Raw genomic sequence first — 60,948 nt, forward strand, 5'->3', positions numbered from 1 at the left:
GGCACATTTGTGAAGTTCCTGTCTCACCTGACCTCCCCTTAGGGGACCAGAGACTAGTGGATGTGGGCGGGATGCTGGGCCCAACAGTGGCATTTGCTTTGCAGCCACGGACAAGAGGCCTTTCTCTTGGCTAATTCCAGATATAAAGGAATTAATTCCAGATGTAAAGGAGGCTCGTTTGTCATCCAGGCGGGGGAGGGAGGCACTGAATGGGAGAGGAGTTTGCCTGGTCATGCCAGCTCTAGTCTCTTGCTCCCCGGGGCAGAGAGGCCGCTGACACCTCCATCCCACCGATAAGGGAAAATTCGTCAAGGTTTGTCCAAACAGCACATCCTAGCAGCTTTCTGGGGGGAGGGGCAAGTTCTGCCTGTTGCACCAATGAGGCTCCATCATCAGCACCACACGATGCTGACCACCAAAGACCCTAGTGTGTGGGACCCCAGTGACTCATCTGGGTACACCAGGCTCGAAGTGTTCCACATCCAAGGATGTCAGTCTGGAAAAATTAAGTTGCTCTATATCTCAGGAGGTTCTGCAAGCCCATGCCACAGATCTATGGGCCAAGGTCAAAGATGGTGTTAAATACACAGGGAACACATAAAAAGCGGGTGGAGTGAGTCAGAGAGACAGGGATTTTGAAAGTAGAGAAGTATCAAGGTACTCCTAATTCGGGGGAGGAGGTTTGTTTTCACGGGCAGAGGGCTTTTCCAATCTAGGCAATTATGCGGTCTAAGACCCTATAAAATATCTGTCTATGAGCCCGGGTTTTCCCAAATGCCTGCAGAGGGTTCAATGGGACCACCTCTCATGCCCCAAGGAGCTTCAACTCTTGCAGCCCCTGCCAGAGTGCAGGCAGGGTTTTCTAAAGATGAGCCTCCAAGCCTGGCTCCAGTCTACAGCAAGACCCAGAACCCAATGCAGAACCCACAGAGGTCATGGCACACCGCCAGCCTTGGCCCAGTTGCTGTTTCAGGGACTTGCCTGGATAATTTATATCTGAGAGCTTTGCTGCGCATCTTTAGAGCAGATTTAGTGAGAGACCTAAAGTTTTTTTTTTTTGTAAAAAGATACCGTTTTGCTTTGGGAAGAACTGCACAGGAGCTCAGCCCGTCCAGTGCCCGGGACCACCTGGGCGCATGCCCCCGTCGGCCCTGCGTGGCATCTCCCCCAATGCAGACCTGGATCCAGGCACTGCATGTCCTGGAATGCCACGCCAGTGGTGCCAGCCTCGGCGCACCTCCACCGGCACCTACTGAGGCAGCAACTGCCTTTGGGGCGGCCCTTTGGCCAGATGGGGAGGAGCCTGGTCCCGGAGACCAGAGTTCAGACGCCTTGGGCTCCTTGCGCATGTCCCCGTAGTAAAGAGCCACTGCCCCAAGTGTGCTTTCCGCTGCTTCTGTGCGAACCCCATCCCCATCTAGATGGGCTTCTTATGGAGCCCCCCACAATTGCCTGGCACCCCGTGCATCATAATTCAACACCCACTACTAACACGTCAGTGAATTCATCCCTTCTTAAATGCTGCAGCCTCTGCCCCTGCGGTCGCAAATCATTGTTTCAAGTTTCCCTCCAAAGCACATCTCAATAAACCCACAAGAAGAAAACCTCCACCCCCAATGAATAAGGCAGTGAAGGCTGCCTCTGTGTTCCCAGGGTTCAAGCCAGGCTGGAAAGATCACAACAGAGATGAGACCAGAATTCTCCAGCCCGATTCCACACGGCTTAAAGAGCCAGCTAACCAGACACAAACGCACGCACGCACGCACGCGCCGAGGCAAGGACAAAGCTTAAACTCATCAGTGAGTCTGTGGGGTCTCCCCGTGCCCAAGCATGTGAACCAACCCGAAGTCAGGTCCTGAACGCACTTTGGATTTCGCCCAGGGCTCGGCGCTCCCCAGTCTGAGTTACCCAACGGGCTGACCCGAGAGTGGGTATCCCTTTCTCTCTCCTCCTCCTCCTCCTCCCCCACCCCCCCCCCCTCCACCGCTCCTGAGGTTCTGCAGTCACTTGAAGGAGAAAGATTTCGCAGTACGGCATTCTTAAAGCTGCAGTGTCCAAATTCTCCTTCAAACCCCAAGTGTCACAGACATCAGCGCACTTACCGGGGTCCTTTGCAGAGGGTGAGTGGGCAAGGTGGTGGGGCATGGGGGGCTTGCTTGGAGAAGCCAGGCGGGTGGGAATCAGAGACTCAGACTCTAGCGAGGGTAAAGAGGAGAGGCAGACTGCACCGTGATAGCCTCTGCAGTTAAACCAGGTTGCTGGGACTGCAGCACGACTGCAATGGAGTAGTTTTTTTTTTTTAAATCACAAAGCCACCCACCAAAATTTCCTCCACAAACTTATATTCATCGTAGCTGAATTAAAACACAAGGTGCAAACATAAAACCAACATGAGAAAGAAACCGAATGAAAAAAAAAAATAATTCGAACGGCATTTAAAAATTATTTGGAAAATTTTACTCCTGTGAGCAACTGACTCAGCTTTCCTTGCACGGAAAGCCATGCGGGGAGGGACCTGGATGAACTTCATGGAGCCCAGAGTTGCTGTAAAGTGCAGGGAGAGGGCTTCAGCATCTTAGAAAAGAAAGCTTTTAAAAAACCCAAAGAAAAGGGAATCGTTCTGCTGGCTACCTAAGGAGCGGGTAAAATGAGCTGACTGATGGTCTAGCATCAAGAAACCCACACACCCCTCCCGAAAGTTACCTCTCTCCTCTGCTCAGCGGCTGCCGGCTGCCGTCCTGCCCCGATGCCGGCAAGTTGCAGACTTCTGCTGGGAAGGCAGGACCCAAAATAAGAAGTGTCAGCTGGGTCCTTGCACCGAAATGATGCCAGGAGTCAACGCTGCAGACGCGGGGATGGTCTCTCCCCTTCTCCCTCCCCCATCCTGGTTTAATTTAAACCCCTGACACTGCAAGATGCCCGCTCCTACAGAAGCGCATCTCCAAAAACCCTCCTTACCACCAGGTCCAAGGCTTTGCTCCACCTCCCACATTTGTTCACCTGAAGATGCTTTTCCGGCAAAAGAAAAAAAAACAACGAAAAGAAGACAGGGACTGCAGAGTCCTTAATTCCTTCCTTCCTGGGACCACATTTTAGAGAAGGTGTGACTTGTTCAGAAGTTTGAGAACTGCAGCCTGATGCCCAGGAAGCAGCAGAAGCCATGGGTGACAAGTCTGCTCTGCTTCAGGCAGAAGTCTACACCATCACTTTACCAAAAAAAGGACAGAGGTAGACCCAGGGTCAGAAGAATAGGAAAATTCCTCTCTGTCTGCTGGCAAATTTTCAACAGTTTGGGAAAATCTCTAGTTTTGCTTTCCTTCAAGAAAATCCCGTTTTAAAAATTGGCAGGCACATGAAATGTACAAGATGGCCACAACGTGTACATTTTTGTCCTGACATGTCTGTGATTCTTAAAGTTTTTGCTCCTACCTCTGTGAAAGTTAATATGTTTTAAGATTGAGATAGGGATTTAATTGGGAAAATTCCAGGAGAGAGCTGCACTTTAAATGCAGATATGGTTAAAATAGCACATCCTAATATAATCCACGAAAGATAAAGCAGAGTAGATAAATTGAGATGGAGAGCAGGGTGAGGGGAGAAGAAGGGATTCCCAGATTTTGAATTTAATGCAGACTGAGAGTCTGAGAAAAGTCAATTAAGGAGAAAGGCGGGGAGGGAAACTAAGACTCCTAAATCAGTTGTTCAGAAGGACCAACTGCATCAATTTCACATACATTTCATCACTGAAGGAAAACCTGGTGTGTGACTGGTTTCTAAACAGACCCAGAGGGAAGGCTGTGCTGCCGGCATCCTGCCTGGGACACACAGGGCCACCCAGCTGCAGTGTGCCAGCGCCGACATGGGCACCGCATCCGCCGGCCACCCTCACCCACTTTCCTGGCTCTCAGGCTTTGGCAGACAGGTAAGGCTGTGCGGCACGGGCTATGCTGACAGGCAGACCCAAGGACCAGCCACGGTCAGGCTGTTGGCACCCTCCATGCTGCACCCCTTGTCGTGGCAGGGGTGGCCGCAGACTCACGGAGGGTCCCAGTGGAAGGGACCCCAGAGAGCACACAGCCCCATCCCCCCATTTCACAGACAGGTAGTCCTGACACCCAAGAAACGGCAGGGCCTCACGCAAGGTCACCTGGCCAGTGAGAGGCAGAACCTGGATTAGAATTTGGACCTCCAGATCCTTGGTCCTGTGAACTTCGCACTGTATTTGCCATCCCCCTGCCCCTTAGGTGAGCCGACTTCCTCTGCCCCTTCTTCATATGACCTTGAGGGTCACCTCTCTGTCCTGTGAGTCACTTTACCCTCCCTAGATGGCATGCAGACTTAGGCCAAGGAGTTTCAACTCTTTGAAAGTGGGAAAAATACCAAGTCATTTTCTTGCCTTCAGAGGCAAGACCATACTTAAGGCTTAGGAACCAAAGCAAGTGTTTTTCAGTCTCCTCCGATTTTGAGACCTACAGGGTCATCTGCATTGGGGCTACTGAAACAAATTGCCACAAACTTGGTGGCTTAAAACAACAGAAGTTTATTGTCTCACAGTTCTGGAGACCAAAAGTCTGATATTAAGATGTCAGCAGGGTGGTTCCTTCTGGAGAATTCATTCCATGCCTTTCTCCCGGCTTCTGTCGATTGCTGGAAATTCTGGGCATTCCTTGCCTTGTAGATGCATCGCTCCAATCTCTGCCTCTGTCTTCATGTGCGTGGCCTTCTCCTCTGTGTGACGTCTTCCCTTCTCATTTGTCTTTTCTCTTATAAGGACACTTGTCATTGGATTTAGGGCCCATCCTAATCCAGCATGATCTTGTCTTGAGTTCCTTAATTATATCTTCAGAGACCCTTTTTCCATATAAGGTCATCACAGGTTCCACATCTTTTTTTTCGTGGAGGGGGCGTCCTTCAACCCACTGCATTGTCCATTGAAAGTTTTCACATGCGCAGCAACAGCAATGGAATATCACGGTGCTGATCCCATCCCAGTCTCTGGAGGTGCCACAACACAGAGCCCTTTAATGCCATTTGCAGCAACATAGTTGGACCTAGAGATTATCATACTAAGGGAAGTAAGTCAGACAGAGAAAGGCAAATATCATGTGATATCACTTATATGTGGAATCTTAAAAAAATGATACAAGTGAACTTATTTACAAAACAGAAGCAGACTCACAGACTTTGAAAACAAACTTATGGTTACCAAAGGGGAAAGGTGCAGGCGGGGGGGGGGGGGGGGATAAATGAGGAGTTTGGGATTAACATATACACACTACTATATATAAAATAGATAACCAACAAGGACCTACTGTATAGCACAGGGAACTCTACTCAATATTCTGTAATAACCTATATGGAAAAGAATCTGAAAAAGAATGGATATATGTATATGTATAACTGAATCACTTTGCTGTACACCCGAAACTAACAAAATATTGTAAATCAACTATACTCCAATATAAAATAAAAATTAAATTAAAAAAAAGAGAAGTTTGGAACTCCCTGGAAGTCCAGTGGTTAGGACTCTGCACTTTCACTGCCAAGGGCCCGGGTTCAATCCCTGGTTGGGGAACTAAGATCCCACAAGCCTTGCGGTGAGGCCAAAAAAAAAAAAAAAAGGAGTTAAGAGCTCTGTGTACGGAATGCTTGGCCTCTAAGTGCTTTACTTGTGTCGACTTAGTTAATTCTGTCAACAACCCTCTGTGGTAAGTACCGTCATCATCACCCCCATTTTACAGTCAAGGAAACTGAGGCACAAAGAGGTTTAGGTCACACAGCTACTGAGTAGCAGGATGGAGGCCATCTGGCTCCAGAACCCGTGCTCTTAACCACACTTCTGCTCAGTCGTGCTGGGGTTGCAGATACTTCTCTCTCTCTCAACTTGACACCATTGATTTTCTATCCAACCCACATCTCTGATTTGTTTCTTTTACAAATATTTATTGGGCATGTTTGAATGTGTGCTCTGTGCTGATCTAAATTCTGGGCACTGTCCTTTGCCATCCCTACCAGGGATGCCTCTGCAGCCTTTAGACACACGGGAGGGACTCAGGAAAGTAAACCGTGCAGATAAGCCCACGAGGTTACCCTAAGAACGGGGGGGGGACATGTCACTGCACATCTTTGTCCCTCGTGATCAACAAGACGCCCGTCAGGTCAGTAATTAACACGAAACAAAAACAAGCATCCATTTTCAAATCAACAAGAAAGAAGAAACTTGGGAACAACGGTGGTCTTTGGGAGATGCCAACATTGTGGTTCTTGCATTGGATCCTCTTTCCCAGGCTGTTTTAGCAAATCTGGTGAGTCTTTCACTTTCTTCAAGAACAAGTTCTAGGGGACTTCCCTGGTGACTAAGTGGTTAAGAATCCGCCTGCCAATGCAGGAGACACGTGTTCGAGCCCTGGTCCGGGAAAATCCCACATGCTGCAGAGCAACTAAGCCCGTGCGCCACAACTACTGAGCCCGCATGCCACAACTACTGAGCACATGTGCCACAACTACTGAGCCCGCATGCTGCAACTACTGAAGTCCATGCGCCTAGAGCCCGTGCTCCGCAACAAGAGAAGCCACGGCAATGAGAAGCCCGCACCACAACGAAGACTAGCCCCCGCTCTCTGAAACTAGAGAAAGCCGCTCGCAGCAACGAAGACCCAATGCAGCCAAATAAATCAAATAAATAAATTTTAAAAAAGAAAGAACAAGTTCTAATCCATTTTAGATTTCTTCTTAGGCCTTGAGAAATAACTTGAGCACTTTGCACACAAACTGCTGGGTGGAAGGCAGATACAGCCCCAGTTTTTTTCATTGGCTGCCTTATGCGGGGTTAATATGCAACAATCCCACTGTCTCTTATATGTTCAGTAGCAGTAGTAGAAAACTAGGTTCAACCTAGGGAAAGTGTCCTATCTGGAAGTTGTTCTAAAATATTACTCTAGATCAGGGTCTTTCCCTTTTAAGGACAAGGCAGAACCCTTGAAGGCCCAGGAGCAGTGCTGCCTGGAGATAAGCTCGAGATGGCCATCTGACTCAGCAGATTCCCTGCCTCTTACATCATAAAAAGTCCCTTGACCTTTACATAGCAAAGCATCTGGGTTGGGACTGGAGAACATTGCTGAATGCATCACTGTGGCTTTTCTTTCCGGACGAGTAAAGCTTTCTGTGATGACTTCCATGTGCTTGGCCTTTTCTCTATCAACACAAAATCACCATCACCAGGGAGGGGTCCAAGAGGGTGGCTTTCATCGTCTTCAAAAGAAGATAAAGGCTTTGCCCGCCTTGAATCTCCTACATTGTTTGACAGCTGCGCTGAGCAGAGTTCTTTCTGCTCCGAGCAATGTCGTGTGAGGGCACAAGGATTGCAGAGTCAAATGCATTTTACAATTAGTGAGAACTCTTCCACCCCAAACAGTCACACTGTTTCTTCCTCCTACTTCTTCATGGTCAGCTGGGGGACAGCAATCTCCTACCCTCCTGATCTGCCTCGTAGTCTGTTTAAACAAAAAACCCATAAATGCTCAAATATTAGATCTGCCAGCTTACATATGCACTTTGTGGGTTTTTTCAGTTGTTCATTTAAAAAGTGTTGATTGAGGGACTGCCCTGGAGGTCCAGTGGTTAAGACTCCGAGCTTCCACTGCAGGGGACACAGGTTCGATCCCTGGTCGGGGAACTAGGATCCCGCATGCCGCGTGGCACGGCCAAAAAAAAAAAAAAAAAAAGTGTTGATTGAGCACCTTCTTTGTGCAGAGCAGTGGAGAGTCACACATTCTGTCCACACTGGGCTAAAGGTGAGCTTGCGCTCCATAGATTGTTAATGTATCTTTGCTGAGACATTGGAGGTTCACAGCTTAAGCTGAGATTCTTCCCCAGGATGTCTGTGTTAACTGCCAAGGGATGATGGGGGCATCTTCAGGCCCTGGCTGCCTGATGAAAAATATTTTCAGTGCAAGGAAGCCTTCTTGGGGTCCTCGGCCATAAGCATCTTTCACTGTGCCCATGGAACTTGCATCTCTTGGCCTGTGCCCAAATGTCCCCTTATCAGAGTCACTCTCTTCTTCAAAACAGCACACCAGGACCACCTCCTTGCCTTCTGAGAAGGTATGTCAGCTCCTGACATTGTACACTTATTTGTTTATTCGTTAGCATTTGTGTCCCTACACCGGGGTGCCACCTCCCCCAAAGCAGAGAGGTTGGCTGTTTCACTCACTGCTGTGTTCGCGGCACTAGGATAGTGCCTAGCAGGCAGTAGAAGCTCCATACGTTTTTGTAAATGAATAACTGAATGAATGAATGAACAAACACATTCCCTTTCTTTTCAATCTGTGCCAGTGGAATTCTTCATTTCCAGGCAAACCTACGATCTCCACCGCTTGGGGACTTCTAATTTTCCCCCATACATGAAAGCTGGCTTCCCACAAGCCCACGTGACGACTCTGCAGATCACGTCCCAAGGAAGTCACTGCTGTCCTTCCCCGACACGCAGGCCGGGGGCAAGCGCTGTCTGAGCAGGCCGTCCCTCTGCCATAGTGCACCCCTTCGGAGTTGCCCTTCATCTCAGAATAAAATGCAAACACCCTACCAAGGCCCAGGAGGCTGTGAGGTCCAGCCTTGACCCCTGCCTCCAGCCTCCCACCTCCTCTTGGCCGACCTCTCCCTCCTGCTCAGCTTCAGCAGTTCCAGCAGCCCCTGGCCTCCTCCTGATCTCCCTGAACAGCCCCCGACGGCTCCTTCTCACCTTCAGGTGTCAGCCCGGCTCCCTTCCTGGAAGAGCCTCTTTTTTTTTTTTTTTTTTAATTATTTTTGGTTGCGTTGAGTCTTCATTTCTGTGCGAGGGCTTTCTCTAGTTGCGGCTAGTGGGGGCCACTCTTCATCGCGGTGCACGGGCCTCTCGCTATCGCGGCCTCTCTTGTTGCGGAGCACAGGCTCCAGAGGCGCAGGCTCAGTAATTGTGGTTCACGGGCCTAGTTGCTCCGTGGCATGTGGGATCTTCCCAGACCAGGGCTTGAACCCGTGTCCCCTGCATTGGCAGGCAGATTCTCAACCACTGCGCCACCAGGGAAGCCTCTTCAAGAGCCTCTTTTGATGGGCTCCCTGGAGTGGCTCTTGGCTCCCTGCTCCTTCCCAATCAGTCCCTGCAGCCCGGCATCTGTCACTGTCTGTGATTCTCTGGTTCATCTGTTCTCTCAGGAGAAGGACAGTGTTCATCCCTGGACACCCTGGGCAGGAAGAATGCCTGGTATCAATGCCAGCACCCCCCCGCAACATCAACGAGAATGTCTGTCGGATCAAGGGCTGCATGACTGCTCCCGGGCGCTCAGCCTACGGCCATGTTCCCACAGCCTTCTCTTTCGACACCTTTATTAATCTGCTCGGGCCACCGTAAAAAGCAGCACAGACTGGGCAGCTTACACGACAGAAATGTATTCTCTCAGTTCTGGAGGCTGGAAGTCCAAGATCCAAGGTTTCGGCAGGGTTGGCTTCTCCGGAGGCCTCTCTCCTTGGTTTGCAGACGGCTGTCTTCTCGCTGTGTCCTCACATGTTCTTCCCTCTGTGTGTGTCTGCCTCGTAATCTCTTCTTCTTATAAGGATGCCAGTCAGATTGGATCAGGGCCCCGTAAGGACCTCACGTTAACTTAATCACCTCTTTAAAGACCTCATCTCCAAATACAGTCACACTCTGAGGTACCGGGGGTGGGGTTTCAGCATACGAATCTTGTGGGGGGCACCTAATAACACACCTGCTATCCACTCACCCCCGCCATCACTGGCTGCCTTGCGTGAGCTCTCCCACTCTCCTTTGAATTTGGCCTTCGGCCCCCATTCTCCTTCCCACTCCTCCTCTCGGTGACCTCAGTGTCCCCATTGCTCATGTTTTGCTTATAGAAGCTTTCTGCTCAGATCCTTGTTTCTTGGGCTTGGCTATCCGGTTGCTCAGCCCACCACCCGGCAATTACCCCATTTGCTGAGTGCTTACTAAGGGCCGGTGCTGCCCCCGCACTTCCCATATTTAAGCCTCACGTAACCCAGGAGGTGGCTCTGACTGCCCCCATATTATTTAGGCAGGAACCAAGCTTGGACAGGTCGAATGAGCTGCCCCAGGTCATAGAGTTGAAAGTGGGGGGACCTGGAGTGGAACCCAGACTTTCAGCTTCAGGGCATGTGCTCCAAACACCATGTTTGCCCACAGATTCCCAGGGCACATCATCGGTGGGGTGAGGAACTAGGACAGGCAGGCTCACTTAGAGAGCAACAGACAGGGCCATCGATAGACTGGCAACCAAAGAAGAGATGGCAACATTAGAAAGAGCGGAATAGGAATAAAAAGCATGGCAATCTGGTCCATTTCCATAAGGGCTAAGAGCCCTCCAAGCCTCCAGAGGTCCCCAGTGCATTACCATACACCTCACCATAGAGAACAGCAGGAGAAGAGCCTGTTCAGTGAGGACTGGCAGAGTCAGCGAATAAAAATACAGGACTCTCAGTTAAATCTGAATTTCAGATGAACAACAAATTATTTTTTAGTCTAAGTATGGCCCATGTAATATTTGGGACATGCTTTTACTCAAAAACTATTTGTTGCTTACCTGAAATTCAAGATGACTGGACATCCTGTATTTTATCTAGCAACCCTATGTTCACTACATGTTTGATTTTAAAAAGGAAGAGAATGTGCAATGTATTCTAGAGAGATTTCCTTCCAAAATGGGTAAAATAAAATGATGGGTGCTTAAGTGATCCTTTGTAACAGATGTAACAGATAAGAACTGTGTAAATGGGGGCTTCCCTGGTGGTCCAGTGGTTAAGAATCTGCCTGCCAATGCAGGGGACACAGGTTCAATCCCTGGTCTGGGAAGATCCTACATGCCTTACGGAGCAAGTAAGCCCGTGTGCCACAACTGTTGAGCCTGCGCTCTAGAGCCCACGAGCCACAACTACTGAGCCCACGCACTGCAACTACTGAAGCCCGTGTGCTGCAACTACTGAAGCCCATGCGCCTAGAGCCTGTGCCCCGCAACAAGAGAAGCCACTGCAATGAGAAGCCCATGCCCCACAACGAAGAGTAGCTCCTGCTCGCCGCAACTAGAGAAAGCCCGCACGCAGCTATGAAGATCCAGCATGGCCAAAAAAAAAAAAAAAAAGAACTGTGTAAATGACAGAAGCCATAAGTAGAGACTTAAACAAAATAGAGGTTTATTTCTCTTTCATATAAAAAAATTCTGGAGGTCAAAGGTCCACAGTGTCATCAGGGACCTGGGCTCCTCCTACCTTTTTCTTCTCTCATTCTTAGCATGTGACTTCCAGACTCACTGTCACCTCATGAGCCAAGAGGGTTGCTGGAGCCCCAGCAATCACATCAGCATTCCAGGCAAGAAGCAAGGAGCAGGTGGAGGAAGAATATGAAAAAAGCACATGCCAGCTGTCTATTCCCCTTTTCATAAATTCTATAATACTTGATAACTTATGCTTACAACTCGTTGGCCAGAACTTAATCACGTGGCCCTATTTAGCAGCAAGAGAAGTTTGGAGATGTAGTGTTATAACTGTGTACATTGCCACACTGTAAAAAATCAAGGATTTGTTAGTAGAAGAAGGGGAGAATGGATATTAGGTAGGCACGTAGACAATAAAACACTATGTCTTCTTTCCTTGTGTATTAGGATACCTGGCCTTTCCGCAGGAGGACTTTAAGGGCCCACTTTTGAAAAATATAGGCAATTTTAACACACCTGCTATTTTGTTTTATAGACTTCACTTGTTACGATCCTAAGCCACCAAGGGTTACAGTTTAATATAACAGAAGAGTAATAAAATAAAGCAGCAGATTGATCTTTTTATATCTAAAATCTAATTAAAAAGAATTTTTTAAGGATAAGAGTAAACTCCTTGAAGAATAAATTTCAGGTCTCTGTGGCTCTCCCCACTCTACCCTTAGATTGTAATTCGATTCAGGCTTTGCCCAGATCCTACTATGCACCCGACATGGTGTAGAAGCAGGGGGTAAAAGGAGGGCTGTGTGGCGCCCACCCACGGGGTGCTTGCTCTCGTGGAGGGATACATGGGTGTGAAATGGCCTGAGATAGTGCCTGGGTTCCTTCCTGATTAGGTCAGGTGAGGAAAGAGACTGGTTAGGTTGGGTGGGGAAATCACTCATGTTCCTGACAAAACTCATCCAGTGGAGGAGAATTCCGGTCCTATGACGCTCCACGCGGGCTGTAAAGACCTTCATTAGCAGCTGCAGCTCTTCTCAGTGACTCGGGTTTGGGGGCAATTTTCTGGGTCTCCTGAAATCACTCAGTGATTTGCATGGGTCTCTTGAATTCTGCTGAGAATATTTCACCTTTTAGATTTCGTATGAAGCAAAACTCTTAAAAGATGAAAAAAAGAAAGAAAGAAAGAAAGAAATCCTTGCTTTGCCCTCAATCTTTGGATCATTAAAAGCGTGTGTAATGGGATGTTCTAAAGGGACTCACCGGCTCCGTTTCAGTCATGGGTCCAGTCTTGGGAGGCCACCATTCCCAGCTCCACGGGGACAAACACGCGAAGGAGGGGTCAAGTGACTGCTTTGCGTCCATCAGCTCAATAACTACTCTGAGAGAGAAAAAAGATGCATCACATTTGAGATGAGGGAAGAATGTTTTTCGGTGGTCATTGTCCCGCGAGTATCGCCCCCACGTGGAGGAGCGGGGACTTGCTTCCCCTTACCACTAGCTGGCTGAAGGGATCTTTACGTAAAGAACTCAGAGGGCAACACAGGTGCCCCAGGGCACCGTGCAACTCCCGCCTGAGAAATCGAAAGGTGGAGAAGGGACGCCTGGCTAAAGCACCCCCCTGGCAGTGACATTCTTTCCCTGAGAGCCGGTTCAAGGTGGGAGCTCCTGGGGACCAGGTGTGCGTCTGGGAGAGTCTTTGATCTTCCCAATAGATCGCCTGGAGGGGAAAAGAGACCTCAGAGGAAGAGGTCTGATCTCCAGGGACTGGGGATGGAATTACAAATAACAAAAAGCCAGCCAGAGAAGGCATTTTCACAGGAGTCAAAAGAACAGCAGGTGTCAGCTCTTCCCTGTTGAAATTTCCAAAGACCCTTCAAAGTGCCTGGTGTGATAAGCTTTGAATATCTGCCGAGCCCAGCGAGCAGCGATGCCAGCCCAGGACCTCCCAGTCCAGGTAAACCTCACCTGTCGCTTTCTCGTGTCTTCTTCCTGCAGTTCGGGAGCAGGCAGAGGCCACAGCTAGCAATCGGAGGGCCGCCCAGGTAGAAAAACAGTATCCTAGCCCCTCCCCTCCAGGAGCTGGGGGCAGGGAAAAGCTGTAACTCTGGGGTTCTGACTATTATATGGGACTAGACATTTAAAATCCTGGCTGGAGAGAGAGGCTGAGAAAGTCAGATCTCATCCAAGATTTCAGTTTCAGATTTCATCCAGAGGTGGAGTAAGCGTCCCAGCAGGTTTGAACCGCCAGTGGGGCAAGATGAAGTTTTGTCTTTTGCACCCAATGAGTCCCACTTGTTCAAGGTACCAGCTACATGTGAAAGCTTTAAAAATATCTCAGGGTTAATCTCCCAGTTGCAGGAAAGCACAATAAGCAAGGCATTAATTAGGGCTCCATTTACACTTCCTGCTTCACCTCTAAGTACCTGTTTACGTGGAGCTGGTTCTTCTAATGGCTGCACTCATTCCTGTTCTATTTGTAATTGGGATTTCTTTAAGTACCTGGGAGCCATGCTCTAATATTAGCCAACTTTCTGGAACTTAATACAGATAAACTCATTTGGGGGTCTCATCCATGTGGCACTTAATTCTAGAAGAATTAGGAGAATGTCATTATTAGCCTGTTACCCAATGGCGTGGGTTCTAAGAATGAAGTATTTCAGAGACCCAGGCATATGTTTGAGTTTCATATGCCTTTTACTTTGTAATGGGGACTCACGTACTCAACATTCTCCTACAATGGACTGGTGTTGATATCAAGGCAAAGTGTCTGATTTTAGCTAACACATAATTACCTTTTACAATAAAATTGCAGCTGGACAGTTGAGGAGGCATTGAGAGGGATGCAGAAGTAGAAATGAGAACTGGGCCCTTGAAGAGGTTTTCGCTGTGTGGACATTGGCTGCTGTCCCAGGTCTGAAAAGTGTCAGTCTTGGGGATAAACCTCTGTGTGTCTAGCACTCCCCATACAAAGGTCAAAGGATGACTGGCTTGTTCTAATCCCAGGGCACAGGGGAGACAGGCGGGCAGGGTATCCTGGGCTAAATGATACTGCACAAGCCAGACGCCTCTCAGATCCTCATACATGGGATGTTGCCCCAATGTGACTTTCTTTTTTCTTTTCAGTATTTTCTTTTATTGTGATAAAGCATACACAACATAAAGTTTACCACTTTAATCATTTTAAGTGCACCATTCAGTGGCATTACGTATTCACAGTGCCGGGTAACCATCACCACCATCCATTGCCACAACTTTTTTCATCTTCCCAAACAGAAACTCTGTACCCAATAAACACCAACTCCCATTTCTCCGCTCCTCCTGCCCCTGGCAACCACCATTCTACTTTCTGTCTCTATGAATGCGCCAGTTTTAGGCATCACAAATAAATGGAACCGTACAACATTTGTCCTTTTGTGTCTGGCTTCTTTCACTTAGCATAATGTTTTCAAGGTTCATCCATGTTGTAGCATGTACCAGAATTTCGTTCCTTTTCGTGGCTGAATAATATCTCATGGTGTGGATGTACCACATTTTGTTTATCTGTTCATCTGTTCACTGATACTTGGGTTGTTTCCACCTTCTGACTATTGTGACTAATGCTTCTACGAATGTTGGTGAACAAGTATCTGGGTCCCAGCTTTCAGTTCTTTTGGGTATGTAACTAGGAATGGAATTGCTGGATCATATAGTAATTCTGTGTCTAACTTTCTGAGGAACCTCTAACCTGTTTTCCCTATAGCAGCTGCACCATTTTACATTCCCACAAGCAGTGCATGAGCATTCCGATTTCTTCACGTTCTCCCCAACACTCGTTATTTTCCCTTTTTTGTTTGGTTGTTTAAGTACAGCCATCCTAGTGGGTGCGAAGTGCTGTCTCATTGTGGTTTGACTCGCGTTTCTCTAATGACTAATGACATTGAGTATCTTTTTATGTGCTTTTTGGTCATTTGCATATCTTCTTTAGAAAAATGTCTATTCAAATCCGTTGCCCATTTTTGAATTGGGTTGTTTGGTTTCTTTTGTTGCTGAATTGTGGCGGTTCTTTATATATTCTAAACACTACAAATTTACGAATATTTTCTCCTATTTTGTGGGTTACCTTTTCACTCTCTAGGGTCCTTTGATGCACAATCAAATGGGACTTTTTGCATACGTTGAAAAAAAAGTTGATCTGACAAAGATCTGCCAGCTGACAGCTATGTAATGTTAATTAACTCATCTATTTAACCCACAAGTATGTATTAAGGAGACCCTCCTTCTGGGGTTTATGTTCACAAGATATAGTAGCCACCAGACAGCTCCCCTTCAAAGCATTTATAGTCTAGTTAACAAGACACTTCCCCTAAAACAGAGAGGCTGAAAAACAACCACAGTGGACGTTGGCAACTGACATACGATCATTTCAAATGTGTGAATTCCAATCGGATGTGACAGGAAGTGCCCCCGCACCAAGAGAGGTTGGTCGGGGAAAGCCACACAACTCCGCATCACCTGCCCCAAACCGCACGATCACATTTATCACCAGCAATCAATATTGCCATCCTCACAGTACGGCATCTGTACCATATGCCATACGCTGTATGGCATCTAAACTAGCAAGAACTTGAGAACATTAACTTTAGGTGTTACAGCATTCCCAGCTCAGTTGGTCCCTAACCAGGTCAAGATTATTATATTCTGGGGAAAGAGCTCCTTTGTAGCTTTGAAACATATAAATACATCAGCAGTCCCACCTTTCATGGAGGCTACATCATCAAAATTACAGGAACATTTTTTACTGAGCGCCTATCTTATGTCATGGGTGCTCTGTTTTCTTAATCTTGATTTTAAAATAATAATAATAATAAAAGTTATTTACTGTTATATATCATTGAGTTTAACAGCAGTAGATCTTACAAAACCAAAAAGTTAAAAGGCAATCATTTATATAATCAAAGGAGTCTGTAGCTCTGAAAGCCCTCATCTTAAATGCTTATGAAGAGGTTTTCTGGCACAGATAAGATGGGTTTATAGAAGCATTAAATCTCTGGACAATATCAGCAGAGACCCTCATCACGAGTCCTGGGCCTTGGACAAGTGAAAGCCAATCAGAAATTATGGTTGCTGAAATGGTAATATAAGTACATGAGGGAAATATTGTATCTGAATGACATGTTGTTTTCCAGCAACATTTTTGTTACTTAAGGCAAGGTACACTCATATTTCAGGGCGCCTAATGGCACTGACTTGATTGCCAACTGTCCCTACTTGAAACCTGGCTCCCCTACGAGAGTGCAAGCTCCTTGAGGGTAGCTGTGTCTCCTGGGCCCTCAAAGACTTGAGTCCCTTGAGAGGGACTTCCCTGCCGGTCCAGTGGGTAAGACTCCACACTTCCACTGCAGGGGGCACAGGTTCGATTCCTGGTCAGGGAACTGAGATCCCTCATGCCGTGCAGTGTGGCCAAAATAAATAAATAAGTAATAAAGTATTAAAAAAAAAGACTTGCTTGAGAGTGGGGGGACCCAACTGCTTAAGCCAAAAGGCTAAGCAGCATCCTTGATTATTTCTCCTCCCTTATCGCCTACGTCTAAGGCATCAGCAAATCCCATCAATTTCCTCTCCGGAAGCCTCTCTCCACAGAATACAGATGTCCCTTGTATGTCAACCATGTGTTTCTGATGCTTTGACATCCGGGGCCTTGCTGACCCTGGAGGGACTGCCCCTCCCAGGGCTAGCCAGTTCCTAGAAATAGTCTGTGATTCACTCTGGCGCGTGCCTTTCATATGCAAACAAACCCATCCAGATCCCTAAGCTCCAACCTCCTTCTTTATCAGGCTCTCAGACTCAGGGCCACTATCTACCTGCCCTAATCACCCTGGACCAGATACAGACAACTAGGGGACAGCCCCTACGCCCCAGAGCCTGCTGAAAACTCTTCAAACTGGCCAGTCCTAAGCCTGCTGACCCTGCCTTGCCCATGCTTCCCTTGGAAACCACTATAAAGGCCCTTGTACACATTTTCCCTCACTCCCTCTGCCTCCTGGCTGACCCTGGTGCATCCCCACGCGGCCCTGCGTGGGCAGCAGAGCGTGCCCACTCTTCTTGGGAACTGAACTGTAACAAACTACCTTCTCAATGGCAGTCATCTCCTGATCTGTTGGCCTTGCGGTACCTGAATAGTAATAACATCTACATTTTAATACATCCTGGAGTTGTGCCCCTAGCCTGTCTGGACCCTACAATAACCCCCACCCACTCAATGTGCTTCTCCTCCGGGCCTGCAGCCCAGAAGCCCAGGGACTTTCCAAAATGAAAACTGATTGTGTCCTTCTCGTCTTTAAAATTCCCTAGGGGCTTCCACTACAAATTAGAATGAAATCCACATTCGTTTCCGTAGCCTGGGAGGCACCACGTGTCCCAGCTTCTACAACCTGTTCTTAGGTCTCCCCTTGCTCAGTGCTCCAGCCACACTGGCCTCCTTTCGGTTCTGCAAAGATGCCAAACTATTTCCTGGCTTGGGGCCTTTGTACGTGCTGTTCTCTCTGCCCGGAACACTCTTCCCCTAGCTTTTGTGTGACTGGCCCTTTTCCCTCTGGTCTCAGTCAAATATCACCCCTGGAGAGACCTTCCTTAACTGTACAGTCAGACATCCTGTTCCATTATTCTGTTTCCTTTTCTTCATCACACTTGTCACTCTGTAATTATTCTTTTACTGCTTTATGGTCCATCTCTCTACCACACACCCCGACATGGAGTAGAACATAAGCTCCTTGAGAACAGGAGCCTTGTTCATGGCTGTGTTCGCTGAGCCTAGACAGCCTGGCATGTCGTACTGGGTGAATGAATGAGGGGTACCTTACCCGTGTTTCCAGGACTGGAGAGGGGAGTGGAAGGGGCTGAGGAGTAAGGAGTTGTCCCCTGCTGTGACCCTGCAGCCACTTGGGAGCTGCGGGCTCCCCAGAGGCTCCCCAGCTCCTGGCCTCGTATCAGGCTACTGCAGTGTCAGGGCTGGGAGAGACAGACAGTGCCTGCTTCCTGGAGAAGCCAACGGGAAGCCAGCCTCTGTCTCGTGAGGTTCTGCTGACCATCACATTTCCCCTGCAAGGGTGCCTTCTCCTTCCGCAGACCCCAGGTTCATCTGTCCCCTGCTCCAGAAGCTTGGCTGTCCCCAGGCTGCGTCTCCACTTGGCCCAAAGGATATGATGCAGCTTTTGCCGGTGCAGAGATGTCTGGGGTGGCTGCCAGCACTTTTATCTTTTCATTTCATCTGCCAGCCAAGAGCTTTCCCCTGCTTTTGCCTCTTGAAGCTTAAGGCAAGAAATGTTGACCTTGAGTACAGGTGCTTCTTAATTTGTTACTCAAGGTCCCCTGTCCTGGTTCACATCCCAGCCAGCTGTTCCCCAATCTTCTCTCTTCCTTTCCCTTGACCCCCCTGTTCCCTGGCAGCCTCAAAACAAAATTTGGGATTTTTTTCCTGAGATCTGGTTCAGGCAGTAGGAGCACTGCTAGTTTGCCCCCTTTACTCAAGGGTACCAAGGCACCTTTTTAGACTGTGGCCAAGTGGCCGCTTGGAGGAAACATTTCCAGAGTCATGCACAGAGTGAAGGGGACTCCAACCCCTGAACTTGGGGGCCTCAGCTCCCCACCTTGTACCACATTCATCTGACAAACATTTTTTGAGGATGTGCTGCTTGCCAGGCATTGGTCTGCTGGGGTCTGTCTTACTGGACCGGGGAGGGACTTTGGTCATGTCAGTGTTGCATAGAAATCCAAGCATATGTGTTTGGGGCACATTATGTGACAGTTCAACAAAGCATTCTGGGACAACTGGATAGTCACATGCAAAAGAATAAAGTTGGACCTCCTACCTCTCACATCATACACAAAAATTAACCAAAAATGAATCAAAAGCCTAAACGTACGAGCTAAAACAAACTCTTAGAAGAAAATGCAAGCATAAATTTTCATGATATTGGATTAGGCAAAGCCTTCTTAGATATGATTCCAAAAGCACAAGCAACAAAAGAAAAAATAGATAAACTGGACATCAGAATAAAAAATTCTTATGCTACAAAAGACACCATCAAGAAAGTGAAAAGACAACCCACAGAATGGGAGAAAATTTTTGCAAATCTGGTAAGGGGCCTGTATCTAGAATATATAAAGAATTCTAACAACTCAATAATAAAAAGATAACTCACTTGAAAAATGGGCAAATAATCTGACTAGATATTTCTCCAGAGAAGATATACAGTCATCCAATAAGCACCTGAAAAGATGCTCAATGCCATGAACCATCAGGAAAATGCAAATCAAAAAAACACAATCAGATCCACTTCACACCCACAAGGATGGCTAGAATCAAAAAGTCAGATAATAACAAGTGTTGGCGAGGATGTGAGAAATAGGATCATCCATTGTTGGTAGGAATGCAGACTGGTGCAGCCACTGTGGAAAATAATCTGGCAGTTGCTCAAAAAGTTAAACACAGAGTTACCATATGACCTAGCAATTCCACTCCTAGGTATATATCCAAGAGAATGAAAACATTATGTCCACATAAAAACAGGTATATGTTCATGGCGGCATTATTCATCATAGCTCAAAAGTGAAAATAACCCAAATGTCCGAGAACTGATGAATGGATAAACAAAATTTGGTATATCTGTACAATCAAATGCTATTTAGCAATAAAAAGGAATGAAGCACTGATACATGCTACAACATGGATGAACCTTGAAAACATTATGTAGATACACATTATATAGATGTGTCTATCTAACATACTATATATACACAAAAGGCCACATATTATAGGATTCCATTTATATGAAATATACAGCATAGGCAAATCCACAGAGACAGAAGGTAGATTAGTGGTTCCCTAGGACTGGGAGTGTTCAGGGAAAATAGGGAGCAAGTGCTAATAGGTACATGGTTTCTTGTTGGGGTGATTAAAATGTTTTTAATTGATTGTGGTGATGGTTGCACAACTCTGTGGCTATATTAAAAAACAATGAATTGTACACTTTAAATAGATGAATTGTATATTATGTGAATTATATCTCAGTAAAGCTATTACCAAAAAAATCATGTGATAAAGATCCTGGACAATCAAGAGAGTTTGAGAGCCTGGAAATTTATAATTTGTGGTAGGCAGAATAATGACTCCCTAAAGACGTCCAGGCCCTAATGTCTGGAGTATGTCACCTTATATGGCAAAAGGGACTTTGTAGCTGTGATTAAACACACGGACTCTGAGATGGGGAGATGATCCTCGTTTGCACAAGTGTGCCCAGTCTAATCATGAGTCCTTAGAAGCAGAGGTCCTTTCCCAGATGCATCAGAGAGATGAACCTGAAAATAATGATGAGAGATACAAAGCACTTGACCTGCCATTGCTGGCTATGAAGATTGAGGAAGGAGGCCACAAGCCAGGGAATGTGCTAGCCTCTAGAAGCTGGGAATGGCCCTCAGCTGATAGCCAGCAAGGGAACAGGGATCTCAGTCCTAAAACCACAAGGATCTGAATTCTGCCAACACCCAGATGAGCAAGAAAAGGGCTCCCCTTGAGAGGAACACAGCAGCCCTGCCACCCCTTGGTTTTAGTCCGGTGAGACCCACATCAGACTTCTGACCTAAAGGGCTGTAAGATAATATATTTGCTTTGTTTGCGCCACTAAATAGTAGTCAACTGTTATGGCCACAATAGAAAACCAATATGTAGCTACTTTATGTAGACTTTATGAAGCTAATCTTAAAAAAAAAAAAAAAAGAAAGAGAGAGAGAGAGTGCTGGGCTTTCTCATGCCTGGGGATGAAAAGATGTACTGGTGGTTGAAAATCCACGACACCTGTTCTTTCCTCCCCACCCTGTACAAAGAGCAGAGTGAAGGAGTAGAACTAACTTAGTGACTGCTGCCCCAAAATAGAAACTGCTGCCCCAAAATAGAAACTGCAACATGATTTTATTTCTAACTCCACTGCCCTCTCTTGTGAGTCATTCATCTCTCCAGGTCTCACTTTCCACATCTGGGAAGCAGGCTGAAGTAACCCTGACTTCTGCCTACCCCACTGTTTAGGAAGACAAAAAAAGCTTCAAACAGAGCTCCAGGGCGCTCCTTGCAGACACAGTTCAGGTCACGGCACACCCTCCATCACCACCACAGGGCATCACTCCTTTCTTCCGGCTTCCTTCAGAGGGTTTTGGGCATACCTGGTCCCATGGGATGTGGAGTACCTTGTGATGTGGCATAACCTGTGATGTGGCATGCCTTGTGATGTGGCCTTGTAGCTGCTGTTAGCAAAGAAATGAGAAAAGCTTTAGGTATGCAAAGGTGCTAAAGCTCATCATAAAGCTCCATGGACAAGCTTTGAGATTTTTGGTTTTAGGCGGCAATGCTCTCACACCTGGATGAAACCAAATCGTTTTCATGATAGAAAGAAAGCAAAGTAATGGTCCAGATCAGACTAGAAGGTACAGAATCAGAGTCCCTGAGATAAGGACTAAGAGTGAGGGAGGAGGGTAGAGAAATGAAAACATATCAACTATGTGTGGGCATGGAAGTACTGGCAAGGAGAACAGCTGTGACACCCTAGGCTCATTTCATGTCACTCCCCAGTCCCCACCCCACTGACACCTAATTGGACACATGCATGTTCTAATAAGCTGGTTACTGCTGACTTGGCTTTGGGATGTTTTGAAAGGTGCCCTCGAGGTAACCGACGTTGGCTGTACAGGGATCTGGGAAACGTCCCCACCGCTCATATCAGTCTCTGAGCACTGCTTTCTCCCATCTGTGCCTCCTTTGGCCCCAGTTCACATGCTATGCGAGTGCACAGTGCACCCAGGGTTACGAACACGGGAAGGGCTCTTGGCCAAGTCCTGGCATCGTCCAGCATGGTTTGGCTGGCCGCTGCCCTAGACCCTCCCACCCACTTCCAGCTATGGAGGCAGCCGGGCAGGGACCTGGCTACTTGACTCTCCCCTTGGATACCACCCAGTATGGCCAAATCCTTGCTGAGGCCCAACAGCTCCGTGCAGGCCCCCAGATGGCCCCTGGCTTTGATGACAGTGGAGCCCAGCCCCCCTTGGCTCCCCAGCCTTCCTGGAACCCTCTTGCTTAATATCCTGTGTGGTAATCACGCCTGTTGGCCCTACTTAGTCCTGCTGGCCACTGCCAAGTTCCTTCTGCTAGTTCCTGACATTCCTACCTCTAATGGAACCTTCATGGAATCAAAAGCTGCTACAAGTTTTCTTTCTCTGGTCAGAATGCCCTCTGTTGGGTGGTCAAGCGCTCTGCAGCACAGGTGACCAGGCATTCTCCTGTCTCTGGGATGGGAGGAAGGTGGGTCTGAAGAAGGGAAAGAGCCAAGATGCTCAGGAGTAGGGATGAGACCATCCAGGAGGTGGTCCTGGGTGGTGTGGCTGGTCAATGTAGCAGCAGCCCTGCCTTATTTAACTCAAGGTCATGCAGGGTCTGTTGAGAAGCAGGAAGTAGCAGCAGCTTCTCTGATGGCTGCGGCCCCACAGGGGGCACTGACCACACTGTAGGGCTGGGAGGAAAGTGGGCATGAAGGTGAGAGTGAGGGTCAGGTACTGCGTGATAATGGTGAAGAGTGGGGCAGGGGGCCGTTATACCACCCACTGAGTGCTCAGAGAGGTAGCTCACCCTGTCATCTCTTTATAACCTCACCATCACCCCGCAGAGAAGGCCTTCTTCCCATCCACGATCTTGCTAATAAAGCCACACAGGTGCAAGCTACCACTTCCTGGGCACTTATCACAGGTTAGTGTCTTCAAAGTCACACGAGTGTAGGCAGAGAGTTGAAGCTGCCTGGTGGAGACACGGCCCATAGCCTGCTCTCCCACCCCTAAATCACTACTTCTGGATTTTAAAAATGGGATACACCAAGCCGCTCGTTCCATAGATGGAGAAAAGCGAGGTCAAGTGACCTGTTCCAGGTCCCACAGCTTGTGCCAGATCGTGGGCAACCCGGCTCCACGACACAACCACTTCCCTCGGCCCTCGTGTGTCCCAGAAGGCGGCCTCTACGATGCACAAGAGAACCCAGGGCGACAGAGAATGGTCCGCTCACTTCGTTCTTAAGTCCAGCCCATCCACGGGAACCAAGGAATCATGTGGGTGGGCCTCGCGGGAGGGCCCTGCCCCCGCCCCCCTACCCCGCCCCTACCCCCGCCCCCTGCCCCCGCCCCCCTACCCCCGCCCCCCTACCCCCAGCGACCGGAGCTAGGGGGCGTGGTCTTGCCTGCGCCTCGGCCGCCCGCCCCTGGTTCGGCCCCACTGCGCGCGCCCCTCGCCTGGTCCCACTGCGCGTGCGCGTCCCTGGCTCGGGGGGGGGGGCCCTTCTGCGCGCGCGCGCGCGCCGAGGTCGCAGGGGTCTGAGGTCCAGGTCTCGCGGGGGCACCGTCCTCGCGGACTGTGATGCGTCTCGGGTTGGGCCGGGAAGGGTCGGTCGGGCCGGACCTCGCCTCGCGCCCTCCCCGCTCACCGCCCCCGGCGTCGCTGGCGAAACCCGAGCGCGCGTTAGGCGCGGGGCCGCGTGACGCGCCCCTGTTAGGGTGGGCCCGACGGGCGGAAGAGGATGCGCGGGGCCCCGGCCTGGCCTGAGCTCGGCCCGCAGCACCGGGCGCCCTGCGCCGCCCTCGACGTTTCCCGGAGAAGCGGCCGGCTCTGACGGGCGAGATGAAGTAAGCTGCATCCCCCGCTTTCTCTCCGGCTCCTTTGGCCGCAGGAATTATTTACAGCCGGAGGGCGACTGCGTGCTCGCACCCAGCCGAACCCGCAGGCCCGAGAGGCCGGCCCCGCGTGGCTGTGAAATCCTTGGGCGTTTAGTTGGGAAGAGTCACCCCAGCCACCACCCACCCGCCCGAATTCCCTTCCCCGCCTTCCTCCTGCGAAATAAATTATTGTTCGCTTCCGCCTCCGTAGGTCCCCTGGCGCGGCAGTTGTGTTTGGTGGCGGGTGGGCAGGAGGCAGCCAGGCGCGGTCGAGGCTGGTCCGGAGGGGCCGGCGGCGTCCCCTTTCCCAGGCTTTTCTGCAGTTCAGTTCAGTGAGAGGAGGAACTTGCGGCTTCCCCACTCCCTCACCCCGGAATCTGCTTAATCTTTGGCATTAGCGCTCAGGTTTCGATCAGCGTTTCAAACACATCCATCCAATGAATGGTTTTGCAGAAGTAAACCTAGCTGGGTCTCTGAAAATCTGCTCACTCAAACTTGAATGTGTAGCTGGAAGTGAGAACTTCTGGAAAAATTACAAGCCGAAATTGCTTTCCCCCAACCCTCTGTCCCCGCCCCCCACCAGGCCCGTAGCTTGTGAAAGGTAGCCAGTGAGGGAAACCTGGGTAGACCGGGTGTAGTTTTTTTCCCATGTATATTTTATTTTTGTTTATTTATTTTTATAGATCTTTATTGGAGTATAATTGCTTCACAATATTGTGTTAGTTTCTGCTGTACAACAAAGTGAATCAGCCATATGTATACATATATCCCCATATCCCCTCCCTCTTGCGTCTCCCTCCCACCCTCCCTATCCCACCCCTCTAGGTCCTCGCAGAGCACAGAGCTGATCTCCCTGTGTATGCTGCTGCTTCCCACTAGCTATCTATTTTACATTTGGTAGTGTATATGTGTCAATGCCACTCTCACTTCACCCCAGCTTCCCCCCCCCCCAACCCCGTGTCCTCAAGTCCACTCTCTATGTCTATGTCTTTATTCCTGCCCTGCCACTGGGTTCATCAGTACCATTTTTTTTTTTTTTTTAGATACCATATATATGCGTTAGCATACGGTATTTGTTTTTCCCTTTCTGACTTACTTCACTCTGTATGACAGACTCTAGGTCCATCCACCTCACTACAGATAACTCAGTTTCGTTCGTTTTTATGGCTGAGTGATATTCCATTGTATATATGTGCCACATCTTCTTTATCCATTCAAATGTCGATGGACATTTAGGTTGCTTCCATGTCCTGGCTATTGTAAATAGAGCTGCCGTGAACTTTGGGGTGCATGTGTCTTTTTGAATTACGGTTTTCTCAGGGTATATGCCCAGTAGTGGGATTGCTGGGTCATATGGTAGTTCTATTTTTAGTTTTTTAAGGAACCTCCATACTGTTCTCCATAGCGGCTGTATCAATTTACATTCCCACCAACAGTGCAAGAGGGATCCCTTTTCTCCACACCCTCTCCAGCATTTATTGTTTCTAGATTTTTTGATAATGGCCATTCTGACCGGTGTGAGGAGATACCTCATTGTAGTTTTGGTTTGCATTTCTCTAATAATTAGTGATGTTGAGCAGCTTTTCATGTGCCTCTTGGCCATCTGTATGTCTTCTTTGGTGAAATGTCTATTTAGGTCTTCCACCCATTTTTTAATTGGACTGTTTGTTTTTTGATATTGAGCTCCGTGAGCTGTTTGTTTATTTTGGAGATTAATCCTTTGTCTGTTGTTTCATTTGCAAATATTTTCTCCCATTCTGAGGGTTGTCTTTTCGTCTTGTTTATGGTTTCCTTTGCTGTGCAAAAGCTTTTAGGTTTAATTAGGTCCCATTTGTTTATTTTTGTTTTTATTTTCATTACTCTAGGAGGTGGGCCAAAGAAGATCTTGCTGTGGTTTATGTCAAAGAGTGTTTTTCCTATGTTTTCCTGTAAGAGTTTTTTTTTTAAAATATATTTATTTATTTATTTATTTTTGGCTGCATTGGGTCTTCATTGCTGCGAGTGGGCTTTCTCTAGTTGTGGCGATCGGGGGCTACTCTTTGTTGCAGTGCACGGGGTTCTCATTACAGTAACTTCTCTTGTCATGGAGCACAGGCTCTAGGTGTGACGGCTTCAGTAGTTGTGGCACGCGGGCTCAGTAGTTGTGGCTCATGGGCTCTAGCACGCAGGCTCAGTAGTTGTGGCACAGGGGCTTAGTTGCTCCTCGGCATGTGGGTTCTTCCCGGACCAGGGCTCGAACCCGTGTCTCCTGCATTGACAGGCAAATTCTTAACCACTGTGCCACCAGGGAAGCCTTCCTCTAAGAGTTTTATAGTGTCTGGTCTTACATTTAGGTCTTTAATCCATTTGGAGTTTATTTTTGTGTATGGTGTTACGAAGTGTTCTAATTTCATTCTTTTACATGTAGCTGTCCGGTTTTCCCAGCACCACTTATTGAAGAGGCTGTCTTTCCTCCATTGTATGTTCTTGCCTCTTTTGTCGTAAATTAGGTGACCATATGTGCGTGGGTCTATCTCTGGGCTTTCTATCTTGTACCATTGATCTATATTTCTGTTTTTGTGTCAGTACCATACTGTCTTGATTACTGTAGCTTTGTAGTATAGTTTGAAGTCGGGGAGCCTGATTCCTCCTGCTCTGTTTTTCTTTCTCAATATTGCTTTGGCTATTTGGGGACTTTTGTGTTTCCATATGAATTGTAAAATTTTTTGTTCTAATTCTGTGAAGAATGCCATTGGTAGTTTGATAGGGATTACATTGAATCTGTAGATTGCTTTGGGTAGTATAGTCATTTTCACAATATTGATTCTTCCAATCCAAGAACATGGTATGTCATCTTTGATTTCTTTCATCAGAGCTTTATAGTTTTCTGAGTGCACATCTTTCACTTTCTTAGATAGGTTTATTCCTAAGTATTTTTTTCTTTCTGTTGTGATGGTAAATGGGATTGTTTCCTTAATTTCTCTTTCTGATTTTTCGTTGTTAGTGTATAGGAATGCCAGAGATTTCTGTGCATTAATTTTGTGTCCTGCAACCTTACCAAATTCATTGATTAGTTCTAGTAGTTTTCTGGTGGCATCTTTAGGATTTTCTATGTATAATATCATGTCATCTGCAAGCAGTGACAGTTTTACTTCTTTTCCAGTTTCTATTCCTTTTATTTCTTTTTCTTCTCTGATTGCCATGGCTAAGGCTTACAAAACTATGTTGAATAAGAGTGGCAAGAGTGGAATCCTTGTCTTGTTCCTGATCGTGTGGAAATGCTTTCAGTTTTTCACCATTGAGTATGATGTTTGCTGTGGATTTGTCATATATGGCCTTTATTATGTGGAGGTAGGTTCCCTCTATGCCCATTTTCTGGAGAGTTTTTATCATAAATGGGTGTTGAATTTCGTCAAAAGCTTTTTCTGCATACATTGAGATGATCATTGATTTGTTAATGTGTTGTATCACACTGATTGATTTGTGTATATTGAAGAATCCTTGCATCCCTGGGATAAATACCACTTGATCATGGTGTATGATCCTTTTAATATGTTGTTGGATTCTGTTTGCTAGTATTTTGTTCAGGATTTTTGCATCTATGTTCATCAGTAATATTGGTCTATAATTTTCATTGTTTGTGATATCTTCTTCTGGTTTTGGTATCAGGGAGATGGTGGCTTCATAGAATGAATTAGGGAGTGTTGCTCCCTCTGCAATTTTTTGGAAGAGTTTGAGAAGGATCAGTGTTAGCTCTTCTCTAAATGTTTGGTAGAATTCGCCTGTGAAGCCATCTGGTCCTGGACTTTTGTCTGTTGGAAGATTTTTAATTACAGTTTCAATTTCATTACTTGTGATAGGTCTGTTTATATTTTCTAATTCTTCCTGGTTCAGTCTTGGAAAATTGTCCCTTTCCAAGAATTTGTCCATTTCTTCGTGGTTGTCCATTTTATTGGCATATAGTTGTTTGTAGTAGTCTCTTATAATCCTTAGTATTTCTGCAGTGTCAGTTGTGATTTCTCCTTTTTCATTTCTACTTTTATTGATTTGCGTCCTCTCCCTTTTTTCTTTCTTTCTTTCTTTTTTTTTTTTATTCAAGACCCATTTATTCTCTAGTTCTGCCCACATGGAGACACCCTCCTTGAAAAGGGGTTGAATCCTTCCGTTCACTTTAACACCCTGTGCTGAAAACATGTCTTCTGAGGTTTCAACTATGAGATCCACATTCTTTTTTTTTTTTTTTTTTTAATTTATTTTTATGGCTGTGTTGGGTCTTCGTTTCTGTGCAAGGACTTTCTCTAGTTGTGGCAAGCGGGGGCCACTCTTCATCACAGTGCGCAGGCCTCTCACTATCGCGGCCTCTCTTGTTGTGGAGCACAGGCTCCAGACACGCAGGCTCAGTAATTGTGGCTCACGAGCCCAGCTGCTCCGTGGCATGTGGGATCTTCCCAGACCAGGGCTCGGACCCGTGTCCCCTGCATCGGCAGGTGGATTCTCAACCACTGCGCCACCAGGAAAGCCCGAGGTCCACATTCTTAAAGCACTAATTCTTAAATCTCATCTAGATTTCTCCCCTTGGGTGGGGGGAGATGACCCAGACACAGCGAAGAACAGCTCAGGACTGTGGGCTCTGTTCGCCCATAACACCTTGCAGCTCCCCTGACCACCCGGCTGGAGCCAGGATTAGGGCCCTGAGATGAGGGGAACCTGCTGGATTGCCGCCAGCGCCACCGCCCCCAGCTCCTGTCCTCGTCACTAGGCTGGCTGTCACCTCTAGTTCCCCTGGAGTTTGGGGACTCCAGACGGTCTCTGCTCACACTTCTGTATCCCGCCTGCTGCCTCAGCACTGCTGATCCCCACCAGGGGGGAAAAGCACACAGAACTGCTTCTCAGCACGCCAACGTTCCACACACAAGTTATTTTATAAGCCCGCAGGTTCTTCTTCATCAGAGGACATTCCCAAGGCCGTGACTTCCCCCGGCTCCCCACTGCCCTTGCCAGCAGACTGGACGTGCGTGGCCACCGTGCTGAGTCGGGCACACCCCCCTGGCTCCACTCCGGCACACTCTCCTGGAGAACTGAGGGCGGTGCCCTGGGCTCATCAGCAGGATCTGTCCTGAAGCCAATCCTAGAGTGACAAGAGCCACACGTGCAGGTCTATTCCACTGACCAGACGCACAGGACCGAGCTGGGCCCACGGACCTTGGTCTGGACTGTGTCGGCTGGTCATTCTTGCCTAGGTTCACAGGCCAACAGCCGCTGTCCTTCCTTTCCTGCTTATCACTGCACCAGCGGGACACTCTTGCCTGTTGCCGTCACACTCCTGGCAACCTCGTGTTCCGTGGCCAGCCAGGAACTGAGACCCCAGCAGGCCCCTAGTTCCCAGCAGGCAAACTCCCCATTAAACTACTGCTGCCTAGCCGTGTTCTCGAGGCTTCAGAGCCGGGAAAGTGCGGAGAGCATCGCAATCCGCGGCGCCCCCAGCCCCAGCCCCACGATGCTCCGCGGAGGCGCCGGAACCTCGCCGCACCCACCCCTGCCAACACAAGGGACCTCTGCGCCCCCCTGTCCCGCGGACCCGGGAGCACATCCGACCACCGCGACCCACGATGGAGACGCGGGGGGCGGGGCTCGGCCAGGCGCTGGGGCGGGCGGGGACCCGGGCTTCAGCCCGAGGCCGTGCGGACCCAGCAGGCTGCCCTCTCTCCCCGCCGCCTGGAGAGCTCCCTTGTTTTTCTTGATGAGGCTGGCTAAGGGTTTATCAATTTTGTTTATCCTCTCAAAGAGCCAGCTTTTAGTTTTATTGATCTTTGCTATTGTTTTCTTCGTTTGTATTCATTTATTTCTGCTCTGATCTTTGTGACTTTTTTCCTTCTACTGACTTTGGGTTTTCTTTGTTCTTCTTTCTCTAGTTGCTTTAGATGTAGGGTTGGATTGTTTATTTGAGATTTTTCTTGTTTCTTGAGGTGAGATTGAATTGCTATAAATTTCTCTCTTAGAACTGTTTTTGCTGTGTCCCATAAGTTTTGGGTTGTCATGTTTTTGTTGTCATTTGTTTCTATGTATTTTTTAATTTTTTCTTTGATTTCTTCAGTGATCTCTTGGTTATTTAGTAGTGCACTGTTTAGCCTCTATGTATTTGTATTTTTTTTCAGTTTTTTTTCCTGTAATTGATTTCCAATCTCATAGTGTTGTGGTGAGAAAAGATGCTTGATACGATTTCAATTTTCTTAAATTTTCCAAAGCTTGATTTGTGACCCAAGATGTGATCTATCCTGAAGAATGTTCCATGTGCACTTGAGAAGAAAGTGTATTCTGCCACTTTTGGGTGGAATGTTCTATAAATATCAATTAAATCTATGTGATGTATTGTGTCACTTAAAGCTTGTGTTTCCTTATTTATTTTCTGTTTGGATGATCTGTCCATTTGTGTAAGTGGGGTGTTAAAGTCCCCTACTGTTACTGTGTTACTGTCGATTTCCCCTTTCATGGTTGTTAGCATTTGCCTTAGGTATTGAGGTGCTTCTATGTTGGGTGCATAAACATTTATAATTGTTAATATCTTCTTCTTGGATTGATCCCTTGATCATTATGTAGTGTCCTTCCTTATCTCTTGTAACAGTATTTTAAAGTCTATTTAATCAATACGAGTATTGCTACTCCAGTTTTCTTTTGATTTCCACTTGCATGGAATATCTTTTTCCACCCCCCCCTTCACTTTCAATCTGTATGTGTCCCTAGGTCTGAAGTTGGTCTCTTGTAGACAGCATATATATGGGTCTTGTTTTTGTATCTATTCAGCCAGTCTGTATCTTTTGGTTGGGGCATTTAACCCATTTACATTCAAGGTTATTATTGATATGTATGTTCCTATTACCATTTTCTTAATTGTTTTTGGATTGTTTTTGTGGGTCTTTTTCTTCTCTTGTGTTTCCCGCCTAGACAAGTTCCTCTAGCATTTGTTGTAAAGCTGGTTTGGTGGTGCTGAAGTCTCTTAGCTTTTGCTTATCTGAAAAGCTTTTGATTTCTCCATTGAATCTGAATGAGATCCTTGCTGGGTAGAGTAATCTTGATTGTAGGTTTTTCTCTTTCATCACTTTAGGTATATCCTGCCACTCCCTTCTGGCCTGCAGAGTTTCCGCTGAAAAATCAGCTGATAACCTTATGGGATTCCTTTGTATGTTATTTTGTGTTTTTCCCTTGCTGCTTTTAATATTTTTTCTTTGAATTTAATTTTTGTTAGTTTGATTAATATGTGTCTTGGTGTGTTTCTCCTAGGGATTATCCTGTATGGGACTCTCTGTGCTTCCTGGACTTGGGTGACTATTTCCTTTCACATGTTAGGGAACTTTTCCATTATAATCGCTTCAAATATTTTCTCAGACCCTTTCTTTTTCTCTTCTTCTTCTGGGACCCCTATAATTCAAATGTTGGTGTGTTTAGTGTTGTCCCAGAGGTCTCTGAGATTGTCTTCAATTCTTTTCATTTTTTTTTTTTTATTCTGCTCCTCAGCAGTTATTTCTACCATTTTGTCTTCCAGCTCACTTATTCGTTCTTCTGCCTCCGTTATTCTGTTGTGGATTCCTTCTAGGGTATTTTTCATTTCAGTTATTGTGTTGTTCATCTCTGTTTGTTTGTTCTTTAGTTCTTCTAGATCTTTGTTAAACATTTCTTGTATTTTCTCAATCCATGCCTCCATTCTATTTCTGAGATTCTGGATCATCTTTACTATCATTACTCTGAATTCTTTTTCAGGTAGATTGCCTATTTCCTTTTCATTTATTTGATCTTGTAGGATTTTACCTTGTTCCTTCATCTGTGACATATTTTTTTGCCATCTCTTTTTTTTTTTTTTTTTTTTTTTGATGAGTTGGATTGTGTTGTGTTCCTGTCTTACTGGTTGTTTGGCCTAAGGCTTCCAACACTGGAGCTTGTAGGCTGTTGGGTAGAGCTGGTCTTGGTGCTGAGATGAGGACCTCCGGTAGACCTCACTCTGATGAATATTCCCTAGGGTCTGAGGTTCTCTGTTAGTCCAGTGGTTCATATTTGGAGCTCCCATCTCAGGAGCTTCGGCCCAACACCCGGCTCGTGGACCAAGGTCTGGCACGCCATGTGGGGTGGCAAAAAAACACAAAAAAACAAAAAAAACAGTAACAAAGTAAAAAAATTAGACTAGGAAATGAACAGATACGTTAGAAAGAATATAAAAATAAAAATATAGATGAGGGCTTCCCTGGTGGCGCAGTGGTTGAGAATCTGCCTGCCAATCAATGCAGGGGACACGGGTTCGAGCCCTGGTCTGGGAAGATCCCACATGCCGCGGAGCAACTGGGCCCGTGAGGCACAACTACTGAGCCTGCGCGTCTGGAGCCCGTGCTCCGCAAGAATAGAGGCCGCGATAATGAGAGGCCCGCGCACCGCGATGAAGAGTGGCCCCCGCTTGCCGCAACTAGAGAAAGCCCTCGCACAGAAACGAAGACCCGACACAGCCATAAATAAATAAAAATAAATAAATAAAAATTAAAAAAAAAAAATATAGATGAAACAACAACCGGAAGGTAAAACAGAACCGCAATAGTGAAAAAGAGGAGGGGAAAAAAAAAAAAAAGGTGGAAAAGACCTTGGCTGTGGAGGGCAGGGCCTAAGCAGGGGCGGGGTTTGGGTGGTAAGCGGGGCCTATGCTTAGGACCACAGGGCTGGAAAAGGCCCCCGGAGGTGTGGGAGGTGGGGCTTAGGCTCAGTGGAACAGAAGGGACCCAGGTGTGCTTCCCGCCTCTGGTCTCAGGGGGCGGGGGACCCCATCTGGGAGCCCAGCATGCTTCCCAGGGTCGAGTGGGCGGGGCCAACACCCTCTGCTCCTCTCCCGCTCCTGCTGCCCCGGTCATGGAGGGCCCCTCCCGCCTGCCTTTCCTGTTCTCCCCCCGGCCTCCCTCCTACGCCCCCAGGACAAATGGGGCCGTGAGGGGGCCTCTGAGGGTGGGCGTAGGACCGGCCCGATAACTGGGCAGGCTTCCCCAGCAGATTGGGCAGAGGAAACGCTGGGCGTACTCCCCCCTGATCCGAGCCCCCAAGGGTCCCTCCGGGCGTGGGAACCCCTCCCCCCTCTCAGCCACCCCTCAGGGGCGCCCTCCGGCCTCCACTTCTCCTCCCCGCTCAGTCCCCCCACGTCCTACCGGTTCGTTTGGGGGTTCCTCCTGTCTCCCTGGGCGTCGAGGTCCCCCACCAGCATCCAGCAGGCTGGGTGTATTTTAAATTACGTTGTACATTTTCTACAGTGATCAGCTTATGAGGCTAATCTTTTGGCAAGTTTTAGGAGCACCTGAGATAAAAAGACTCAGTGTTTGGCATGCACAGAGCTCATTTTTAGGCGGTATTTTGTGTACATGTTTCTTTGAGGTACATAACTGCTCAGCAAATAACCACTCCAGGCAAACACTCAAAGTTATTTTTATCCAAAGACTAGAATTTACTAAGTGACTCTTATTGTCAGATGGTTTTAGGCTGTTTAAAAGGGAAACAGTCAAATCTGTGGGCAGACAAAGGGAAACCAGGAGGCACCTTTGGTCATCTGTGGCCTACCCACTTCTCACTTTATTGATGGAACGAGGCAAAATGTCATCGCTTGTTGCCAAATTTCACCATGGACTCTGCCAGGCCCTAACCCACGGACAGAGCAGGATGTCTGGTTTGGCTTTTTGTTGCCCTGAGCTGGGAACTGGGTGGCTCTCTGTCTAGGAGACCTCTTACCACCATTACCTCTCAAAGTATTTTCACCATCATGATACGGGGGGTTTTTCCCAAGACATTAAAATGAGGTGGATGATCCCCATTTTCCAGCTGGAGAAAAGACCCTGAGTAGTTAAGTGAAAGGCCCAGGGCTGCAGAGTTAGAAGTTTACTCTACTGTACTCTTTGGGTCAGATTATAAAGCCCTCATGGGCTGGGGTGGGGACTTTTTTTAACCATCTCAGCATTATATCCCTTTGATTTTTCATCAGTATGGCTGGAAGATCACAAAGTTGTCGATGTGCTGTTCCTTGGCATTTTTTTCTGTTGTGGGAAGTTAATTGGTTCTGCAGCAGTTCCAAGAGATGAGAAGTCACTTTACTCAAGATGCTCTTGGTTTAATAATGACAGAGGCTAACATTTCTTGGGCGCTTACTGTTTGCCAAGCATCGTGCCAAGTGCTTTATATGGATTGTCTCCTTTTGTGCTTCTCATTGACTTGTTTTCCCACTCTGTGGTCGAGGTTGGGAGAGGTTAAATAACTTGTGTAAGCTCACACAGCTACTAAGTGGCTAAGGAGTCCAGAAACGAGCCCTTCCCCGGCAAAGGGCCTTCCAGGTTTTAAGAAAGCAACTCAGGCTTAAATACAGTGTCTTCATGACGTCAGAACGAAGGTGAGCGAATCACTGTTGGAGTGGACATGGGAGGCCACGGCCATTCACAGCAGGGAAGCAGAGCTGCCAACCAGCTTGGGTCGCTTACGGGAGTGTTCAGACCGCTGTCATTCCAGTCTTGGAGGGGAGCAGGATCAGTGTCCACACTAAAACAGTGGGGTTTTTTTGGTAATTTATTTATTTTTGGTTGCGTTGGGTCTTCTTTGCTGCGTGTGGACTTTCTCTAGTTGTGGCGAGCAGGGGCTACTCTTCGTTGTGGTGCACGGGCTTCTCATTGTGGCGGCTTCTCTTGTTGCAGAGCACGGGCTCTAGGCACACGGGCTTCAGTAGTTGTGGGGTGCGGGATTCAGTAGTTGTGGCTTGCGGTCTCTAGAGCGTAGGCTCGGTAGTTGTGGCGCACGGGCTTAGTTGCTCCGTGGCATGTGGGACCAGGGCTCGAACCCATGTCGCCTGCATTGGCAGGCGGATTTTCAACCACTGCCCCACCAGGAAAGCCCCTAAAACAGTGTTTTAAATTTGCTATTTGGGGTTGTAGTCACACGTTTTACAGGTAGGTGGGAAGTAAGTGCTGGAACCAGGCTGCCTGTATTCAAATCCTCTCACCTCTGAGCTGCCTGACCTTGAGTAGGTTATTTTATCTCTCTGCACCTTAGTTTTCTCTCTACTTATTCTAAAAATGGGGACAATAATAGTACCTATCTCTTAAGCTGTGGCAAGAATTAAATGGCATGGTGCCTGTGAAGCTCTTAGTCCAGTATTTGGCATTTAGTTAAATACTCTATATTCTCTTTTCTTGTTCATAGTATCATTTCAGGTAGTGAGCTGCTGCTATTGTGTGCTGTGTCACAGTGCTTGGAGTCACCATTAGAGATGTATTCCTTCGTGCCATCGTTCACACGCAGGTGCTCATACACAGGTGATGGTGGTCTTGGGCAATGGGAATTCTTTTGTTCATTCAGCAAATATTTATAGTGTACCTTCTGTGTGCTAGGCCCTGTTTTGCCAGGCCCTGGAGGTGGGCAGTGAACAAAACACAAAAACCCCTGTCCTCATTGGCACTTACATTTTTGAGTGGAGGGGTGACAGACAATAAACAAAATAAATATACTTATCACATACAGATATGTACTATGGGGAGAAATAAAGCAGGGGATGAGATGAGGGTTGGAGGTTTACGATTTTACTCAGAGTCGGCTGAGAAAGCCTCACTGAGAAGGTGACATTTCAGCAAAGAATTGCAGTTAGTGAGGGAGTGGACTACGTGGACATCTGCAGGGAAAAGTAGGTCAGGCAGCGGGAACAGCAAGTATAAAGGCCCTGAGGCAGGAGGATGGGTGGCTGGAGCCCAGAGAGGGGCAGAGAATAGGAGAAAAGATCAAAGAGGTAATAGATGGGAGGCCAGAATGTGTAGACCCCGCAGGCCACCGAACAGAAGAATGACATGATCTGACTGATGCTATAAGCAGGTCACTCTGCTGGGTTCAGGCAAAGATAGAAACGGGAGGCCAGTGAGGTGGTTCCCTCAGTGGTCCAGACAGAGGTGATGGTGGCTGGGACCAGAGTGGAGAGGTGGAAGGTGAGAATGGTGAGAAGTAGTTGTATGCTAGACAAATGTTGGTCGCAGAAACTATAGGACTTGCTGACAGATCGGATGACCCCAAGGTTTCTGGCCTGACACCTGGAAGGTTTGAGGTGCCATTCGCCAGGGATGGGGAAGATCTGCACCTGGAGCATTTGGGAGATAAGTCAGTTCAGTTTTGAACGTGGTTAAGTCTTGCGGGCATCCAGCTGTTGGTGTCAGAGTAGTAGTTGATTGTATGAGAAGGGAGTTTAGGGGGAGAAAATCCAGACTGGAAATAACCACTTGGTGTATGGGCATTTGTGTGCTGGTGAATGTTTAACAACCTCTGAAAGGGTGGCAGTTGGTGGTGGGGAGGCAGATTGATGGCATTTGCCGACAGACACCTGCCGTGTAAATGTTCCCACGCTGGCCAGCCTCAAGCACACCGTTACAGAGTATCTATCTTCACCTTACGGACACAATAGGTTAAATAATGTCAAGAGCATAGATAATAGTAAAATGAAGTAAATCAATTAGGGAGTGTTGAGTTTTGAGTATTTAATACCTTTTTTTGTTTTGTTTTTGTTTTAAGAGTTTTATTTATTTATTTTTTTCTTTGGCTGAGCCACAGGGCTTGTGGGATCTTAGTTCCCTAACCAGGGATTGAACCCGGGCCCTTGGCACTGAAAACTTGGAGTCCTAACCATTGGACCACCGGAGAATTCCCCTAATCCCTTTGTTTTTAATATAACTTCTTTGGTTATAAATTTGTGTAATTCGATTTTTAATAATGGCTGTGTTTAACAACTGACTTGACGAATGCCTGAAGATTTAGCAATGGCATTTTGTGTGCAGGTATGCGGTGGCTCCAGCACACCATCTGGGTCACAGGGACCCAGGATTGATACGTAACGAGGTGATGGGAATAAGGATTCTCTGAGATTACGGAGGAAAAGGCCTCAGAGCTGATCTTACGAATTCTGTCCCCTGTCCAGCCTTGAGGGGGATGCCTGCAGGTCACAGTTCATCATGAAGGGTCCAGCTGGCATCTGCCTGGGGATGTACGGAGGACCCTGAACGCAAAGGGGAGAGTGCAGGAAACGTATTGGAGTTGGCGAGTGTAGAAGGGACTGGGCACTTCCCCTTGTACTTCAGCTAAAAGTCACCTTCACTTTGAACTCTTGTTTTACTCCCATGCGTTCTTTTAAACATTCCAAGCTCCTGAGCTGTGATTTGAAGGAAATCCCCCTTCCTCCTGCTGGGCAAACAGAAGGTAGAGGTCAAAGGTGTCCACGTGGCATTGGGAAAGGGATCAGAGCGGCAGCAGCCACTGGCATTCACCTCCCGGCTCCTTTCTCCTGCCGCTTGTCTGCTGGGACCAGAGGATCAGAGGTGCTTCGTCCTGTGGTTTCCCAGAAACGGCTCTGCCGCTGGAGCGCCCACTCAGGCCGGGGCTGTGCTGGGACTGGTCCTGGGTGCACCCCACATCTGCCTCTTTCACTTTGGGCAGAACAGACGGGAACCCCGCTTCTGGTCCGTACCCTCTGGCCGGCCACGTCAGCGCTCGCAGCTTTGGGGATGTTAGCAGAGCCGCACTTTACAAGGTGAGTCTCCCAGGGTGCCTGGTAGGAACCCCTCACCCTGGAGCTGGGGGCAGCGAGAGGTGCCCTGGACTCTGTACGTGGGCCCGGTCAGTCCCGACTCTGCGTCCCGAGCCTGTCACCCCCAGAGGATGCCGCCGCGGCACCGCACTTGGTAGCGTAGTGTGTTTCTGGCAAGTATCTTGAATAATAATTGTCGTAAATGAAATTGCATCCTCCACACACTGAAGTTATAGCTTCGAAGAGTTTGGCCTTAACTTCTGGGTGACACTCAGTTATCAGCTCCATGTTTCCTATTTCAGTCCTGTATTTCCCGGCCCTGCTGCGTTGGCCTAAGGCTGCAAGCACTAGACTGCCCTTACAGAAAGGCTGTGGCCCTCTCCCTGATAATAGAGATGTTATCTCCTTTCCTTGGAAAACAGAGTTTAGGGGCAGGAAGGTGCTGTAGAGGTCCTTTAGCTCCATCTCTTCACAGATGGGGAAACTGAGGCCCACCAGGGCACATGCATGTTCAAGGTTACGTGGTGTTTAGATTCTTCTGGGGAAGGATCATCATGTGTTCCAATCCACAGTCTAATACACTGTCCTCCTGTCCTGGAGCGGCTCAGACTTTGCACTAATGGTTTTCTTATTTATTAATTAAAAATAGAAGCGATGCATAGCAGGATCAGCCGTTGGAATGCCACTTCCGTGTTTTTTGGCTAAGTTCAAGTATGTAATCTTAGGAGTTGTATTTCACAGCCCGTTCCTCTCAGAGTAGGCAAGGAGGCAGGAGGAAGTGCTTCAGAAAATCCTTCAAAAGCAGAGCCTCGCAGCCCAAGAGCAGTTTAGGCCACAGGTGGGTGTAGAGCCGTCTGGTTCCCTGTTACCTCCCCTCTGCTCCAGGGCGGGGACCCTGACCTCGACTTTGACGTAATTGGGCTTCTCTGAGCCTGTTTATTCTCTGTCAGGGCAGCAGGGAGGACACCTGTGCACCCGTCTTCCTCCTCTCAGGGTGTGAGGACCAGCAGATGCTGGGGTGTATCCTGTGCTGTCTGCAGGGCTGGGCTCTGTAGACCCTGAGAGGAGGAAATGGCAAGGCTTTTACCCTCTCCGCTCATCTTCGCAAGCCTCCATTAGTTTGGGGGTATTAGCCCACTTGTAAGGTGAGGACTGACTAGGTGACTTAATTGGGTCACACAGCTCAGAGGTGGCCTTGAGCCCATCCTCTTACCCAAAGGCCACCTTCCTCCACTCGACTAAGGGAGCTGTTTAACACAGTGACTGGGGCCTCAGGCGCTGGGACTCAACAGCTGACTTGACCTACCATTTCCTCATCCGTAAAATGGGCATCCTTGCAGAACTCCTTCCCAACAGTGTTTTGAGGGAAGGTTGAGATAGTGCATTTACATCGTCTGGCACACGCTGACTGCTTGGTAAACGTCAGGTATTAGGCTCGAGGTCGTTAGCAACCAGGTTTTGCAGGGGGATGGGCAAGTCTCAGCCATTCGAGGCTGCTTTGAAATACCCATGTTTGCACCTGCCCTGGGCCTGCTGGATCAGAGGTTCATTGCCTTGGTGAAGGGAGTAGGAGGCAGGTTGAAAACCCTCCAGCTCATCTGATGCTCCTCTGACAACAGCCCTGGCTCTGGGCTTCACCGCTCAGTGTTCCAGAGTCCTTCTCCTCACAGTGGGCTCTTTGGACCAGCTTTCAGCACCTTAGGCCCCATGCCCGGATCCTCTGCATCAGAATCTGCATTTTAAAAAGCTCCGCAAGAGCTTCATAAGCACATATAAGTTTGAGAAACACTGTTAAGGTTAAAAAACATGGTGATAAGAAAACCACACAGAGCCACACCCCCTGACTTGTTTAGGAAAGGGTGGTTCCCTGGTTGTTTAGCAACCACAGGGTAAGCAACCGTGTTGCAGTAACCGATATTTCTGATCTGTGTTTGTTTAAAGGAGGCTGGGGACGTAAGCAAGAGATAAGGGCGGCTAACCTGAGAACTGGGAGCCCGGACAGGGCTGGGCAGGGAAGACCGCAGCAGACTTCAGAGCCAGAACACGGTTAAATAGAGGCCCAGGGGTTGGCTCAGGCCAAGTGGCCAAGCGTCACGGCTTTCTGCAGTTTTCTGGGGTCGGGTAGACGTGCTGGCCCTCGGGGCTCCCTCACCTGCCCATCCAGGCACGTCCAGACCTCTGGCTACCAGTATCCGGTCAGGAGCTCTGAGACGCAGCTGCCAGCTGGCGGCTCCTCCTTCTCCAGGCTGTTCTCTGGGCTTCAGATTTCTCGCTGCCTCTTTCCTGCACTGACCTTGCAGCTTTTCCTTCCCTCCGGACAGGGGCGGTTGCCAGGTGAGAAAGAAATGCTTGAAGGGCCAAGGACAGGAAAGCAGGAGAAAAAAGTGGAATGGTTCTCCGGGCCATCTGTGGATTTGGGCGTGAGTGCAGATAAAGGGACAGTGGAAGAGGAAGCTGGGGGGCTGCTCATGTGGTCCCTCGGTCCTTCAGTTAAAGCTCCAGTGATGGGAATGTCTGGTGTCCTATAGATTTCTGGTGCAGACACTGTTGCTGGAACCTCATCTTGGTTTGGCCCCTAACCAGGGCCATCTTGGAGCTGGATCTCAAGAGAGATGGGGAAGAGGCAAAGGGCAAAGTGAGAGGAGGGGTCGATGTCAGAGTAGGGCAGGTCTGGTCGCTTGATAGAGGGGATGGTAAAGGGGTGTGGGAAGGTCTGCAGGGCCTTTTCAGAAGTCCTGCTATTTCTTTAAACCTCAGTGTCCCTATCTGTATAACTAGACTGTAGCCTCATTGTTGAGGATTCTGTTAATCCTTTATCGGTAGAATACTTGCCATATAATAAGTGCCATATAATAATTATTATTTTTCCTTCTTCAGTCTTCCCACACGCCAGGCTGGGCCCCGGTCCCCCCACCTATGTCTGAGAACCCGTGTTGCTTTCCTCCCACTTCCTCTGCCTTTCCTTCAAAGCACTGGCCTTGGCAGGAAACTGGAGAATGGGAGAGCCATGGAGTAAGAATTGAGCGTATCAAGCCCTACAGCCTTGGTCAGAGCAGAAGCCCAGAGAAATTAAACCCTCTGGTGCATTTGTGACAGGTCCAAGGCCTCTCGCCTTTCCTGCATGTCAGCTGCTTCAAATTTGGGGCTGAAAACTAGCCAAGAAGTTAGGCTAACTTTGGCGAGGCTGCAGTGTGTAATTGCTGCCTATCAGCTCTGGAGCCAAGGAGCCTGGTGCCTGCCCAGCTCCCCGCTTTCTCACCACGGGACCTTCACCTGCCTGAGCCTCAGCTTGTCTATCTGCAAAATGGGGGGGCTATGATAGTACCCCCTCCACTGGTTCTTTTCAGGGCTCTTGTCTGCATTCCGTGAGAGCCAATGCACAGAAGTGCTTAGCTCCGTGTTGGGCACATGCTAGCATTCAGTGTTTGCTGCTATTAGCAATATTCCATAATGATAGCTACACTTATATAGTACATTATAGGAGATAGGCATTCTCCTAAACATGTTTTCAATGTTAACTCATTTTATCCTTGTAACAGCCCTATGGTGTAGGTACCACTAATACCCCCATTTCCGATGAGGAAACTGAGGTACAGAGAGGTTAAATAATTTTTTTGAAAATGTTTGTTTGTTTATTTATTTATTTATTTATTTTGGCTGCACTGGGTCTTAGTTGCGGCACACAGGATCTTTTAGTTGTGGCATGCATGCGGGATCTAGTTCCCTGACCGGGGATCAAACCCAGGCCCCCTGCATTGGGAGCACGGAATCTTACCCACTGGACCACCAGGGAAGTCCCAGAGAGGTTAAATAGTTGTTCAGAGTAAGGGCTGAGCTGGGATTCAAACTCAGCCAGGTGGTTCCGGAGTCCGTGTTTTTGATCACCGTGCTGTAGCAGTGACTAGTGATCATTTTGTGCTTGGAGCCCAGTAGACAGGGAAGAGCAGAGGAAGGAGTGAGGGGGCAGTGATGTCTCCTCCCAAAGTTCCAGCCGTCATCCGAGACCAAGGCCTGCTGCTCCGATGGCCCCGGCCACCCGTGCTTGTGGACGGGACTGGCCTCGGTCGTAGAGTGGACGGCTGCAAGCGCACGGCAGCACTGGGACCTCCCCGGGGGCTGGTGCCCCCTTGCCCTGCTCCTGCAGCAGGACGGCCCGCCTCTAGCAAGTGGCGGCGTCCTTGCTTACGGGGCAGGCTCCTGACCCACTGAGGCAGAGAAGCCAAGCTGCTGAGGAGGGAGAGGGAAGCTGCGGGACTGAAACATTTTCCTGAGAACCAGGTGGCTGTTTCTTGCCAGGCAGGAAGTGTTTGATAACCTAGAAGTGTGTTTCCCTCCTGCATCGCAGCCGCCTGAGCTGTGTCTGATCCTTCCTTGTTCCTTGTCTGTCTTCCCCATGTGCCCCAGGCACGCAGGCGCTTGGAATATGCTCACGGCGGCCGTGTGCGTGGCCCTGCTGGGCTGCCTGCAGGCCCAGGAGCTCCAGGGACATGTCTCTGTAATCCTGCTGGGAGCCACCGGGGACCTGGCCAGAAAATACCTATGGCAGGGGCTGTTCCAGCTGTACCTGGAGGAGGCGGGGAAGGGCCACAGTTTTCGCTTCCACGGGACTGCTTTGACGAACACCAAGCAGGGCCAGGAGGTCATAGCCAAGGTCCTGGAGTCCCTCTCCTGCCCCAGGGACACAGCTCCCGGTCGCTGTGCTGAGCTCAAGGCTCAGTTCCAGCAGCTGAGCGAGTACCGCCGCCTGAAGACACCTGAGGACTATCTGGCCCTGAGCAAGGACATTGAGGCCTGGGTCCAGCACGAAGGCCTCCAGGAGGCCGGCAGGATTTTCTACTTCTCGGTGCCACCCTTCGCCTATGCAGACATTGCCCGCAGCATCAACAGCAGCTGCCGTCCAGGCCCAGGTGCCTGGCTGCGCATTGTCCTTGAGAAACCCTTTGGCCATGACCACCGCTCAGCCCAGCAGCTGGCCACAGAACTTGGGAGCTTTTTCCAAGAGGAGGAGATGTACCGGGTGGACCATTACCTGGGCAAGCAGGTGAGCCTGCAGGGGTGGAGGGAGCTGGTGCAGGTAGACCCCGTCCACAGGGCCACACCGATGGCGGAATTGGGCCTGAAGGCGTCGTGAAATCTGGGCTTCCATGGTCATCTTGACTGTGGGCAGGAGGCAAGAGGCCAGAGGAAAGGCGGTGAGTGGCGAGGGCAGGACTGCTTGGCCCATGTCCACGTGTCCAGCCACCTGTTCTTTAGTGTATCCTGTGCTCTTTGTTTCCCAGCCAGGGTTCGGGCTCTGATGTCTCTGCGTTGCCCTGTATTCTCTGCAGAGGGGGCCCTGAGACTCTGAGGTCTGGACCTGGCTTCCAGCTGGGCATGCTGTGGGAATTAGAATTAACCACCTTCCTCCACACGCATCGGCTCTTTCTCAGTACCTTTTTCTTCCTGAGTTCTGTTTTGAACCAGAAGGCTGGTAACGAGATCTTAAAATGTAATAGGACCCTAAGTCCATGCTTCTCATCCAGGCCCTGTGGTGGAGCGAGGGGCTGGCCTCCTGGGGGATGCTAGTCAGCTGGCCAGTTCACTCTGAACATACCTTCAGGGCCTCTTCGGGACACCTCTTCCCGGAAACCGCAGCAGAGAATACACAAGCACCTGTGTTCTCTGGTGCTGACCAGGACGTGGGCCCAGGGCCACAGGGGGGGCACCACATAGTCATCTGGGGCAGAGGCATCGCCTTCCGTCCAGCCCTATTTGGAGTTGCAATATTCCAAAGACAGGTCCTCAGGCCAGTTGCCCATCCTGGTAGGTTTTTTTCACTTGTTTATGGGAGAAATTAGAAAAAAAAACAAAACTGGATGGTATTCAGTTTGAAGCTTTTCTTGCTCCATTTTTAGTGTTAAAATATCTCTTTTATTAAAAATTGATGATAATAGAAGATAGAGAATCCTTAAATATTTTCTTTCTTTGCAAAAGAAAAAGCTGGTGACCCTGTGTAGGTTACTGAGAGGTTTTTGGAGTCCTTACTGGGCTGTGAAGCCCTGGCGTCCAGGGACTGTTGCTGCCGAGAGCGTCTCTTCTGAGCAGGGGGTAGAGAGGCTGGGGGCCCTTCCTTGGGTCAGGATTCCCTCTTCGTCCTGCGAGGAACCACAGCACCACAGTCTCCTTCCCTGGCAGGTGGTGGCCCAGATCCTGCCTTTCCGAGATCAGAACCGCAAGGCCCTGGACGGCCTCTGGAACCGGCACCACGTGGAGCGGGTGGAGATCATCATGAAGGAGACTGTGGACGCAGAAGGTGTGTGCGTGCTCGCTGCCCCGCGTCTGTTGTGAGGCGTCGGCCCGCAGGACTGGAGGGTCTGCCTGGGCCCCACGCCTTGGCCGGTGCTTCTCAGAGGGAAGCTTCTGCGGGTGTGTGGTCTCCCTCCAGGGCCTGCCGTGTGCCCAGCTCTGGGTCATGCCACACCCCAGGGTGCCTGCAGGCAACCCCCACGTGGTCATTGCTGCCCTTAGGGAGCATGCAGTCCCGTTAAGTAGACTTGGCCCAGGTGCTGAAACACTGGCTGGCAATGAACCCTGGGAGGTCAGCTGGCTTTCCTGGGAGTGTGGTGGAGACCGGCAGCCGGCACGAGGGCTCCCGGGCTGGTATTCAGTACTTGCACCAGTGGCTCCCTCGGCCTTCTCCTCCCTCCCCTGCTCACCTCCCGTCCCTCCTGTGCGTTCGTTCTCAGCTTGCTGGTCACTTTGTTGGGGAGCCTCTGCCGACCGTCCTGACAGGGTCCGCTCCTGCCGCACACGCAGAGCGCACGTGCCTCCCGTCCCTGCCCCTCTGCGCTCTTGGCCTCGTCTCATCCCCGCCCCGTCTGTCTTTCCCAGCTCCTCGCTGGCACCTGGCACGCACCTGGGAAGTGCTGACCAAACACCGCAGGAATGAGCGGTGTTGACCTGGGAGTAGGGACACCTGAGTGTCAGGCCTGTCTCTGCGTCCGAGTGACCTCAGCACGTCCATTCCTGTCCCTCATCTGTGAGGCCAGCGGGTTGTGTCGACAACAGCAGCTGAGGCCCCTTTGAGCTCCAGCGTTCCGTGATTCCATCACGTCTGTGAGCATTGACTGTGTGTGTTTAAAGCATCGGTTCTTACCCCAAATCGTTAAGGCTCATTCTTACTGTTTGCTGATGCCCCCAGTAGCCATATGAGATGGGCACTGTTACCAGCTCCCACCTACAGACGAGCCCAAGGTCACGGCCGCAAGTGGCGGAGCCGGGTCCTGGTCCAGGCAGTCTGGCTCCGGCACCAGGCTCTGCACCACTGCAGCCAGCTCGTCCCCACCACTGTGTTCCGCAGCCTGAGTGGCGGTGCCGGAGGCCACCGTCCCCACCCCACAGTGTGTGCCTGGGCGGAGGGGAGGGCCCCTCGGGCCTGGATGGGGGACCAGGAGGTGTGTCTCTTTCTCTTTCCCTTGGTGACTCTCTTCAGCTTTCTCCCCTTTGTCTTTGAACGTGTGTTTAGTGCTATAGAAGCTCTCTGGGGGCTGCAGTGATAGAGAGGTGTGAAACCCAGCCGCAGTCCCCTGATACCTCAGGGGTTCACTGGGGGAGGTGATATATCAGGACAAGCTCCACAGTGAATGATGCAGATGGTGCTTTGGGGCCGGGCGGGTGGGGAGGGGAGGAACGGTGGGCTGGGGTGTCAGGCAGGAGGCAGGCCTCGAAGGGCTTTGCTGTCCTTTAGGGGAGCTGGGTTTCTCCATCTGGAACCCATATGAGAAAAGAGGTGCTCTCCCCACTAAAGCGAGCCTTCCTGGGTCTTGGGGATCCTTCCCAAGCCTCCCACGTTTCCCCTCCTGTCCTCAGCAAGGGCTCAGGCCGTGGGTTTCCTCCTTGTGCCCGTGTGTGTTGGGTGTCCTGGCGGCAGTGAGGGCCCCTGGCTTCACCTGCAGAGAGATGAGCTGTAGATCCGGCGCTGAGAGCGGGGGGCGGGATGGGAGGAGGCCTGGCAACCCAGCCGTGGGCCAGGGCCGGGGGCCAGCGCCTCTCTGCCTGGGCTTGACACGGGGTCTTCTCTCCTAGCCCATTTCTGGCAACTCCTTCCCGGGCCCACCCTCGGTTGGGGAAGAGTCGTGATGTCTGGAGTTACCAGTTGGCGTCGTTGCCTCTTATTTCTTCCAACCCTGCCACCCCATCCTTCTTGCTATCTGAGGTCATTTGCAGGATCCCTGCGGAGCCAGGGGCTAGGCAAACTGCAGGCCTGTTTATCCTTGCGAAGGTACCTTTGGATGTTGGAGAAAGGAAAACAGAAAGGCAGGGAGAGGCCTGGGCAGGTCTGTTTGCCACGGCGGGCCTATGGCAGGGAGAGTCTCGGGTTTGAGCGGCAATGTAACAGCCAAGGTCCAGGAAGGAGGGTGGCGCCGCACCTCTGCCTTCAGGGCTGCTGTGTGTGACCAAAGCTCAGGCCCTGTCACCTTCGGGGTGTGGGCTCTGAGCAGTGGATCTCACTGCTGCTAACCCCAGAGCACGTGCTGCTTCACCTGGCCCAGAGGCAGAGAGAGACAGAGCAGGGCAGGCGGCGGGGACCCACCAGCCCTGAGGGGCTTGCAGCCAGAGGGGGATAGTTCAGCCCACTGTCCTTGTCAGAGGTGGCCGCAGGGCTGCAGCTGTCCTGGGTGCTGGGTCTCCCTGGTCGGCCCATTTACCTGCTGGTTGGATACACAGGCATTGATAGTGTATGGTGGGATGACTTCCTGCCTCTGTGCTCATCCCCGCAGGGTGGGGCTGTGGACCTGGGTCCTCGGTAACAGTGAGAACAGAGGGTCTCTTCTTCTCTCTGTCTGTGTCTGTCTCTTTCCCTCCCTCCCCCCCCTCCACCTTCTGTCTGCCTGTCTCTCTTTCCCCTGGGGCTCGGGGACCCAGAATGACAGGGTTCTCTGCATCCCGAGGAAGCGGCCTGGTACAGCCCTGTGGCCCCAGCACGGATCCTTGCTCTCCCCTCTCGGTCCTGTTTTGGAGCCCATCCCCAGGGAGGTCCTGCAGGAGCTGGGGACCCTGCAGCCGCCCCACCATGGCCAGCAGGCCCTGTCCCAGCACATCAGGGCCTCGGCTGTGCCTCCTCGTGGGGTTGGGGGTGGGAGGCTGCAGGAGGAAAGACTGCCCTCCCCGCCAGAGGTCACAGTGTCTTGATGTCGTTTGATGAGCTCAGCAGGCGAGCTGCCGCAGCAGGACTGAGCATGGCCAGCAAGCGTCCAGGCAGGATTCCGAGCCGCGTGGTCTGACCGTTAAGCAGAAGGGCAGAGTGTGGCGGCACTCCCCTCCCCCATCCCCCTCCCTGACTCCTGTGCCAGGAGGCCCCGGAGGGCCCAGCTCCTGGTGGCACCTAGACTGCGGCCTGAGCGCTGGAAAGGGAGGGGCTGCGGGCGCTGGCACGGGGGCTTCTGAGCTGCAAGGTGGTTTGGATGTCTCCCCGACCCCCAGCCCCACCATCCAGGCCCCCAGCTGCCCACCTCCGCGGCCGTGGGAGAGGTTTTTCCTCCTTTTCTGCCATAGCCTCTGGCCCAGAGGAGTTTGCTGCAGTCAAGGCTGCTGCATAGGCAGGAGGGGCAGAGAGCAAAGGGGAGGCGGGAGGAGAAGTGGTCCGTCTGCAGCCCCAGCGCCCAGCTCGCTCTCAGCCTCATCTGGGGTACCCCTCTGGGGAGTCCCCGTCCAGTGAGCCCCTGAGAGTCACAGAAGCCCTGGGTACCTGCCGGGGTCTCCTGAAGCAGCACTCCGGGCCATCCGAAGAGTGACCTTGGCTGGGCCACTAGCCTGTGTGTGGAGGTGACCCCTGCCGGCCCTCATCGCGGCCACTGGGAAGGGCTCTGCTGAAAGGGGGGGCTGGTCGCTCATGGACTGAGGTGCAGCTGTGCAGGCCAGGCTGCCCTTTCTTCCGGGGGTGCTGGGATGTGGTCCCAGGTCGGTGGCCCCTCAGAACCCAAGCTCCTCACCACTGTGCCTGCAGCCTCAGTCTGTCCGTCGGCAGTCGGCCTTCCTGCCAGGATGTGCTCGGGCCGTCTCTCTGCTGCCCTACATTCCACTCTGGCTGGAAGGCTCTTTTTTTTTTTGGCAGGAGAAAGCAGGGAGACTTCCTGAGGACAGTGTAGCTGTCACTACTTTGGGAGGGTCCCTGTTCTGACATTGGCATGATGCACGTTGACCTCTGAGGGTTGGAATGATCATTCCGTACCCCTCACTGAGGGACCAAGGCAGCCGACATCCTCCCAGGTACGCACCAGCTGTCTTGCCTCCCAGCCTGGTGTGTGAGGAGGGGCTGAGAGGTCGCTCAGCTCCCCTTCCAGCCGTCTGTAGGGCTGTCTGCAAGGTGAGCCCAGGGCAGCTGCCGGGCCTCCAGCCCGTGGACCCTCACTCTCCTTGGCCCTCTGCCTTTTTATTTTTGGCGGTCCCAGAAGCTACTGGCAGAGATGGCAGCTGGCTTTTAGTTTTTTTTTGTTTTGCTGGGAAAATCCGGATCTCCCACAGTGTGGAGGCAATGAGGAGGGCGTTTCTGGTCCCAGATCTGAAGGCTTCATCTTCAGCACAATCTCTACATAATGATGGTAACCCCTGTTGCCTCTCTCTTGGGTTTGTTTTAAGGATTGAAGCGGATAATGTGCATGGAAATACTCTACAAATGGAGATGCTGTTCTCCTTCCAGGTCGGCAGGGAGGGGAAGCAGCAGTGTTCTCCGTCTCTCTGGGCTCCACGTGGCTTGTAGGTGACTTGTGTTGGGTTATATAAAGACCCGTAATTGATCTGCAATTCTCTTATGTCCATTTTTCACATAATATTATCTCTCTCTCTCACTTACGTATGTATTTAAATTTCCATGTATTGACAATTTGTGTAATATATACCTTTCAGTAGCTCTGTGTTTCTGTTCAATTCTGTTTATATCACAGAATATGAATTATTCTATTATTAGGCATCTCAGTTTCCACTTTTTGCTATTTTAAATAGTACTTTGCACACTTAAAAAAAATTAAGATATGATTGACATACCATAAAATTTACCCTTTTTTAAAGCGTACAATTCAGTAGTTTTTAATATATTCACACAGTCACGCAACCATTATCTAATTCTAGAACATTTATGAGTGTTCTAAAAAGTATTTCTTCTTTAAGTATACTTCTGAAGTGGAATGACTAGGCCAGAAGGGTGAAAATGACTTCATGGCGGTTATTACATCTTATCGGACTGTTTTCCAGAAAATTCGCAACAGCAGCGTCCATCGCTAGTGGTATTCCTACAGCTTTGCCCACATCGGGCGCCCCTGTCTCCCCTGTCCCTGCCGGTGTGGTAGGTTTGCAGCAGCTCTTCTCAGGCGTGTGGGACACAGCTGCTTCTGCCTCACGTGGGGCGCCGCCCCGTGAGATTTCGAAGGGCAGCACGACCAAGGGGCAAAGTGACGGGGCTCCCGTGCTTGTGACCCTGTGACTTGGATGAGCTCTGGGTTTCAGCAGTTTGGGAGCCAAGTTCATAGGGGTCTTTGTTCCTGTCGTCCCACCTGGTCATGCTTTATTCTGTCCTTGTTCATGTATTGATGGGTTTTTACCCCTCAGCTTTCAACCTAGGAAGGATGCTAGGAGTCATTATGGATCATTTTCAGGAAAAATCAGTCCACAATAACTGGTGGTAACCAGAAGAAATCACATTGTTGGGTGCCGTCAGGAGGACCAGCCCCTACCTTCCTCTCCCTGCCTGTCCTCTCCCCCATGAGGTGCCAGCCCTGGGCCTGATCACTCCACGTTAACTGGAAGTACAGCTAAGCAGGAAAGGATCAAAGTCCACAAACGTATGGGCTGTGCTAAACACAGGCGCACCTCCACCCCGTCCCGTCCCGAAGCTTGAAATTAAGGAATGAAGGAAGCTCTCTTTTACACAGCGGGTAGCAAACCTATGAATGCGTTCTCCCCAGGAGTGAGAGAGGATAAAAATAGGAAGGGGGCCACTTAGGGATTTGCTGAACTAATGACTAGTAAGCAGATAACAGGGCTTTTTAAGACTCTGCTGTGTTCTCTCCATAAAGAATTCATCTGTTCTCAAAGCTTTAATTATCCTCTTTACACCCTTTAATCTCCTGTATTTCACTGATTCTAAGACACACATTTTTACATATTTGAACCTCTCTAAAGTTGGGTTTACCATTGATGGGGTGGTATCGTTGAATTGGCAGCCTGTTTCTTAGTGGTGACAAAATAATGATGCTTTCACCATCATTGGCATCTTTGATGTGATGAGATTTAGTCTATCTCCAGCATTCATTGCCTTTCCAAGCCCTAGTATTATGCCTCCAGCTACCCTTGAGATATTTTCACTGGATGTGTATCACCACCATGTCAGACCCAGCAGATTTAGAACTTAAACCATCATTGCATTTTTCTCCTGAAACACCGTCTGCTCTTTCTAACTTCTTTATTTTCACATGGTGACCATTCTCTGAGTTGCCCAGCTGGTAGCCTTTCTCTCGCAGCCCCCGTAATAATAACGCTGGCCAACGTTTACTAGTGTTTCCTGCATGCCAGGTACTGTTCCAAGCCCCATTAACCCTCACAGCAGCCCTACAAGGCGGGTACTGTGACCAGTCCTCTTTTATATGGGATGTGGAGCCACTCGCCCGGGGTCACAGGGCTGAAAGATGGCAGAGCGGGTACTTGAACCCGAGCAGCGTGGTTCCAGAGCCCCCAGATCACAACTCTTGCACTGCCTTTCATGGGTCCAGCCAGTGACCATGCAGTCTTCACTCGTGCACTGAATAATGTCTCTGTGTTTCACTGTTTGCTCTGGCCCCTGTTGCTTCCTTTGATTGCAGCAAAAGCTGCCCCGTTGATTTCGTTTCCACCAGTCCTCTCTCTGTTCATCTTGCCAATCAGAGGTGGCTTAATCTTCCCACAGCGTCTCCTTCAGGGTTCCACTTCCCTACTCTTAACACCTTTTTAAAAAAAGTTTTATTGATATACAACTCACATATCATACAGTTCACTTATTTAAAGTTTACAATTCAGTGGGTTTCGGTGTATTCACAGAGCTGTGCATCCGTCACCACAATCAATTTTAGAACATTTTCATCACCCCACAGAAGAAGCTCTGTACCTCTGAGTCCCCCCTGCCCCCAGCCCCTGGCAACTGTTAACTTACTCTCTGTCTGTATGGATTTGCCTGTTCTGGACATTTCATGTAAATAGAATATGCAATATGTGACTTTCTGTGTCTGGCCTCTCTCACTGAGCGTAATGTTTTCAAGGTTCTCTGTGTCAGTGCTTCATTTCTTTTTCTTGCTGAGTAACATTCTGTTGTGTGGATGGATGGACCACATTTTATCCATTTACCAGTTGGTGGACATTTGGGTTGTTTCTACTTTTTGGCTATTGTGAAGGGAACTTTATTTTTATTTATTTATTTGTTTATGGCTGCGTTGGGTCTTTGTTGCTGCGCGCGGGCTTTCTCTAGTTGCGGCGAGCAGGGGCTACTCTTCATTGCGGTGCGCGGGCTTCTCATTGTGGTGGCTTCTCTTGTTGCAGAGCACCGGCTCTAGGCATGCGGGCTTCAGTAGTTGTGGCTCGTGGGCTCTAGAGCGCAGGCTCAGTAGTTGTGGCGCACGGGCTTAGTTGCTCTGTGGCATGTGGGATCTTCCCGGACCAGGGTTCGAACCCGTGTCCCCTGCAGGCGGATTCTTAACCACTGCGCCACCAGGAAAGCCCTCGGCTATTGTGAATAACGCTGCTCTGAACATTCATGTACAAGTTTTTACGTGGACATATGTTTTCATTTCTCTTGGGTATGCACCTAGGAGTGGAATTGCTGGATCATACAGTAACTCTATTTAACTGGTGAGGTCAAGAACTTTTAATAGCTCCTCAAACCCCTCCGTCTAGTTTCCAAAGCCCTTTCCATCTGTTCTCGATACCTGCTATTCCGAATCACAACCTGGCCGCTTCTGCCAGACCAGGCTCACCCTCACCGTCTGACCTGCGTGTCGGGGCCTCTGATCTCCGGCTCATGCTTCTCACCCCAACTAGGACACGGTCCAGGGGCAGCGTCAGCCCACACGTATATTTCTTTGAGACACACAGCGGTTTAAAAAATCTGAATTATTTGTGCAAGTGAGATTATACTTAATGATCCAGATTTTCATGTTCTCTAAAAATTGCAAGATTTGGTCACCGTGGGCCCACATACCTGTGAGGTACCCCCCGCCTGACTGCAGCTGAGGGACACGGCCCCACCTTGTCCTTCTCACAGCTTTCCTGGCCTGCTAGGTGCTGGGGTCCCTGACCTCTTACCTAGACCCATCCCTCCACGACCCAGCTCGGCTTGCTGCTTTGACCATCGTGCTCCACTTCTGAAAGCCGCTGGAGCTTGTGCTGCTCCGCTCCACACAGGCGGCTGTTTAGATGGGCGTGCCGGGCAGCTACAGGGGAGCCGTGACGGCACTGAGAATTGCAGGCTCTGGGGCCAGCTGCCTGGGTTCGGATCTCATTTTTACCCCCTTATACCAGCTGTGTGACCTTGGGCCAGTTACCTGACTTCTCTGAACCTCAGTTTCCTTACATTTTAAAATGGGGGTAGCAGTAGGACCCCTTTATCTGTTGTTACTGTCAGGGGTAAATGGACTGATATTCATGTTATTATCAATAGTATCGTTACTGTCTTTTTCCTGATGTCTTCTCAGTGATAGTGCGCAAACTTTGGAGACCAGACCGCGGCGGGGCCGGGAGCTCAGCCATGGCTTCTCAGCGGTGGGCACGCTGGGCTGGTTGTCCTGTGCGTCTGGGGTTCTGCCTCCTCGGCCAGAGCTGCAGCCCCACGCTCCACCCCTGAGGACGAGGGCACCTTCCCATGAGCCGGCTGTGGGCCTCACTTCCTGCCCCGCAGTGCTGGTGCCGCCACCAGGCCTGGCCTGTGGGGCTGAACTCAGGGCAGGTGGTCCCTGCTCAGCGTCCAGCTGGCTCGAGAGAGATGGCGAGCCCGGTCAGGGCAGGTGGGCCGGGCAGGTCTGAACCGGGAGCCACTTCTTTTTGTTTGTTTGAATTAAATATTGACCGGATAAAAAAGAATGCTTACACAATCTAGGGAAGATATGCAAAACTATGATGTGATGAATGCCGGGGTACCTGCCAACCTTGTGTCCCTCCCCCAAATTCTATCCCAGTCCCCGTCCTTTGCGTTCCAAGTTTCAGGTGGACTTTCCCCTTGCTTCTCTTTCTTGTTTCTATGTGTGTCCGGTTCCCTAAACAACGTGCTGTTTCATTTTGAAGAGCCGTCACACTGTGTGTGTGTGAGAGTTGAGTCTTTCTGTCCCTTTAACCTGCATTCACCATAATCTCTCCAGATCTGTCTTCTAATAACTGACTTTATTTCCAGCTGTTCCTAATCCATAAAACCCATCTATGGAATTTCTAATTTCCCCTTATATTTTTCATTGATTGAAATTCTGTTTATTCTGGTCATTTTATGTCATATTTTCAAATTTAATTTTTATCAAAGCAATCAGGTTTCTTCCTCTCAGCATTGTGCCTTTGCGGGTGATTCCTGACGACATGTGTGTGTTCACTTTCTCGGCCATACAGTGTTCTGCAATGTGACTGCAGCAGTGCATCTGGTGCTCGGGACGCAGCAGGGAGCAGACAGATGCAGTCCTACTTTGATGGAGCTTCAAGGGTGCCAGGGAAGAGAGATAAACAGGCACCAAGTTAGTCAGGTGAACTGGCCAAAGACAGGACCCCCAGGAGGGGAGGCCAACAAGAGGTCGGTAAAAATCTCCTAGAAGCTGAGACCTGAAGGAAGAGTAGGAGTTGGCTGGGTGGGAGAGCTGATCCCCTGTTATAGGTGATGCTCGTGAACGTTGGATAAATGACTGCTCTTCCTATTGTGATGTCACCTTTTTCTGTATGTAAGGCCGTGATTGGCCCAAATCTTGGCAAGTCAGCTGAATGTGAACATGTCATCTGAGCTGTTGTGCATTTGAACCCTAAGCCTTTAGACCATTGCGTTGTATGTATTTGAGTCACTGATAATGAGAGTTCATGCCGAGGTCTGGAGGAGGGAGAGTAATGTATGTGGTTGACCAGCTCCTGACTCCGCTCGTCCTAGCCCTGGGCCTCTGATTCTTTCCTCTCGCGTAGAGCCAGGACAGTCGTGGTACCCGCCGTGCGGGATCTCGTGGGTGTGACGGGGACAGTCGTGGTACCCGCCGTGTGGGATCTCGTGGATGTGACCAGGGGGCGGTGCCTAGCATCTCCACACTGTCCCAGGCACAGCAGGTGTCGGTGTTGTCACTGCCGGGCTCTGTGGTCAGTGTTCTGTGTCTCACCCTCTTTTACCCTCTCAGTAACTGTCCACCGGGCAACTTGACGTCTCCACCTGTATGTCTTAAGCTTAAACACACCTAAAACGGAGCTCCTGGTTTCCCCTCCACCAGACCATCCCTCTCCTAGTCTCCTCGTCTCAGTAGATGCCGCCGCTGCCCGTCTTTGCTCAGGCCCGAGTCCTAGGAGTTAGTTGTCTTTGGTCCCTCCCTTGCTCGTGCTTACCCGCATCTGTCAGCGGGTCCAGTCAGTTCTGACGCCAGAAAGGACCGTCCGCTCCCTCCAGCTGCCTTTTTGATGCCACTTTAGTCCAGGCCCCACTGTCTCCCCTGGGCAACCACACAGCCTTCTCCTCGGTCTCCTCTTTCTGTAGCCACTCTCCCCGCAGCAGGCCGGGCGGCCGTGAATGTACGGAAGATCTTGATATTTGCTGCTTCAGACCCTCCAGTGGCTTCCGCTGAGCTTAGAAACAAGTCCAGCCTCGTCCCCTGGTGCTACGAGCCCTGCCCTCCTGCCTGCTCTCTCCTGCTCACCTCCTTCTGGACGCCTGGCAGCCGAGCTTGTTCCTGCCTCAAGGCTCTTCCTCTCGAAGCTCCCCTTCATCCGGAATGTTCTCCCCAGCTTCTTGCAGGGCTGCCTCTTCAGGTCTCAGAGGGGCCCGCCTGTTACCCTCTGTCATGAGCTCTGTCTGTAATGTCTTTATTGGCTTTTCTCCCTCCCATCTTCCCTCCCTCCCTCCCTCCCACTCACTGTAAGCTGTGGGCAAGGACCTGTCTGTTGCCCGGCGCCTCGTGCGCTTGGTAGGGGGTGGCAGTGAGCCCCATTTGATGGCAGGATGCAGAGCAGAGACTCAGAAGTCAGGTAACTCATCAGGGTCGTGCGCTAGCAGGCCACCCAGGCCCTGCTCTGCTCCGTAGCCCACTCTCCGCACTGGGGAGTGCGGCTGCAGGGACCCGAAGCACAGGCGGGGGTCCTGGCGCTCGCTCGTCAGGGAGGTGGGGTGTGTTGCCGGGTCCTTACGACCTTCTCCCTGCCCCCGCTCAGGTCGCACCAGCTTCTACGAGGAGTACGGCGTCATCGGCGATGTGCTGCAGAACCACCTGACCGAGATCCTCATGCTGGTGGCCATGGAGCTGCCCCTCGACATCAGTAGCTCGGAGGCGGTGCTGGGGCACAAGCTCCAGGCCTTCCGGGCCCTGCGGGGCCTGCAGAGGGGCAGTGCTGTCGTGGGCCAGTACCAGGCTTACCGTGGGCAGGTGCGCAGAGAGCTGCAGAAGCCAGACAGCTTCCACAGCCTGACGCCGACCTTTGCAGGTGGGCTCCGGGGCTGGGCACGGGCTGCTGGGCCGCCCCCCACCCGTATCCCCCAGACGGAAGCAGTGCTCCCAAACCAGACGCCCTTCAGGTTGGGTTGGAAGGGACTTGAAGTGGGGTTTTCACACGGGTGCTCAGTGGCGAATAAGAAGTGCCCCTGCCTCTCTGACCTCCCGCCAGCTCAAAGCAGCGGGTCACCTCTGGGCGGAGGACACCTCAGTGATGGTCTCCATTCAGTCCACGTCCACGGATCCTGCCAGGGCTCGCCAGTCTGGGCTCAGACCTGGCTTTGCCCTTGTGGAGCTTACATCAGCCCCCAGAGAGGCTGCAGGCCTGCCTGCTGCAGCCGGGGGCACCCCCAGCGGGCGGGCACCACGCTGGTCAGGCAGGTGCCCAGCGGGGCCATCCCCTGGACACTTCCACAGGCTCAGAGCTTTCTGGGGGAAGCTGGCTCCCTGCCACTGAGATAACAGCCGCCACAGCCAGAGCAGCAGCTGCTCGTCGGGCACTGACCACGTGCCTGGCACTTTATATACATTATCTCATTTAGTCCTCACGTGGACAGACGCATCAGGCAGGTGTGATTATCACCCGCCTCCAGAGGTGAGGAACCGTGAGGCTCAGTCAAGTTGCCAGAACTTGCCCAAGGTCATGCAGAGATAGTACGTGGGAAAACCAGGCTTGGGACTCGAGTCCGGAGGGCACTCGGCGCCCGGCTCTTAGTGCCGTGGTCCCCGCTGCAGGTCTCCTCACCTGCACGGCCGTTCCCCGCTGGCCGGTGGCTGAGAGCCCTGTCCGCCTTCCCCTTCGCCCTGTATGTGACGGCCTCAGCGCGTCCTGAGTGCTCTGCAAACAGGAAGGAAGTCCGTTTCCCTAGGAACCCACACCCCCTCGGTCGGGATCGCCGCTGCCTTGCCCACCCTCCTTGAGACTCTTCTCAGAGCCTCTGGGTGGAGCCTCTGAGCCCAGTGCCCCTTGGCTTGGGGACGGTGACTCTGAGAGGCGCCTCGGGGAGCTGGGGGTCCGAGGTGGCCCCAGAGGCTGCTTTTTAAGCACCGACTGGGAAGAGAAGGTAACAGAAGAGGTGGAAGGTGGGGGTGAGGCTAGCGAGGCCAGGGGTGCCCAGAGGAGGGCTCGGAGAGGGGAAGGCTTGCTGGCAGGAAGGAAAGGAGAGGAAGGCGAGGGGGCCGAGAGGACCTGGTCCTTACGCTGGAGCATCACCTCCACTGTCCCCCTGTCACCCCAGGCATCCTCGTTCACATAGACAACCTTCGCTGGGAGGGGGTCCCTTTCATCCTGATGTCCGGCAAAGCCTTGGATGAGAGAGTGGGCTACGTTCGGATCTTGTTCAAGGACCAGGCGTACTGTGCCCAGAGCGAGAAGCGCTGGGTCCCGGCCCAGAGCCACTGCCTTCCTCAGCAGATCATCTTCTACATTGGCCACGGTGAGCTGGGCGGCCCAGCCGTGCTGGTCAGCAGGAACCTGTTCAGGCCCTCCCTGCCCTCCGCCAGCTGGAAGGAAGTGGAGGGCCAGCCTGGGCTTCGCCTCTTTGGCCGCCCTCTGTCTGATTACTACGCCTACAGCCCTGTGAGGGAGCAGGACGCCTACTCCATCCTCATCTCTCATATCTTCCACCGCCGGAAGGACTCCTTCATCGCCATGGAGAACTTGCTGGCTTCCTGGGTCTTCTGGACGCCCTTGCTGGACAGCCTGGCCCACGAGGTCCCACGTCTCTACCCAGGAGGAGCAGAGAATGGACACCTGTTGGACTTTGAGTTCAGTGGCAGCCACGTGTCCTTCTCCCAGCCGCCATTGGAGCAGCTGGTACCGGGGCCGGATTCTGCTCCGATGCCCAGCGACTTCCAGGTTCTCGGGGCCAAGTACCGAGACAGCCCGCTGATATCGGCCTGGCCGGAGGAGCTGATCGCCAGGCTGGCCGGCGACATCGAGGCTGCAGCTGTGCGGGCTGTGAGGCGCTTTGGCGAGTTCCACCTGGCACTCTCGGGCGGCTCGAGCCCTGTGGCCCTGTTCCAGCAGCTGGCCATGGGGCACTACAGCTTCCCCTGGGCCCACACACACCTGTGGCTGGTGGACGAGCGCTGCGTCCCGCTCTGGGACCCCGAGTCCAACTTCCAGGGCCTGCAGGCTCACCTGCTGCAGCACGTGCGTGTCCCCTACTACAACATCCACCCCATGCCCGTGCACCAGCGCCAGCGGCTCTGTGCCGAGGAGGACCAGGGCGCCCAGGCCTATGCCGAGGAGATCTCCACCCTGGTGACCAACAGCAGCTTCGACCTGGTGCTGCTGGGCATGGGCACCGACGGGCACACGGCCTCCCTCTTCCCTCAGTCACCCGTCGGCCTGGACGGCGAGCAGCTGGTGGTGCTGACCACGAGCCCCTCCAGCCCGCGCCGGCGCATGAGCCTCAGCCTGCCCGTCATTAACCGCGCCCGCCAGGTGGCGGTCCTGGTCATGGGCCGGATGAAGCGCGAGATCGCCCTGCTGGTGAGCCGCGTGGGCCGCGAGCCCAGGAAGTGGCCCATCTCGGGCGTCCGGCCCGATTCTGGCCAGTTGGTGTGGTACATGGACTATGATGCGTTTCTGGGGTGACGGCGCCTTTGCCCTTTGCTCACCCCCGCGCTTTCCTTCACCCATCGTCTCTCCGCCCCCTCCATCCTGCCCCAGCCCTCGTGCCCTGCTCTCTGGAATCTGATGCCTCGTGGTCAGGCTCCCGGAGACGAAGGACAAAGCCCTTTCTCAGCCTCTGTGACCGTCCCTGCCTAGTGGTGGTGGGTACACACGGGAACAAGGAAGAAATGGAATCTCTGCTCTTGAGAAGCTTCGAATCCAAGTCAGGAGAGAAATGTCCACCTTAAGAAAAGACCTGCAGCAGTCACACGTGAACACCAGCCAGCACAAAATAGGACGGTCTGAAAGCTCCCCGCTTGAGCAGGAATGTGGTGGGCCGAGGTTAACGGGGGGGGTTTCCTGCGGGCCGGGACCCTTCGACCGGCTCTGGTGGAAAAACAGAAGGTGGATGGTAGAAAGCAGGAGCCCAGGCACCAGCGGCCCTGTGCCCCCCACAGAGCAGGCGGCTGGGAGCCCTCCCCCCTCCTCCATCCCCTTCCGCCCGAGCCTCTGACGCAGCCTGCTGTCCTGTCTCCTCCAGGGCCACCTCCACCTGCTCTGCATCTTGGGTCTCTTTCTTTTCAGTCCCGACCATGGAGATCTTCCCACCCCCTCTCTGTTTCTTTGCTGTTGCTCAGACGCCCCATTTATGGACAGATGATGACAGTAACACGGTGACAAACAAGATGTTAAAATGGAGCCAGAAATCGTGCGACTGTGGTTTGCAGCTCCTTTTCTCAGTAGATGGATTTCTCCTGATGGCAGGAGGCTCTGGTTCCCCAGCTCTGTCAGGGAAGACCCCTGCCCCACGCTTGCGCTCCCGTCCCCAGCCAACTCTGCGTGAAACACACTGGAGATAGATGATCAGGATTTAAGAGGGTCCTTTGTGTCTCAGGGGACTTCCCAGTGAGTGTTTCCACTCTCGGTGTCCCCTCTTGTTTTACCTGGGAAGATCCAGTTAAATCTTTCTCTTGACGGTGACATCTCATTTGGGGGGAGAGATGTGACATCAGGTGATCGCGACCATCCAGGTGCTCTGATCTGACCAGGCTGAGCCAGGCCTCCCTGGTGGGGCCCTGCAGCTCACGTCAGCACTGGCTGCCCACGACCATCTCAGGGACTTGACTGATGGTCAGCACCGAGGGAGGCTGCCGCCTGCCCTTCTCATACTACCTCGTGGCGGCATCGGCCTCCTGTCTGCCGGTCCCTCCTGCCAGCGCTCACCTCACCACTAACGCGTTGCTGAAGATCTGGGGGAAACCAACGAGCTTCTCGTTAAGAGTAGGTGGGTGCTCCGCTCCTGAGAAGCCATGGGTCAGTAATACCTGTTTTTCTGAAACCCACAAGGCAGGGGCATCTCCAAAATTCTTTTTTAAAAAATCAAAATTCTCAGGACACTTTTTTTTTTTTTTGGCTGCGTTGCGTCTTCATTGCTGCTCCGGCTTTCTCTAGCTGGGGCGAGTGGGGACTATTCTTCGTTGTGGTGCACTGGCTTCTCGTTGCGGAGCAGGGGCTCTAGGCGTGTGGGCTTCAGTAGTTGTGGCACGCGGGCTCAGTTGTGGTACGTGGGCTCAGTAGTTGTGGCACGCGGCTCTAGAGCACAGGCTCAGTAGTTGTGGCGCACGGGCTTAGTTGCTCCGCGGCACGTGGGATCTTCCTGGACCAGGGCTCGAACTTGTGTCCCCTGCATTGGCAGGCGGATTCTTAACCACTGCGCCACCAGGGAAGCCCTCTCAGGACACATTTAATTTTTATTTCAACTTCCCACATAGCCATGTCCCCAAGATATGTCAATAAAGGATAAGACAGGTATTTCTGTGTAACTGTTTCCCCATCTTATAGTGACATTTTGTATCAGGCAGATATATCTGATCAGGCAGATACAAAGTGTCAAGGTCACAACAAGGACTTTCCTGGGTGAGAAGAAGCATCATGAAATCTGTTTCTCTACATTTGATTGTTGACACTTTCTTCAAGGCAGTTTACACTTCTTCAAGAATTTAAGAGTTCTTGCTGTGATTTGAGATGTGTGCGTGTGAGGTGGGCACTGGCCGGGGGCCCTGCACCTGTTGAAATTTGGCTTCCCCTGGTCTCCAACGACCCGGTCCAGACAGGACATCTCTCTTTAGGCCAAGAGAGCGCTCCTTGGCCAAACAGAGCACAGTGCCGGGGTCAGGAAGTCTCCTCCCTTTCTGAAGAGTCAGCATTTTAGCTTTGATGCACCTGGTGGGCCGGCCTGCAGGACACGTGGTTGTCGGCCGAGTGCCGCCTCTGGCCACATGGGGGCGCCCTCGCGCCATCCCTGCTGTCTGGAGCGCGGAGGCGTTTCCCCTCCGCGCAGGTTCCTGCGCTTCCCCGGCCCCTTGGCTCTGAGCAACGCCCCCACCCCCACTCCCCACGCCCCCCGCCCCCGCCCCCGCCGTAGTTCTTTAGGAAGTTCTTCCTCTGCGAGAAAGAAAGGGACCTCCACGTACCTGAGTGTCACCGCAAGACCATTTCTGAATAATAGTGAGTCACTGCGGGCCTGAGCCTGGCACGTCCTATTTTCAGAGGAGCGCCTTGCCTCAAAATGTACTTTCATCTGTGGAGAGCGCCTCTAGGGGCAGGGGCGGGTTTCCTTTCCGGAATCAAGTGCTGTCTTAAAGTCACACCAGGAAGATCCACTGGGAGACACCGACGCATTCCTGCTTCCACCTGCTCCCTTTCCCCTTTCCCTCCCTTTTGCCCTGTGACGGTGGTTTTCAAACTTTTTGGATCATGATCCACAGCAGAAAACGCACTTTACGTCATGAGTCAGTGCTCACATTCATGCATGAATCTACGTCTCAAGCAAAAGTTTCATAAAGGAATTCTCACTGAGAATTCAGGATACCTTCTCTAATTTTTATTTTTAAAAATGCTGCTTGTAATTTGCTAAATTGAGTTGACACACAGTTTGAAAAGTGCTGCTGTCATCTGACTTTACCCTGTTGTGTAAGCCGAGGCCCCAGGGTTTGGAAGGGAGCACGCGAGCCCAGCTCACACAGGGGATGCTCATGACCGCGCTGGGACTGGTACCCAGGCTTTCCGTTCCTGCAGCTTCACGCCTCAGACCAGTCCCAGGTGCTGCTACTCCAGCCTCTGCGGTGGGATGCTTGCTTCCTCCATCACGAGGGAGGGGAGGAGCAGGTGTTGGAGACAAGGTGACTAGAGCCCTGGGGC

The 60,948-nt window shown here is 50.8% G+C and overlaps 1 protein-coding gene across 6 annotated transcripts; it reads left to right on the top strand.

Annotated features, from left to right (window-relative positions):
• Window positions 1-23,591: 23,591 nt before the first annotated feature.
• H6PD (hexose-6-phosphate dehydrogenase/glucose 1-dehydrogenase) lies at window positions 23,592-59,559 on the top strand. Of its 6 annotated transcripts, none has more exons than XM_059912223.1 (6): window positions 23,592-23,906; window positions 37,386-37,479; window positions 41,881-42,517; window positions 43,651-43,768; window positions 54,850-55,119; window positions 56,366-59,559. In XM_059912223.1, the coding sequence occupies exons 2-6, from the start codon at window positions 37,454-37,456 to the stop codon at window positions 57,727-57,729; spliced, it is 2,415 nt and encodes an 804-aa protein (XP_059768206.1). In that variant the 5' UTR covers window positions 23,592-23,906; window positions 37,386-37,453; the 3' UTR covers window positions 57,730-59,559. The 6 variants fall into 6 exon arrangements, with proteins under 6 accessions (XP_059768206.1, XP_059768213.1, XP_059768224.1 ...); XM_059912241.1 differs by having other exon boundaries at window positions 23,764-23,906; window positions 37,094-37,479; XM_059912249.1 differs by lacking the exon at window positions 23,592-23,906 and adding an exon at window positions 35,167-35,216 and having other exon boundaries at window positions 37,094-37,479.
• The last annotated feature ends 1,389 nt before the right edge of the window (window positions 59,560-60,948 follow it).

The sequence above is a fragment of the Balaenoptera ricei genome, chromosome 1 (assembly GCF_028023285.1).
Source record: "Balaenoptera ricei isolate mBalRic1 chromosome 1, mBalRic1.hap2, whole genome shotgun sequence".
Classification (NCBI taxonomy): domain Eukaryota; kingdom Metazoa; phylum Chordata; class Mammalia; order Artiodactyla; family Balaenopteridae; genus Balaenoptera; species Balaenoptera ricei.

Coding starts and splice junctions, on each gene's coding strand:
- H6PD (XM_059912217.1), top strand. CDS start 37,070: ATGCGTTCTTTTAAACATTCCAAGCTCCTGAGCTGTGATTTGAAGGAA. Junction 37,480..41,880: donor GCAGAGCCGCACTTTACAAG/GTGAGTCTCCCA, acceptor CATGTGCCCCAG/GCACGCAGGCGCTTGGAATA. Junction 43,769..54,849: donor GGAGACTGTGGACGCAGAAG/GTGTGTGCGTGC, acceptor GCCCCCGCTCAG/GTCGCACCAGCTTCTACGAG.